The sequence below is a fragment of the Euphorbia lathyris genome, chromosome 9, assembly GCF_963576675.1.
Source record: "Euphorbia lathyris chromosome 9, ddEupLath1.1, whole genome shotgun sequence".
Taxonomy (NCBI): Eukaryota; Viridiplantae; Streptophyta; class Magnoliopsida; order Malpighiales; family Euphorbiaceae; genus Euphorbia; species Euphorbia lathyris.
The window spans coordinates 3,439,381-3,511,469 of NC_088918.1; the positions used below are offsets into that span (position 1 = coordinate 3,439,381).

At 32.5% G+C, this 72,089-nt stretch overlaps 4 protein-coding genes across 9 annotated transcripts in view; 1 reads left to right on the plus strand and 3 right to left on the minus strand.

The window, feature by feature from the left end:
* The first annotated feature begins 14,530 nt into the window (after positions 1-14,530).
* On the plus strand, positions 14,531-17,793 carry LOC136205921 (sterol 14-demethylase). 2 transcript variants are annotated; one of them, XM_065996774.1, is made up of 3 exons: positions 14,531-14,632; positions 14,723-15,217; positions 16,621-17,793. In XM_065996774.1, exons 2-3 carry the CDS (start codon positions 14,756-14,758, stop codon positions 17,614-17,616), a joined length of 1,458 nt encoding a protein of 485 aa, XP_065852846.1. In that variant the 5' UTR covers positions 14,531-14,632; positions 14,723-14,755; the 3' UTR covers positions 17,617-17,793. The 2 variants fall into 2 exon arrangements, with proteins under 2 accessions (XP_065852846.1, XP_065852847.1); XM_065996775.1 differs by having other exon boundaries at positions 14,541-14,632; positions 14,727-15,217.
* Positions 17,794-18,991: 1,198 nt separating this feature from the next.
* On the minus strand, positions 18,992-25,691 carry LOC136207056 (peptidyl-prolyl cis-trans isomerase FKBP19, chloroplastic). Of its 5 annotated transcripts, none has more exons than XR_010676550.1 (11): positions 25,541-25,691; positions 25,389-25,458; positions 25,170-25,304; positions 23,706-23,791; positions 23,543-23,593; positions 22,307-22,387; positions 22,163-22,207; positions 20,745-20,800; positions 20,416-20,637; positions 20,260-20,290; positions 18,992-19,712 (listed from the first exon to the last, which is right to left on the minus strand). XR_010676550.1 is itself a non-coding variant. In XM_065998316.1 (9 exons), the coding sequence occupies exons 1-9, from the start codon at positions 25,616-25,618 to the stop codon at positions 20,466-20,468; spliced, it is 774 nt and encodes a 257-aa protein (XP_065854388.1). In that variant the 5' UTR covers positions 25,619-25,691; the 3' UTR covers positions 20,329-20,465. The 5 variants fall into 5 exon arrangements, 2 of the variants coding, with proteins under 2 accessions (XP_065854388.1, XP_065854389.1); XR_010676549.1 differs by having other exon boundaries at positions 18,994-19,712; positions 20,260-20,298; XR_010676548.1 differs by having other exon boundaries at positions 18,996-19,712; positions 20,260-20,322.
* Positions 25,692-40,638: 14,947 nt separating this feature from the next.
* LOC136205746 (uncharacterized) lies at positions 40,639-45,257 on the minus strand. Its single transcript, XM_065996493.1, has 7 exons — positions 44,920-45,257; positions 43,835-44,006; positions 43,663-43,712; positions 43,131-43,431; positions 42,608-42,796; positions 42,334-42,516; positions 40,639-41,042 (listed from the first exon to the last, which is right to left on the minus strand). The coding sequence occupies exons 1-7, from the start codon at positions 45,081-45,083 to the stop codon at positions 40,797-40,799; spliced, it is 1,305 nt and encodes a 434-aa protein (XP_065852565.1). The 5' UTR covers positions 45,084-45,257; the 3' UTR covers positions 40,639-40,796.
* A 21,056-nt stretch (positions 45,258-66,313) lies between these two features.
* The window catches only part of LOC136206907 (probable beta-1,4-xylosyltransferase IRX10), an 11,234-nt gene continuing 5,458 nt past the window's right edge, over positions 66,314-72,089 (minus strand). Inside the window, exons 2-4 of the mRNA XM_065998116.1 lie at positions 70,209-70,597; positions 67,926-68,167; positions 66,314-67,017 (exon numbers count right to left, since the gene is read on the minus strand). Coding sequence (XP_065854188.1) covers positions 66,504-67,017; positions 67,926-68,167; positions 70,209-70,597 — 1,145 coding nt within the window. The 3' untranslated portion in view covers positions 66,314-66,503. The remainder of the gene's footprint in view (positions 67,018-67,925; positions 68,168-70,208; positions 70,598-72,089) is intronic.

Genomic DNA, 72,089 nt, shown 5'->3' on the forward strand with positions numbered 1-72,089 from the left:
TATCATATTGAAATTTATCTATATTTATTAACAGAGTTAATTTCAAATAGACCTACACATTGACCTATTCAGGCCGTTTTTTATGGATTGGGCTTTAACATTCATATTTAATGTTTGGTCCGGCCGATCCAAACCCGATTAAGCCCACACATAAAAATGAGTTGGGTTTGGGATTTGTCTTAAAATCGCAAGTGGGCTCGGTCTGGTCCAATTATATATATTTTTAACTGAATAGATATATAATTATTTTATTAGTTACATGTATATTGGAGTGATAGATTGAAATAGATAAAAAAAATAGTTAACAAATAGAGAATAAATTAATAATAATAATAATAACATATCTAATTAATTAATTAGTATAATCAGAATTTTAAAAGTTAGATGGATTTTATAAAAAAAAAATCAGATGTTAATGAAGAAATATAATACTAAGCTGGAGAGTGGAAAAGATTAATAAAGAAAAAAGCTTCAATAAAATTGACATTGCATCAATTACAGGATTATATAATTACATTAGAAATAATTTATTTTATTTTTAGTTAATTTTTTAATATTAATATATTAGATGGGCGGGTTGGGCCGGGCTTGGGAAATACTTTCTATAGTCAAGTTCAGTCCGGCCCGAGCCCGATATAAATATAGTGTGGGTTGGGCTGAGTTTGGACAAAGTAATTATGATAAATCCGATTAGGCTAGGTCCGGCCGGGTCCAACCCATAAACATGTCTAATTTCAAATAAAGTCTGGTGGTTTCAAGTTTTTTTTACAGATCGGTATTTATGGTTGATAAAAATTTTATTTTTATAAATTTAGCTGATAATAATCTCAAAATGGATATTTTCAAGAATTAAATTATATTTTAATCAATTTTAATTCTTTAACTTTTTAGGTTTGAAGTTATTTAAGTGTTTTTTTTTTGAAGTACTTAAGTGTTTTTTATGAGAGAGAAAGTTAATGTTGAAAACTCCAAAAATGATGATTTTGAAAAATAAAAAATATGGTTTTATAATAAATATGATACTAAATAATTTTAATTCTTGAAAATTTTCAATTTGAGATCGTTATCTAAATTTGGCGAAATTTTCAATAAATGAGGTCGTTATCGTTATTCTTCAGTTTATAATTAAAGATTGGTCCATGTACATATTAAAGAAAGCAAGAATAAAATAAGTTTCGTTGCTTCTCTTGCAGCGTTCTAAGGATCAATGCAGGGCCGGTTTATGATCATTTGAGGCCTTAGACGAGATATAAATTGTATTGTAGGCTCTTTATAAATAAAATTGTATTGTAGGTTTTTAATTTTTATTTTATTCAATAGTTTAATCTCTTATGGAGACTAAACTGTTTAATAATTCAATAGTTTAATCACTCCTGACCTATGCCAAGGGCCTGCCGTGACTTTAATAGGAAACATTCCATGGAAGTCTTTCGACGGATCCGAAGGCATATGTTTTGATACGTGGTGTCTAATCTGAGGGTCCTTTTAATGTTACGTGTCCTGGTTCGTTTCATAGGTTATCATTTAGCCTTCATTTTTTTAATAGTACATTACAAGGTCTTTAATTTTTATTTTATTCAACAGTTTAATCTCCGTTTAATAATTCAAATATTTGAAAGATTAAACTGTTGAATAAAATAAAAGTTAAGGATTTTATAATGTATTCTAAAGTGATTTCAAAACTATTCTCTCATTAGTCCACGTATCCCGACAATTTATACATCCTAGTTTAGTTCGATCGGGGAATTTTTTTTGCGATATGTGTCCTCGCTTCTTGTGATGAAAACACGTATGCAGCTCCTTATATTTGCATGATATCACTATCTTATTAAAACACTTATAAACAACTATCAAAGAGCAAATTACTTCAGTTTATCGATAAATTTGTTTGGAAGAACCGATTTGCGATGGAATAACTGTCAAATTAATATTTTTGAATTTTATATTAGGTAAGAAAAAAATTGAAGTGTAAAATTTCATATGTCAGGATAAATATGACCTTCCTCAAAAAATAATAATGGCTTTCGACCGGATTTGCGTGTCTTACCTTGCAAAGGTTGAGAAGAACTCATGATGGTTTGAGGCTCTAGACGAGATATAAATTGTAGGTTTTTTATATATAAATAAAATTTTAAAATTACATATATTTATATAATTTTAATTTGACGAAAAATTGTATCTTTTATGGCTTTTTTTTGTTCTTTGTAGTATTTTATTCCATTCGTAGATCTTGTATTAGCTTTAGTCTGTATTTGAGTGAAGTTTATCGTTTTCTTGCTGTGGTTGTACTTTTTTTTTTAATAGAATGGAATGATATAAACATTTTTATAAAAAAAATGATAAAAAAAATAGCTTACAACTTTAGAATTTGTACAAAAGAGAAACAAAATATTTATAAAAAAATTTAAGATAATTAATTTATTAGTCCCTATATTTTGACAAAACACACTGTTTAGTCCCTGTATTTTCAAAAACGCATGGTAAGGTCCTAACCTTTTTCTCAATAAACTGTTTAGTCTCTAACGTTTTTCTCGATGAACTGTTTAGTCCCTGCCGTTAGACTCTCATGAAGATTTTGTTAGTCAATTTGGATTTGCGTTCTTCTTTTCCTTTATTTTCCTTTTCTTTAAACTCTAATATATCTGAAATCAACTTTGAGTGTTCTTCTTCTTGATTTTGTTCTTAATCGTTCAAATTCGTAAGCATTTGGTATGTTCTTTTTCTTGTTCTCCATACAAATAGCTTCTTCTTCTAAATTGGATTTCCTCTTCTAAAGTTTGAAGGTAAATAATAAAGGGTAATTTAGTCATTTCCAAAGTCATAAACGGTAAAAAATCTAACAAACAGACGGAAGGACTAAACAGTTCACTGAGAAAAAGCTTAGGGACCTTACCATGTGTTTTTGAAAATACATGGACTAAACAATGTGTTTTGTCAAAATATAGGGACTAATAAATTAATTACCCAAAAATTTATTATCTAAGAACTGCTACAGATGTAGACATTTTCTTGTGGATTTTGTAAGGTTTTTTACCTTTTCCATTTCTTGTTGTACTTGTTCTTTTCGTATCTAATGAAGATGTAGATATTTTCATAAAAAAAAAAAAAAACTGCTATGACCCTTTCAGATGTAAAATCACTAATTAAAATTTATATTCAATGTTTTTTAATTTTTTAGGGTAAATAATTTATTAGTCCTCATATTTTTACGTAACACTGTTTAGTCTTTTTATTTTGAAAAACACATTATAAAGTCTCTATCTTTTGTAAATATTAACCCTTTGGTCTTTTGTATATTTCTTTTAAGTTTTTAACCGAACATATCTTGGCTTTTAGGACAACTATAGTAAAATGCAAAATGTCCATGTTACTCTGTTATTTTTATGTTTGTTTGTTTATGTCAAATATAACGGTTAAAATTCTAAAAAAACATAGAAAAAAGGATCAAAGGGTTAATAATGATAAATGATAGAGACCTCGTAATGTGTTTTTCAAAATAAGGGAACTTAACAGTGTGTTAGGTAAAAAATAGAGGATTAATATACTATTTATATTTTTTTATAATTATTTAATAAAATATTAATGATATATTAAGAAAAAATTATTATATGAGACCCTTATTGTTTGGGGGCTTAGGCAGGCCGCCTTTATTTCTTGAGCGGCATAGCCGGCCCTGGTAATATGCATAGGAATTTGTGATTAATTTGTATTTGACAGACTTACATATTAGTATTTGGTAGGTTATATGCAAATGTGTTAGTAACATAATAAATATTTTAAATATATTTAATGTTTAAAAAATTCAAAGTGACAATTAAATAACAAGTTAAATAACATTGTCCCTATAATATAAAATTTTTTAGTAAAATTTATCGTATTTGAAAGAGTTAAGCGAAATATTGCATCATACATTAAGGATAAATTTATATTCAGGGGAACATAATGGGAGGGGTCCGAGCCCCTCCGACTGCCGGAACCACCATGACCAGGGGTAGTTTTGGCCCTCTATCTCCACAAAATTTGAGAATGTGGTGGTTCCGGCCCCCTATCTCGAAGAAATTATGATGGGGTGCTGAATTAGCACCCCCCAAAATTGATCCAAGTCCTGTTAATCCTCCCTAAATCCATATTTTGGCTTGATAGGCTAACTCTAAATCCAAAATTCTATTTTTTTTTAGCATGTTGGCATCTCTAAATCCAAAATTCTAATTTCTTTTGATATGTCAGGTCATCTTTAAATCCAAATTTCTAAATTTTTTGACATGTTAGACCATTCTTAAACAAATTTCTAAATTTTTTCGCCTATTAGGCCGTCCCTAAATTCGATTATTTCTATTAGACAATTTTTTTCACATGTTAAGAATCTTAAACACAATGTAACTTAATTTTGAGAAGTTTTACATTGGTACTTAAAAATTAGTTCTTAACCACTCAGATTATAATACATATATATATACGAATTTTTTTTTAACTGATTCGATTTAGTAAAATTCTTTTTTTTTTATACATGCACGTATAAAATCGGTCCCTCCAACTAATAATCCTGTATTCACCACTGTTTACACTTGCTTAAAAAAAAAAAAAAAACCGATACACCAACCTTTTCCCTGTAAAATTGAATTGATGAATTTATGAAAACTAACAATCATTCCATATCCGTGACACTTTGATTCCAAATATTTTTGCATGGTGAGAATTTTTTTTTTTTTCAATTTTTGTAGATGAAGTCTTTTATTAGGAGTTATTGACCAAAACATAATCATTTAAAAATTGTTATAAAATTATAAACGGATATGGTGGAAAAATACCATAACGTCTAAAATTGTACAGTTTTATTCTTAATATTGGTAATCAAGAACAATTTTACTCATAATATGGTAAGTTAGGCTAATTTCAGACATTATTATAAAGGGATACGGTGAAAAAATACCCCTAACGTTTACAATCAGGATCAATTATACTCTTAACGTCTAAAATGATGCAAAAAATACTCCTAACATCTAAATGGTGTGATTTTATCTTTAACATTAGTAACCAAGAGCAATTATATCCATAATGTTCAAGTTAGGTTAATTTCAGACATTATTATAAAGGGATAAGGTGCAAAAATGTCCCTAACGTTCACAGTCAGAATCAATTTTACGCTTAACGTCTAAAATGGTGAAATTTTACCTCTAATGCTGATAGCCAAGAGCAATTTTACCATAACATTGGCAAGTTGGATCAATTTCAGACATTATTATAAAATGTAGATATTTTGTTTCTTATTCTGCACAATTGCACGTCTGTTGATTCTAAAAAAAAGATTTCATATTTTTTATTTAATAATAGAATTGAAGTTAATATTTTTAAATTCGTATTTTTTTTTTTTTGTCCAAATCGTACAAAATACAGTATAATTTTTTTCATGTTGAATCATATGTTTGTGATCTGTTACTAATAAGTGATAAAATGACGCACATGTAAACTATAGATGACGAGATTTATGACCGAGAAAACAATTTGAATTATTTCTCAAATTGACCCAACTTGTTAAAGTTAGGGGTAAAATTATTTTTGGATGTCAATGTTAGCGGTAAAATTACACCATTTTAGACGTGAAGGCTAAAAATGCTCATGACCCTAAATATTAGGGGTATTTTTTCACTTTAACCCTTATTATAAAACACAAATATTTTGTTCATTATTCTGCACTTATTGCATATCAGTTAGTTCTAAAAAAAAAATTCATAATTGTGGTGATTTAATAATAGAATTAAAGGTCTGTTACTAATAAATGATAAAATGGCCCACATATAAATTAGACTGAAAAAACAGTTGAATTGATTGTTTCTCAAATTAATTTAACTTGTCAAAGTTAGAGGTAAAATTGTTATTGACTAGCAGCGTTAGGGATAAAATTACATCGTTTTAAACGTTAGGAGTAAAATTACTCCTGACTGTAAACGTTAATGGTATTTTTGCACCTTATTCCAAATATAAATAAATGACTACTTAAAAGAATTTTTTTTCCTAAAATGGGTTATTTTACGTAATTTTGTGTAGAGCTTTTTACATGAAAGTCACATTAGTTATAAAAATTACAATTACAGTAAAACCTCTATAAATTAATAATGTTGGGACCATGAAATTCTATTAATTTATAGAGGTTATTAATTTATCGAGTATAAAATTAGTGATATGGCCCAAGTCGGGACCAGAAGAAATTATTATTTTAAAGAGGTTATTAATTTATCGAGTATTAATTTATAAAGGTTTGACTACATCATATTACAAAACTTAATTCTAAATATTTCATTATCTTTTATATATCACAAAATTAATATGTTTTTATACCCTAATTTATAAATTTTAGACCCCAATTTATAAAATTTAACTCTAAAAAATATATTCTAGATCTCTAACTTATAAGCCTCAGTTCTTAAAATATATAAAAATGATGCTTTTCTTAATTTTACATAATTCAAATAATAATTTGATATATTGGTAAATAATTTTTAAAAACTGTATTTCTATGTAAATTTTCCTTTTTGTGCATAGAAAAGTGGATCAAGTTTATAACAGCTATTACTTGGGCTTATTGGGCTTCAGTCTCCTTTGTAGTTGGGCCTTCTAGATGTAATTTTTGAGTTCAAAAGAATCATACATCATTGGAAAATTTACATAAAAATCCAGTTTTATTCGGGATGCGCTCGAACTAAAAATCAAATCTCAAACACAACCTATAGCTTATATATAGGGAAAGAGAAATTTTAGAGTACTTTTGGAGTAATTCTCCCGACTAATGAAAATCATTTTTGAATCCCACTACATGGACATGATTGGTGGAAAAAAATTTATATATACATGTGTCGTGAATTTATTGATCGGGAGTATTACTTCAGGAGTACCCTAAAATTTTTCATAGGGAAAATTACACAAAAATTCATCTTTTAAGAACTATTTACAATTATGTTAAGTCATAATTTTAGGTTATGTCAAACTAGTAAAATCGGTACTTTTAATATATTTTAAGGGTTAGAATTTATAAATTAAAAGTCTAGAATATATTTTCTAGGCTTTATAATTTATGAATTGAGAGTCTAGAATTTTTAAACTATTAGGTAAAATCATAATATATAGAGAATAATGACATATTAAGAATTAAATTTAGTGATATGACTTAATTGTAATTTTGTACTTAGTTATGATATTTGACCCTTTTATATATATATATATATATATATATATATATATATATATATATATATATTTGAAAATAAATATTTAATATATAAATATATAAATTTAATAATATGAATAGTGCGGGTCAATTGGAGCTATTTTTATAAATGTTAAGCCTGCTAAAAAAAAGGATCAAATACATGAATATCATAATTAAGTACAAAATTACAAATAAGTCATACCACCAAACTTAATTCTTAATATGTCATTATTCTTTGTATATTATGATTTTACACCATAGTTTAAAAATTCTATACTCCAATTTATAAATCGTAAACCTTAGAAAATATATTTTAGTCTTCTAATTTATAAATTCTATTCCTTAAAATATATTAAAAGTACTGATTTTACTAGTTTGATATAACCCAAAATTTTATGACTTGACATAGTTATAAATAGCTGTTAAAATTTTACCTAAAAAAAATAGACCGGCGTTTATGGGCTTAGGCCCCCTAGAGCTAAATTACATATAAAAAACAATTTTGAATTTTTATTTACATTTATAAAATTCTTTATTTCTGCATTTTATTATCCTACAGTTTTTTTTTGATAAAAATTGGGACGAGACAGAACTTGGGCGGGGTGAGCACCCGTAGCCTAAGACCTGGCAAACCCGCAATATATTAATAAACGAAAAATGAGTGTTTGAACAAGAGAAGATGAAGGAGAACAAACAAAAAGAAAGGGGAGGAGAAAAGTTTAGGAAAGTCAAGAAAAACGCAAATGACAAATAATACAAATGTCATCATTGATAAACCTGTGGCAAAAAGCAGGAGCTGAAGGCTACCAATTGATCACTGAGGAAGAGACTCCAAACTTTGCCAGTGCATCAGCAATTCTATTTCCTTCTCTAAAGATGTGTGGAAAAAGAATATTCATCCTAGAGCAAATGCTGTCATTTTATTTTTATTTTTATCATATCTGCAGTTACTTTTATTTTCTTATTAATTTCCAGATATTTTTCCAAATTTTTCTTATTTTAATTTACCAAAAAAAATCTTATTTTATTATTCGTTTACTACGTAATATTAGATTACAATAAATAGACAGTACAGGAGTAAATTAACTTTTCTTTTGTCTATTTCCAAATTTCATCCATGAATGGGTATGCAGTTTTTCAGGGCCGGCTCCAATATTTTAGAGGTCCTAGACAGGAACGATCCTGATATTTTTATTAGGTGAAAAAAAAAATAAAAAAGCTTTTAATAAAAAAAAATTGTACTTAAAAATTTAGATCTATTTAGACCTAAAATATCATATTATCTAGTCATTTTTTGGTTACTAATGAGTATTATAACTACATTTAAAAAAATTATTATATATACACTAAAAAACAATTTGGGTCCCTTTTGGCTTAGGCCCTAGGCGATCGCACTCCTAGCCTATGCTCAGGGCCGGTTCATAAATATTTGGGTCTTTTTATGAATTATTTCCTACTTGGTTTAGGCCCTATGCGATCGCACTCCTAGCCTATGCTCAGGACCGGTCCATAAACGTTTGAGTCTTCTTATGAATTGTTGTCCTACTAGATTATAATTTTCATTTTGAATTTGTAAAAATACTGAGCATCAAAAATTTGATCGGTACATATTGTTATGTAATTAACTCAATATGTTATATTACAAAAAAATCATTTTTTATTAAATCACGTCATAAAAATCAAATGCCGAGCAACCCATATAAGACCACAAAACATACATATATTATTTTTAACAATAAAAAATGGTTTGCGGTGGTCCATAACGTTTTGCGGTGATCCATAAATATTCGGGTCTTCTTATAAATTGTTGTCCTACTAGATTATAATTTTTATTTTGATTTTGTAAAAATTCTCACCATAAATAAATTGATCGATACATATTATTATGTAATTAACTCAATAGTATGACTAAATTACTGAAAATTAATTGTGTACTAAAATACATTGTAACAAGTAAATCAATATATAATATATTAGTCATTTTTAGATTGAATATATATTAACATTTTTTTGTTTAAAGAAAAAATTAAAATTATAAAAAATAATTATTAAAATTATATAATAATAATAATCATAATATTAATAAAAACAAAATATATATGAAAAATAAAGAGAAAAGAAATTGTAAGGTTTTTTTGGGTAAATAATTTATTACTCCCCTACTTTTTATCTAATATACTATTTAGTCTCTCTATTTTGAAAAACACATCATAAGGTCCACATCTTTTGTCATTGTTAACCATTTGGTCCTTCTGTATGTTTTTTTTAGACTTTTAATCGTTATATTTGACATAAACAGATAAACGAAAAACAACAAAGTAACATTGTCATTTTGTATTTTACTATAGCTGTCTTGAAAGCTAAGATAAGTTGGGTCAAAAATCTAAAAAATAGATAAAAAGGACCAAAGAGTTAATATTGACAAAAGTTAGAAACTTTATAATGTGTTTTTTAAAATAGAGGGACTAAATAATTTGTTACGTTAAAAGGTGAGGAATAATAAATTATTTATTTATTTTTTCTAATAAAAGGAATTGCAAAGTTAGTTATAGAGAGTTGAAGGTTATTAAGAAACTGATTTAAAAGAAAAGGTTAATTCCCTTAAAACAAGCGGATATCATGTTTCATGACAAAATTAGTTTAAATGTTTAAGAATTTGACATTTTTAGAATTGTTTTTTAAAACATGGGACACTTGTAAATTTTTAATCATCTCTTGACTATCCTGTAACTTACCGGGTTAAGTACAGGTTACTCGATTTATTTGATTATCTCAAAATGGTCACTTAACTTCAATTTGTCTCAATAAAATCACTGAACTTTGAGCTTTGTCTCAATTAGGTCACTCTGACGATTTTCAGTGATCGAAAAGCATCGAAATGATGACGTAGGTGACATGTTAACATGAGTCAACTCAAATCTTTGACCGAAACGACACATGAAATCCACGTGTCGGTTATTTTTATGAAAAAAAACCAAATTTTGTTTTTTTTCATAAAAATAACCGACATGTGATAGCCATGTGGCGCATACGATGATGTCATCTGTCGTTTTGATCAGATATTTGAGTTACTCATGCAGGCGTGTCACTTATGTCATCATTCCGATATTTTTTAATCACTGAAATCGTCAGAGTGACCTAATTGAGACAAAACTTTTGACTGATTTTATTAAGACAAATTGAAGTTGAGTGACCATTTTGAGACAACCATATAAATTGAATGACCAATGGTGCATTTAATCCGTAACTTACCCTATCATTTTTCCTTGTCCAAGTCCGGCTCAGTAGACGCGGATCGGACGGATATTCGAGCTTGTGAAAAGGGTTAAACAAAATATGTGTAATTTTAAGTTTTATTGGATGGTCAGAATCTTGAAGACAGAAACATGGTCAGAGCATGAAATTATAAGGGCTAAAATTTTACTTTTATCAATGGATTTAAGTAGTATATTATAATTAGAATCAAGGGTCGAATTGGCCCTTAAAATAAAATTCGCAGTCAAAATCAATTTAATCTAAATCGAAGTTTAGGTATCAACTCGATCTTCAAGTTGGTAGTTTTGATAAATTGACCTAGATACAATCAGTTTTAATACTAAAATTTATCAAATTTTACCAACTTAAAAGTTGAATTGATACCTAAATTTCAAATTGGCCTAAATTGACATTGAATACCAAATTTGAGGGTCATTTTAATTCTTAATTCTATAATTATAAGGGATAATATGCAACCGCTAACGTGGACAACCAAAAGTAATTTTATTCCTAACGTCTAAAGTTATGCAATTTTATCTCCATAAATTGGTAGCAAAGAGTAAATTTACCCCTAATATTGGCTAATTAGGTCGAGTACATTACGCTAATGGTACATGAACTTTATCCCAGTTGACATTTTGGTACCTAGATTATATTTTGTCTCAAAAATATACCTGAAGTAATGATGACTGGATAATTTATTATATTTTACCGGTCAGTAGCCGGTCAATACAAGTTTGATGAGTAAATTACATTGATGGTCCTTAACTTTATATTAATTCACACTTTGGTACCTAGATTTTATTTTCTCCAAAAAATACACATCAAGTAAAGATGACTCAATATTTTAGTACATTTGACCGATCAGTGATTGGTCAACGCGAGTTTGATCATTTTAAATTAAAAATTGAGACCCATCATACACTCAATTATAATTTTATGTTAATTGAGTATATGATGAATCCCAATGTTTAGTTTAAAATGGTCAAACTCACGTTATTCGGTGACTAACCGATCAAATGAACTAAATTTTTCAATCACTTTTACTTGAGTTATGTTTTTAGGATAAAATAAAATTCAGATACCAAAGTGTGAATCATGGTAAAGTTCAGGTATCATTGATATAATTAACTCATGAAACTTACGTTGACCAGTCATTAACCGCTAAAATATACTAAATTGTGCGGTTATCGTTACTTCAGGTATATTTTTAGACAAAATATAATCTAGGCACCAAAGTGTGAATAGGATAAAGTTCATGTACCATTGGTGTAATTTATCCTAATTGGGTAGGGTTAAGGTGCAAAAATACCCCTAACGTTCTGGGTCAGGAATAATTTTACCTCTAAAGTCTAAAATGGTGCAATTTTACCCCTAATGTTGGAAGCCAAGAGCAATTTTACTCTTAATGTTGAGAAATTGGGTCAATTTGAGAATAATTCATCAAGCTGTCTTATCGATCATGAATCTTGTCATATATATTTCACATTTGCGTCATTTTATCAGTAACACATCACAAACATATGTTGGGATGTGAAAAAAATATATACTGTCTTTTATACGAATTAGACAACAAAAATTCAAAAAATTCACCGAATTTATAAATATTAATCTCCAATTCTATTATTAAATTACAAAAAAACATGAAATCTTTTTTTAGAACGAATGGATATGCAATTTGTGCAAAATAAAGAACAAAGATATCTATATTTTATAATAGTGTCTGTAATTGACCAAAATTATCAAAGTTAGGGGTAAAATTGCTCTTGGCTATAAATGTTAGGAGTAAAATTGCACAATTTTAGACGTTAAGGGTAAAATTGTTTCTAACCTAAAACGTTATGAGTATTTTTACACCTTAATCCAAAAAATTATGAATTATGTCATTTTATCATTCATTAGTAACAGATCACAACTACAATGATTAATGACTCAATGTAAAAAAAAATTAATTAGGAACTTAATACTTAAAATAGATAAAGTTTAAAGGGTTAATTATGCTTGTTACTTTAATTATAAGAAATAAAGTTAAATTGTTTTATAAAAGAAAAAAAAAAGGTGAGTGAGTGAGTGGTTTTGCATACTTTAACAGGGAAATTATAAGACAAAAAACGCCCACTGTAAAGTCTGGATTTTTGCGAAATTGCCCACGTACTTTCACATGCTTTCTGGCCCAACCCTTTTTCTCTCTCTTATTAGCATTCCTAATTAATTGGATAAATTACATCCATAGTCCTCGAACTTTATACTTACTTTTATTATGGTCTCTCAATTTTAAAATGGGACATTACGGCCCCTCTTACCATTGACATTGGATAAAACTTTCAAAATGAAAAGTGCAAGAGTTAAAGTCGTTTGTAACCGTATTTCTCATTGGACCACTATTTTCAATTTTACAAATTACAATTTTCGAAACTCTCTCTTAACTAATAATATCGAAGATTTTTTTCCCCTGATTTTACGGTATTTGTTTGCTTAGGAAAATAAGTTAATGGAAAATTTTAGGTTATTCAACGTAAAAATATATGAAGAAAATAAGGAAAATGTTTTACTCTTTTGAAAAATGAAGACATTTTTTTTCTAAACTTGTTGAAGCCATACTCCACCATTTTGAAAGTAGCAGTCACCCATCATTTTCTCTCATTTTCGGCAAATTATTAGAAACATCTGGTTCTCCATGTCAAATGGAGGACCTTTCATACATATTTTGACACATGTAATCTGGACCCACATATATTATAAGAGGCGCCACTATTTTAATTATTATGTGGGGTCACAATATACGTGTCCAAATGTGAATTGGGGGTCCTCCGAGTGACATGGAAGACAAGATGCTTAATATAAGAACTCATCATTTTCACATTGTAGCTAAACACTGATGATGTGGTTAAATCCTGAAAGTCCACGTATCAACCTGCAACAGCACAAAAGTAAGGTTAAAGGGAGGTCGTTTTCCAGTGAACTTGCTCTGATGTCTAAGTCAGTTTATGAAAAGACTAAAGAATGATTACAATCAGTAAACTAAAAGTTTAATAGAATAAAATGAATCTATCGATTTGGAACTGAGCTTACTCTGTTTATACTGATATCGAGTTATAAAGACGATTATGTCTCTTGTTAATAGTCATTCAAGTATAATTATGGTAACAACTGGATCATTGACTGGTGTACTGAAACTTTCTGAATCAAGCTTTTTGATAGGCATTCGTATTACTTTATTTCGCTGAGAAGATCCCACATGCTCTCTATATCTGAGAGTTGGTTTAGGCCTGTTAGACGCCACGTGGTAGAGTTATATTCTTTTGATATCAACAAAAAAAAATATTTTATTTTTCAACAAAATTGTTTCATTACCTAATACTTTCCAAAATACAATATTTTTTAGTAAACAAACGAATATCATTTTCATTAGCTCTATAATGAAGGATTACCTAGAGTGATCATACTATTTAGGGATCATAATGTTCGATTTTGAAGTTCGGGAGCCATAATGAAAGTGGGTGTAATTTAGGATAAATTACACTTATGGCCACTGAACTTTACTCATTTTAACATTGTAGCCACTGATTTGAATTCTTAACGGTATGACCATTGAATTTTACACTTTTTAACACCGGTGACCACTCAACGCCTCAAAACAACTGTTGACGGCCTCAAAATAAAAAATTTGAAGAGTTAATGATATTTTAAGGAACTTTAATTCTTGAAAATTTTCGTTTTGATATCATTTAACTGTTGTTTGGTTAGGGGAGAGAGAGTAAATTTTTAGTGAGAGAAAGTTCCAAAAAATGTGATTTTGGAAAATAAAAATTGTGGTTTCATAGTGAATGTTGTTCTGAACAACTTTAATTCTTGAATATTTTCATTTTAAGAATGTTAACGGTTATTTTGACGAATTAGTTAAAGTTGAGTGGCAATCGATATTAAAAAAATATAAAGTTTGGTGATAACATCGTTAAGAATTGAAGTTCAGTAGCCACAATGTTAAAATGGGTAAAGTTCAGTGGCAATGATGTAATTTACTCGTGTAATTTACATATTCCTAACAGCTAATCTAGTGGACCGCATCTCTGATTCTTCCCCTTAATAACACTCTCTAGTACTTTTCACTCCCTTCACTCTCTCTCCATGGAACAGCCGTCTCTCTGATCTCAATCCCCATCGCTCAATCAGGTAAATGTTTCTTTGCGCGTCTTTTCTTGCTCTCCGATTCATGAATTCATTCAATTTTCAGAAATTCTGATTCTCCGTTTGATTTTTCAGTAAGTTCGATTGTGATTCTTGTTTTTATCGACAATGGATCCCGATAACAAGTTGTTAAATGTTGGTGTCCTCATCGTCGCCACTCTAATCGTGGCTAAACTCATCTCTGCGCTTATTATGCCTAGATCTAGCAAACGTTTGCCTCCGGTCATCTCCGGTTGGCCGGTTATCGGAGGATTGATTCGATTTTTGAAAGGACCGATATTCATGCTTCGCGAAGAGTATCCTAAGCTTGGTAGTGTATTCACTGTCAATTTAGCTCACTGGAAGATTACATTCCTGATTGGACCTGAAGTTTCAGCTCATTTTTTCAAGGCTCCTGAGGTAGACCTCAGTCAACAAGAGGTTTATCAGTTCAATGTGCCTACTTTTGGCCCTGGTGTTGTCTTTGATGTTGATTACAGTATTCGACAAGAGCAATTTCGATTCTTCACTGAGGCTCTTAGAGTTAATAAACTTAAAGGCTATGTGGATCAGATGGTTATGGAAGCCGAGGTAAGATCCTTTCTGGATCATTTGCTTTGTTTGTGAACTTTTCTGTTTACTTATTATTTATATATTTCATGAATTAAGATGAGAGTATATTCATTTGCGACCTTTTAAGATGTATTGATGGTGGAAAAGAGAAAATTGCATCTGCCTGAAAGAAAAATATTTAGGAATAAATGGCTTTATCTCAGCTTTATCTGTTTATATGAATCCTCTAAACTTTTAAGTAAATGCAGATTTAGCCTTTACAGTCAAACTAGTCTTTTAAATTTGCACCATTATATACAATAGGTCTAAATCTGGCCCTTTTCCCAGTTTTCTGATATGGATTCTTTGTTATTTTAATTTGAGACTGAACCAGCTGACGTTTGATTTTTCAAACCAATTGACAAGAATACAATCATATGATGCATGGAAACCTTGATTTTTTGAAGCTTTTGATATCTGATTCGGAATCCAAACTCTTGAAACTTGTACAAAACGTTTCGGGTTACATTTCCGTAGTTTAAAAAGAAATGGAAACTCGTTTTTTTTTAAATTTGGAACATGTTTCGAATGATGTAATGTGATTTCAGAACTGGATCAATGCTAATCACATGTTTAGTAAATCTCTAATATTTTCTAGATCATCACATACAAATCTTTGAAGATGAAGAAATCTTTGTTTTCCCTCTGTAATATCTATATTTTTATTATTTACACGTTTTCTACAATTCCGTTTTCATTATTTTTTACAAATATTGTTTTCGGATTTACATTTCAATTTCCGTATCCCTTTCGGTTTCCGTGTAACATAGGAATACATTATATTGATTTGTTATATCTTAAGTTGTATTTGCTTGCTAATAGATATCATTTGATAACCATCCCCATAGAGTCCTCATTATGGACATCCTAGAATAAAAAACTATAGGAAATGTTAAATTTTACCATATCTACCGAGAAGCGAATAGATGTGTGCGGATTGTTTGGCAAAGGCAGCGATGACTGCACCTCGAGGAGTCACAGTACTATTGGAAGCTCCCATGAACATGAGGAACCTTATCCGTGATGACTACATAAGAGTCTGTAATAGTAGAGTCATCCCCATAGAGTCCTCATTATGGACATCCTAGAATCAAAAACTTTAGGAAAATGTTAAATTCTACCATATCTACCGAGAAGCGAATAGATGTGCGGATTGTTTGGCAAAGGCAGCGACGACTGTACCTCGAGGAGTCACTACTATTGGAAGTTCCCATGAGGAACCTTATCCATGATGATACATAGGAGTCTGTAATAGTAGAGTCATTCCAGACTTCCCGGGATAGTTGTGTTTTCTACTTTTTTTTTTTTTTTTTTCTGCTTTTTGCATCCTTTGAAAAAAAAAAAAGATATCATCTGTTAACACAATTTCTGCAACTTTGCAGGATTACTTTTCTAAGTGGGGAGACAGTGGTGAAGTAGATCTGAAGTATGAGCTTGAGCATCTGATCATATTGACAGCCAGTAGATGTCTTCTGGGTAGCGAAGTTCGCGATAAACTTTTCGATGATGTTTCGGCTCTCTTCCATGACCTCGACAATGGAATGCTACCAATCAGTCTTCTATTCCCATACTTGCCTATTCCAGCTCACCGCCGCCGTGACAGAGCTCGCAAGAAGCTCTCACAGATCTTTGCAAACATCATAGCTTCGCGTAAATCCGCCAACAAAGCAGAAAACGACATGTTGCAGTCCTTCATAGAGTCAAAGTACAAAGACGGTCGCCCTACAACTGAGGCAGAGGTTACAGGCTTGCTTATTGCTGCTCTTTTTGGCGGACAGCACACCAGTTCGATAACCTCAACTTGGACTGGCGCATACCTCCTTCGTTTTAAGCAGTACATGATTACTGTATTAGAGGAACAGAAAGACCTGTTGAGAAAACACGGAAACAAAGTCGATCACGACGTTTTATCCGAGATGGATGTTCTGCATCGGTGCATTAAAGAAGCCCTCAGACTCCACCCTCCACTGATAATGCTAATGCGATACTCTCACAGTGATTTTAGCGTGACAACCCGAGATGGCAAGCAATACGACATTCCAAAGGGCCACATTGTCGCAACATCCCCAGCATTTGCAAACCGGCTTCCTCATATATACACAGAGCCAGACAGGTACGATCCGGACAGATTTGCTGCTGGGAGAGAAGAAGACAAGGCAACAGGGGCATTTTCATATATCTCATTCGGAGGCGGTAGGCATGGTTGCCTTGGTGAACCTTTTGCTTATTTACAGATAAAGGCAATTTGGAGTCATTTGTTGAGGAATTTCGAGCTGGAGCTGATTTCTCCGTTTCCTGAGATCGACTGGAACGCTATGGTCGTCGGAGTAAAAGGCAAGGTCATGGTGCGTTACAAGCGCCGACAACTTGTAGTTTAGCGAGACAAACAAGACTTGGGAATGTTTTGCAGTTTAAGATATTATCAGGCATTGTAGAACTTGTTTCATGTTTTGATGATTGACTTGTGTTTCTAGGATTTTGCTTTCCTCTCATTAACTTGGTTTTTTTATTGGTTTTTATAAATTTATGATAATTAACGCTACTTGTGATGTCTAGCTTTTGTTTCAACTGTCTTTGTTGTTGAGATTTTTGAGTCTTTTGATTCAAAGTTTGTTTTTTTTACTAAGTCTTGTATACTGGGTCTTTAATTTGTTAGTGGGATAAATAGCGGGGATTTTATTGTTCCTTAAAAATCTGATTTTTTTGTGTTGCATTATAAGCATATAAAAGGCATAAATCCGTATCTTTCATTTTGTGCAGACATTGACAAATTGAATAAAATTGTGAGCACCATTTTCTCAAAAAATCTCAACATTTGTTTGATGTTTTCTCGTTAGGCTTGAAGGAGCATCTGCCTTTAAATAGGGTATCAAAATCGTGTTAAATATATATGTTAACATTTTGGTCATTTTACTCGTCCATTACCTATTTTAACTCTCTGAGAGTGATATAACATGCTTTTTTCTTTTTTTTTTTTCTCAATTCGAGAAGATGTTGACCCATAAGGACGCCATAGCCTTGTCTTTTATAAAAAAAATTTGCAATGTGATATTTCGGAATAGTATTTTAAAATGCATATAATTTTAAAGAGATTATTATTGCAAAATATGACGTAAGAGGATAAACATTTTTAAAAGGAAAAACCACATTGTAGATGGAAAAGGAGTTAAAGTGACTAATGAGTTGGGGGATAAACCCATAAAAATGGTTTAGGGGGTGCCATATGATTTACGCCTAATATAAATACAAAAAAAAAAGATAATTATGTCATGTCAGTCGAGTTGTTTCTATAAATTTTATTATCATGTCAAAAATTGTCACTTCTAATTTTGAATGATTAAAAGTGGAGGTGGTAAAACTATACATGATATAAAATCAACACATAATTTTAATCTTTGAATTTAAATTAGTAAGTAATGCGTTATTGTTGAGTTGACACGCAAATTTTTGAATTGGTTAGAGTTGATTTGTTAACTATAAAATGGTACGAATATTTAAAATTACACAAACTTCTCGATGATCAATGTCAACATATTAAACTAAAAATGACAAAATATTTAATTTTTTTACCATATTTTATACTTTTAAATGTCACCAATATAAGCCATAACCAAAACAAAATGTCACCAATATAAATACATAGTAAATCTGAAAATACAACACAAAATCAATATTAATCCAATTAGATTAATATAATTATGGCACAAAAATTTGAATTGACTTATTTGACACTAATTCGATAATTATCACCCCTAAAGGTAAATTACACCCATAGCTACTGAATTTTATCCATTTTCATATTATGGCCACTGAACTTCATTTCTTCCCAGAATGGCCACTAAACTTATACACTTTTTAACAGCGGTGGCCACTCAATTTTAATTAACTTCTTAAAATGGCTGTTAACGATCGTTAATGACCTCCAAATGAAAATATTAAAAAATTAAAGTTGTTAAGAACGACATTTACCATGAACCCACAGTTTTTATTTTCGAAAATAACATTTTTTGGATCTTTCTCTCTCTAAAAATCACTTTCTCTCTCCTAACCAAACAAACCTAAATGATCTCAAAACAAAAAATTTCAAGAATTAAAGTTCCTAAGAATATTATTAACGCTTTGAATTTTTTATTTTTAGCCGTCAACGGTCGTCTTGAGGCGTTGAGTGACCACCGGTGTTAAAAAGTGTAAAGTTCAGTGGCCATACCGGAAAGAAACGAAGTTCAATGGCCATAATGTGAAAATGGATAAAGTTCAGTGGCCATGGGTGTAATTTACCCTCACCCCTAACTAAAAAGGCATTAAAAGATTAGATAATACTGTAAAAGACCAAAAACCCAATCCTGAGACAAATATATATTTATTTATCCATTTAATAACGAGAATCTTGGTCTGACAGATAACAGCAAGAATAAATTAATTTGTACATCTCAGACCATTAAATCTGAATCTGTACCCAGTCATTTCAAATGCCCTGTACAAACATAAAAATGTATGGCTCATAAAACCAAAAATTAAATATTTTAAAATTTAATTACAAAAAAATCAATTAAAAATAGTTTTTATTTACAGGCATAATACAAATTTTGTTCCCCAAAATAAAGCTTCAAAATCAATTAAAACTTTAAACTATCAAAATCATCAATTAGATCCTTAAACTAAGTAAAAACCATCAATTGAGTACTCATTGTAAGCAAAAATGATCAATTAAATCCTCATCGAAAATCATTCGGTTGAACACACTCTTTTCTAACAGAGATCATTAGAGTCCGTATCAAGTAATCACATCTTCTGATTTTAGGATTGCATAAGGATTCAATTGATTATTTTTGCTTACTTTAGGGACTTAATTGATAATTTTGATAGTTTAAAATCCTAATTGACTTTGAAATTTTAGTTTAAGGATAAAAATGAGTGTTATGTTTTTTTTATCGAAATCATTAATTGTCAATATCCTAAGGTAAATCATGTTGTAAATTATGTTAAATAGATAATAAAGTTAATTCATTTAATTTTTTTACCTCTAATTTAGAGGTTCTGTCGTCGTACTTCCTGCACACCTTCAAAACCGCTCTGGCTATCAGCTAATCTTACAGAGAAATATTTAATTAAACAACAAATCTCCTTTGGATTGTAACAATTTTTACAGTATGAATTAGAAAATAAAAGATGTTAACCTGATATTTTGACTTGAGCATATTGACATTGATGAATGATGAATTTGAAGTCAGCTTGGTATAATGTTGAGGAGCTCAATATCAAACAGCAAAGTTTTATCTATCAAACCCTGGTTCCTCAGCACAAAATCCAACGCTCTCTGCCCCGAAAACGTTGTCGGTCTTGGCGCACTCTTGTTGTAGTCATTCCCCGGATATCCGAGTTCTGGTGGCACAACTATCCTGCATCACTGTCAAATTTGAGCACATTATGCATTCAATTTCTCTTTAAAAGATATAGTTTAGAGGAAGATTTTTCACAGCAGAGTTGAAAACTCCTGGTGCAGCACCTTCTAACTCCGCCCAAAGCCATCCCGGAAACAGCTTCCTCAAATGCCGGTATCACCTGAATATACAAGAAAATGCATCAACATACTGTCAATTTCTGACACGATAAAACAATTTACAGAGACAATCCGTTTGATACGATTATCATTTTTGTTGTATATATATAATATATAATCATACAGTCCGTATAGATTACATAACACGATTGTAACGCAAACCCGTTTTGACACCTTTACTTAAAATATGCAGGAAGCAAGCGAATGTGACTGACTTGATTTGAATTGCAATATGTGAAATTCCATCTTCGGGAATGCTTCAATCACATTTTCTTCTATTATTCCTCAAATCAAAGCTGTTGTGCACGCTTCAAGCTCAATGGACATTCGCGTGTGGGGGTATGTCAGATATTAATATGGAGTGGACCTTTAACTATCAGCTCGAGCTTTTGGTTCAAATGGTTTCATGACAAAAGCTAAGGCTAAAGAAATACTTTTTTCCATTGAGAACTCCAGACAAGATTTTGTTAAATTGGGCAAGGAGGAAAAGCTTATAGGATGGCAATGCCTCCCTCGGATTTGGGTTAAGATCAATACAGATGGAGCTTCGAAGGCTAATGGAAGCAATTTGATCTTTCAATACATTCACTTGAGTTGCTCTAGAGTTTTTTTACCGAAGATGCGTTAGAGAAGAAACATGTTTTATGGGAATAGGAAGGATAATTTTGTCAAAAAAAATCAAATAAATACAAAGTTTTTCGTGAACAGCTCTAAAAATGATTTTTTCCTAAACAGTTGTTTCCATTAAAAAAAAAAAAAAAAAACTAACATGTGTTGCTTTATAAACATAAATACTATATTTTTGTTGTTGTTTGGAGCTAAAAGCAATTTCAAAAAGCAGAAACGAATAACCCCTCAATCTTCGGGTTAAATGCATCATTGCTCACTGAACTTTTATGGTTGTCTCAAAATGGTCACTCAATTTCAATTTGTCTCAATAAAATCAGTCAACTTTGAATTTTGACTCAATTAAATCACTCGGGCAACTTCAAGAGCAAAAAGACACTGAAGTCATAACATGGCTTCCATGTTAGCAATAATCAACTTTCACTGCTGACAGAAATGACATGGGCTATCACCTAGCTAACACGTGTTGTTTCGATCAGCTCGGTGGCAGCCGCGTATCTTCTAGGTGTTAGTCACATGTAGTTTCAATCAGCGGTGAAAGTTGACTACTAGCAGCCGTCTTCCCAGTGTCTTTTTATTCTTGAAGTTGCTGAAGTGACTTAATTGAGACAAAATTCAAGTAGAACGATTTCATCCGGACAAATTGAAGTTGAGTAACAATTTTGAGACACCATCAAAGTTCAGTAACCAACTATGCATTTAACCCCTCAATCTTCCAAATGGACATAAAATCTCACCTCCCGGGATCCTAGTTTGAATTTGAAGAAGTCCTTTTCATTTCCCTGTGCATATCAGGAACTCAAAGTCATAAAGCATAAAAAACAGTCTGAAACTATTGATTAACTTAGCCCCAGAACCATACAAGAAGAAGCATTTCATACCTCAAAAGAACCACCCTTTGTTTTGTTACGAGCTTCAAATATGCGGCCATAATATCCAATGGTGTATCCATCCCAATCAACCTCAATGAAATTCATAGTTTATAATTATCATTAACTACACCCAAGGAATTTGTTACTGATGAATGAGGTAAATTGCACCGCTGAAGTTTCACGTCCGTTTCACAAAGGTCAACTTTATTTTCTTTCAATAGAATCGCTCATTTTCATATTTGATTTCAATAAATTCATTGCAAACCAATTTGTGTACAAAAACTCAATAGAATGTTGACGTGACACGAAAGACAGTTGACTATATTGCCAACTAAGCGCAAGATTGAAAAAGAATGTGGTTTTTAAAAAAAAAAAATTTGTAGCTTATGTGCACTTCATAGTTGTTAAGGCGTTAAGGGATCCTGGAGCCTAATCTCAAGGCGCGCGCCAGAGGAACACGAGGTGCAGAAAAAAAAAAAAACTACATATACTCTATTACTAGTTAAAGCGTATCAATATTTGATATCAACATCTCTAATAATCTATTACTAAGCATAAACCAAAGAAACACACTTATGACCACAAAAACAAGACAAAACCACATAAAAACACAGTACTAAATGTCAAAAACACCAAGCTAAGTTCATACAGTAAAAGAAATCCTAGTGAAAACAGATTTACTATTCTTATGTACGAAAAAAAAAGCCGTAGTGGAAATATGTTACTGAGGCGCGCCTTGACTTTGGCTCCGAAGCCCGGGCAAGGGGCACAAGCAAGAGCCTTTTAAACTGTCCCTCACCTTGTGCAATCAAGGATCACTACCTTGAGCCTTGCGTAAGGCACGCCTTTAACAACCATGGTGCACTTGGCTGTCACGTTTTCCATGAAAGCTAGACATGTCCTATATAGCTCTTAGTTAGTGGCATATAATCAACTGTCTAAACTGCCCCGTCAACGTTCCATGAGTTTTTGTACACAAATAGGCTGGGATGACTATATTGAAATCAACTGTGAAGTTCATTGATTTTATTAAAAAAATGAAAATCAATAATCTTTGTGAAACACACCCCGAACTTCAATAACATGCTGTGCATTTTACCCCACTGACGGAAGAAATGATCTTAACTTCAAAACTCAAACTCATTATTTATCAACTTATCATCATATCTTTGCCAAATTCCTTTCCAAAATACTAAACATGAAATGCAACTTATAAGCAAATAGATAAAAAGTATATTCCCCTACCACAACAATCTCTCCCATCTTAGGCTTGGGACCGTCTCCTACTCGCAAGTCCTGCATTCTTCTTGGTTATGGATTGAAACACGAATCTAAGCACTGTTCTGTAGCATATTGTTGCAGAAGACAAATCTAAACTCAGATAACTAGTAAAATATATATAGTCAACCTTATACTGCAGTCCAGATTCAGTTTCTACATAGTCTGGATAACGCATCTTTGACTTCCCATAATCCTTCCCCCGAATTGCAGGCACTGCATCCACAGAAATAAGGCACAGAATAAGTCCTTGATAGAAATATCAAATATGGTATGAACCGAATCAGATAGAGTATTGGTTAAACAAGTTTAATATGCACAAATAAAAATTGTAAAGTCATTCTCAACAAAAGCCTATGAGCAGATTGCCGATACTAGCTAGGTTTATAAAGATCTGGAGAGTTTTTGACATTGGGGAGAAATTCTGAACCTTGTGAAGGAATATACTTATGGCCACAGTTGTTAAATGCGCAAGGCACACTAAGGCGCTAAGAGGTTCAGGAGCCTAGGCTCAAGGCGCGCGCCTGAGGAACACGAGAAGTAAAATAAAAAATATATACTCTATTACTAGTTAAAGCATACAAATATTTGATATCAAATGTCAACACCACATAAAAACCTAATACTAAATGTCAAAAACACCAAGTTAAAGTTCATACTTCATACTTCATACGTCATAGAGACATTAACACAAAAAAAAGTAAAAAAAAAAACTAGTGAAAACAGTATATGTTACTATTCTTATTTGCGTCTTTTCATATTCTTATTTAGATCAAGGGTTAAGATTAAGTTTATTTAAATTAGATTAATGGTTGAGATTAATCAACCACTTGTTTTACACAAAACAGTAAAGAAAAAAAAAACCTAGTGAAAATAGTATGTGTTACTGAGGTGCGTCTTGACTCAGGCACCGAAGGCCAGGTGAGACGCACAAGGCGAGAGCCTTTTAAACTGCACCTCACCTTGTGCAATCAAGGCTCACTACCTTGAGCCTTGCGTAATTTGCGCCTTTAACAACTATGATTATGGCCTTGGCATTTCCAATACCAACTCACACTTTCATCACAAGAATCTTCCTCTCAAGTGAGAGTCTCTACACATTGGGTCTCAACGTTGCTCACCCTCGAGCGTTTTTTTTTTTTTAAAACTACAACATCACCAAGTGTTGATCATTGACTCTACAAGGCGCACATCTAAATAAAAACATCTAGGCAACAACTTGGACTTATCCCTGAATCACCACATAACTCTTCTTTATAGGAGCATTACCTTTTGCATCATACTCCTCCCAACCCCAACCAACAGTTCTAGCAGTTCTAATACCACTTGTTTGGATCCGTGGAGCTTTTTTCACGGAGGCAAAACTCTGAACCTTATAAAAGCATACACTTACACGCTTGACATCACATCCAACCCAAACACATAACTAAGAGGTGAATGAATCTTTCCTAATTATATAATCTTCACTTGTCTCATATTGAATATGAAATTTCTCTATGAAAAAAAATTCTGGAAAGAACAAGTCATTGAAATAAGAGCTCACGGGGGAATTAAGGCGATGAAGTTTTAAAAAAACTAATTGATGATTACTTACTGTCAGCGAATTCAGAAGCCATAGCTACTCCATCAATGAAAGCATTATACAAAACTCCACAAGCTAATCCAGTGGATAACATTACAACTTCTCTTCTCCGAATGTCTCTTTCGCAACTCATTGCGCACAATTGAACTACCGAAACCGAAAACTAAAATCAGTTTGGTAGAAACAAACAAAATTGAACTACGGAAGCGTAAGAAATTGAGAAATGCTAACCGCAAAGAGGAGAATCGGAAAAATCACGGTGTTGATGAAGTGATTGAGCAGGAACTGCTCTGCGCCATTTCTGCAACGTAAAAAGTAGATGTTTGTTTAACAAAATGAAGAAGTAAGAAGAGAGAATTCGATGAGTAGGAAGCTTCACATACAGTAGGTGAAGCTTTGGAAGACGATAGAGTGAACGATTGGGGAGGAATTCCGATTCTAACTGCTGCAATGGAAGCCATTGATTCCTGTCTAAAACGAAAGGGATTGCATTTACTGAGTTAATATTAGTTTTAGGACGCGGGAAGATTTAGGCCTCACCTCTATGGCCTCGCCCCGTTGAATTAGATAGCTATAGACTTTTTAGTATGGATCCAGCCCACCCGAGCCGAATTTTGGGTCGGTTCATGTTCGGTTCAGTAGGAAAGGATAGACTTCGAGCTTGGTTCTAGCTAACATTCGAGCTTGTTCATGTTCGGTTCGGTAGGAAATGATAGACTTCGAGCTTGGTTCGGTAGGAAATGATAGACTCCGAACTTGGTTTATTGAAAAAATTATTTTAACGTGAGCTTCTTGCAAGGAGTTTGTTTATTACTCACGAGTAGATCTGTCAATTTCGTGTTCGAATCGTGTTTGTAAACTCAAACCTAACTCAAAAACTTTCGTGTCACAATCGTGTTAACCTATTCAGATTAGTATCGATTTCGTGCCGTGTTTTCGGATTACGTGTAATTTTGTTATATATATATTAATGATAATTTTTAAAGTACTATTTTTGAAATACATTATGTTATTTTTATATTAGTATGTTAACTTAACAATAATCATTCGAAAAGTCCGCTAATATCATGTTAAGGGGTCATGCAACATGTTTATAAATTTAGGAGGTTGGAATTATATTTGTAAATAACAATTATAATTTTATTATGGCCTAATGCATACCCAGCCCCCTAAAGTTGTCCGTTTTATTCATTTAACCCCCTCACCTTACGGGACAACCCTTTAACCCTCTAAACTCCAAAAAAACGCTACTTTTAACCCTATATTTTAGACTGCCGAGATATAATATTGTCCGTGTGTGTCACGCGCGTGACACGTGTGTATCCTGCATTACCCAGCCTCCTAAAGTTGTCCGTTTTGTTCATTTAACCCCCTCACCTTACGGGACAACCCTTTAACCCCCTAAACTCCAAAAAAACGCTACTTTTAACCCCATATGGGAAAGTCCTTAATATTGAAAATTTGCTATAAATATCATTTAGTCATCACTTCTCTTCCACTATATTCTATATTTCATGCCAAATCAGATTTTAACTCTTCCTTTCTATTGCCTTCCACTGTATCTATATGCACCGTGGTCATAATTCATACAAAGTTAAATCATTTTTTACAATTCCAACGTGGATTGAGACCAAAAAAAGCACCAATTAAAAATTAGAAAGACACCAATTAAATCTTCTGTATCTCCAATCCCCGTACTTGAGTTGGAACTAGGAGTTTTTTTGGAGTTTAGGGGGTTAAAGGGTTGTCCTGTGAGGTGAGGGGGTTAAATGAACAAAATGGACAACTTTAGGGGGGCTGGGTATGCATTTTTTTTTACCGTTGGAGGTAAGAACAAAATCCTCCCACGCGCCTCCTGTGTTTGAGACACAAACGTGGACTAGGTCAATGCAATGTCGGAAGATATGGGATTAAAAGTAGCGTTTTTTTGGAATTTAGGGGGTTAAAGGGTTGTCCCGTAAGGTGAGAGGGTTAAATGAACAAAACGGACAACTTTAGGGGGCTGGGTATGCATTAGGCCTTTTATTATCTTTGTCAATAAAATAACAAAATAGGAGAGAATTCTCTCTCTCCTCAATTATTTCTCTACTTCATTACTCCTAATTTGACCGTCTGAGTGTACACAGAAAACGCTCTCGATACATGTCTCGACGAACTTTGAAGATCCACACAATACAATCTCAACTTCTCTTCGCATGGAGTCTGAATCTATTCTCCTCCATCTAAATTTCAGATTGTTAAATAAAGTTAAAAGAGAAAAGTATAAAAATAAATTTTATGGTTTGGCCGATTTGCAAAAATAGTCTCCATGATTTAAAAGTTCGTAAACATGAGTTTTATGTTTTGTGTAGTCAAACTCAGTTATTTCGTAAAAATTTATTGTCGTGACTATTTACCTTAAAAGAAAACGATTTTGAGCAATTAAAAAGAGTGACTTGCAAATTAATTGAACTAAAAGTATTGTTTACCCAAATTGACTTGCACATTATTTGATTGCAAATTGCACAAAGCACTGAATCACTATTTACTAATTTTTAAACCATAAAAACTGTTTTTACAAATCAACAAATCACATTTTTATTTTTAGGGTTAATTTTAAATAAATGTCATGTGGTTTCACCTTTTTTTTGCACATCGATATCTGTCGTTGGAAAAAATTTCACTTTTCCAAATTTAACCGATAACGACCTCAAAATAAAAAATTTCAAGAATTAAACTTGTTTAGTATCATATTTAATATGGAACCACGTTTTTAATTTTTCAACACCATCATTTTTGGAGTTTTATCTCTCTAAACATTAACTTTCTCTTTCATAAAAAACAACACCTAAATGACATTAAACCAAAAAAGTTACGAATTAAAGTTACTTAAAATATCATTTAATTCTTGAAAATTTTCATTTTGAGGTGTTATTGGCCAAATTTAGAAAAAATTTCATTTTGAGATCGTTACTATAAATACTGATTTGCAAAAAAAAAAATGTACGTTTTGAAATTAACGTTTATTTTTATTTTTTACTTTTCTCAAGTTAAAAGTATAATCAAATAAAAATAATTACTGAAAGTTACAGACATATTCAAGTTTTAATCAATGGAAGAGAATAAAGAAATAACAGAACAAACCCATACAGAAAATACTAATATCTACTATCAAATGGATACTTATGAAGGTGGTATAACTCAAACTTTAAGTTTTAAACCAGATATTTATCAGAAAATACAAGATGAAACTGAAGAGCTATCTGTAAATAAGATATTTAAAACAAAATGGTTTGAGAGAAATAAAAATATACGATATATTGTTCAGAAGCATGAGAATATTATAGATACAACTACTATAAATGGTAGAGCAAGGATAAATTTAATAACAAATGACGTAATAAAAAGAGAATTATCCAAATTATCACATAAAGAAGCAAAGAAATATAGGAATATTTACTTTGGAGGAATAGAATTCACTATAAAAGCATATTTTCAGAAAAATATCGATACTCCTATTCAAATATATGTATTATATGATAGAATATTAGATAATATCCAAGATGCCTTAATAGCAGTAGTAAGAGGAAACTTAATTTATCAGAAACTTAAATTCACAATTCAACCAGATTTTAGTATCTCATTAGAAGATAAACATAAAGATCTAGCTTTAACACTCTATTATAAATTAGAAGGAATAAGAATGCCCCCAGGAAGTAAAGTAATTAGTATAGAAACAAAAATGATATATGCCCTTACAGGTAATCATCATATCAGAAAACAAAATGATAGGGATATATTAGTACCAAAATTATATCAGGAAATATTAGAACCACTAGAACATAAGGAAAATTCCATCATAACAATACCAGACGAAATATGTATAGATTTTAATTCTAGAAAACTACAACCAATCCAGAAATTATTACCTAGGATAGAAGGAGGAAGGTTAAGTTTTAAGAAAGACATCATAAGACAACCGAGAACATTAGATTTATTACATACATATTATGAAGATAAGTTACGAATAAAAGTAATATTATTTAATGAGCTACGAGCAACTGACTGTATAGCTGAAATTAATACAGGAACCAAAAGTTTAGTACATATTAGCCAAATAAATGAGAATAAATGTGAACTAATCGAACCACAAACTTATAACTGTCCAAATAGTACAAGAGAAATAATCATAACTAAAAGCATAAGAATTAGATTTAAAATTCAAGATCTAGAATATGAGATAATTGTAGGAGTAACAGAATATGATAGTACATATGCACTATTATTAGGATACGACTTTTTAAATAAAATAAAATATAAGATAAATAATGAAGGAATTACGATAGAGGACCAAAACAAAATACGGTATATAAATAAAATATGAACATACGACAACAACTTGATAAAAAAGAGAAAAAATTACAAATAATAAAAACTATTATGGCAGAGACAATCATAGAATCTCAAATAAAATATTTAGAAATTGAATCTAAACAACAGAAACTAGAATGTGAAATCAAACAATTAAACTCTTTATTAGAACCACCTAAGAAAGAATGGATCAAACTTGAAGACGGATGGATAAAAAGAATCTACAAAGATGAGTGATCCTAACCAAAAATTGGACCAAATATGGATAGAGATTGTAGCAAAAGAACAATTAAAGAATACTCTTAGTTTAATACAAGAAAACCATATTCAAATCCAAGAAATGATAACACATGAATTAACAAAACTGTGGAATACATCGGAAATACCAACGTTTAAGATAATTTTGGAAAAATTAAACATGTTAGTAGCTAATATAGACAAAAGAAAAAGACCCATAGAAGAAAGCTGTAGCATTACCTCAGGAGAAAATCTAAACATTACTATAACACAAACTAAAACTCCAGAAATAGTATCCATAGATGCTTGGAGACGAAGCAAGGACCCAATAATGATGGATATAAGTGAAATAAAACCTAAAATCCCTACAACCGTAAATAAAACCTTAGATCTGTTAACCGATTTACACAAAAAAGGACAATTCTAATCTAATGGCCGAACAAGAACATAGTGTAATAACATTTCTTAAAAATCACGCCCAAGAAATTATTGAAAAGGAAAAATACAAATATGAACCGCTAAAAAACAGCAAACTCAAAGACAATGATGCTAAACCATCCAATGTAGACGTAAGCACCGAAGCCGAATACCTTCAACTAAAAATCGAAAAACAACATAAAGAAATCAAAGACCTACAAAAAGAAAACATAAAATTAGTCATAAATTCGAGTACAGAATGGGTCGAAAAATATAAAAAATATAAACACAAATTTAAAAATACTAAAAAAGAATTAAAAGAAACAAAGCTAGAATTAAAACAAACAAAAACAGAGCTAATCCACATTACAGATGAATTAAAAGAATTAAAGGAAGAAGTAAGAGTCTTAAGAACAATGGTTAAAGAAGTAAAAGGGAAAACTATTCACATCAGTAACAGTAGTAGTGATAGTTCAGATAGTTCAGATATTCAAAGTGAAAATAAACTAAAAATCATTGGGTATATAGAAGAAGAAAATAAAGATGAAACAAAATTAATAGAAGAAAATCATCAAATAATGAAAGCATTAGAACAAATGAAGAACATTAATGCAATAATAGAAGAAGAACCAGAAAGTGATATAGAAAACAACGAATACAACAACAAATACACTAGGTATGAAGAATCAGATATAGGATCAGAAAATATAGTAAACGAAGATGCCGATAATTATCCAGAAGAAGAAATGATAGACCCCAATTTAGACGTAGTAACTAAAAGAGTACCTACGATTCCACAACATATACCTATAGGCCAACAAGGAGACTTTAAAGAATTTATAGGATCTATGTCTCAAGGATTAAATCCAAATGGATATTTTTTAGACTTAGATAATGTCTATGATGAACAAGAAATAAGTAGACGAATAAATGATTGGAATTTAGGAATGTACATAGCCTTAATGAATTCATCTCACACTGAAAATTTAGCTTATATGTATGACCTAATCTCTAAAACAATGATAGGAAAAGTAGGATTTTGGATGGAATCTATAACTCATCAGTTAAGACCAGAAATAGAAGCTTGTGCTCATGATTGGAGATCAATGTTATTATTATTCGATATGGTATTAAAAAGAGAATTTTTAGGAGAAAGATGGTTAGTGGCTAGAGAAACAGTATTTGCTGAAAGAAAAGCTGAAATAATAATGAATTTGAATAACATGAAATGTTGTAAAATTAGTAAATTACCAGAATATACTATCAGTTTTACTAAGTTCTTTTATGAAGCTAGGTTTTTACCACAAGAAGGATTGATATACCAACAACTATATTATGACCACTTACCAAACCCATACAACGTAGAAGTTTCAAAAGAATATACTCAATTAGAACCAAAAGAAAATACATTAGGAGAAAGAATTAGAGTACTACGAGCTTATCTTATGCGAAAATGTGAAGAATATAGAGTTCAACAAAAGGTTAAAAAGGATAAGAAACTCGGGTTACGAGAAATATGTGGATTCACGGAAAAACGGTTAGTTTTTGGTTGTGATGATAAAATTAGGAGAAAATATAGACGATATACTCCTAATCGCACTTATAGACATAATCCGACATATAAGAAGTCTTATACTAACAAGTATGATAATGGACGATTTCGACGAAAACGATTTAGACGATATAAAAATAATCCCGAAAATCGGAACAGATTTAGATATAAACGAAAATTTAGGAAAAGACGAGAAAGACCACTAAGGGATAAAAATACTAAACTTACAGAATGTAAATGTTGGAATTGTAATGAGAAAGGACATTATGCTAATAAATGCCCTAAATTAAAACAAAAAGGTGTCAAATATATAGGAACAACAGAATTTATAATGAGTCTAGAACAAATAAGAGCCAGCGATGATAAATGGCATAAAGAAGATGAATTTTATATTACTGAAACAGAAGGTGAGAACTCAGAAGAATTAGAACCAATAGAATATGAAGATAGTGAAACTAATAACTAATGGTAGCCATATATGTAGAAGCACCGGTAGAATATAAACCTAATAAGATTATAAAACGCCGCATATTTATAGATAGTGGAGCTGATATATGTTTAGCGAAGCAAGATGTACTAGTTCCCCATAAATGGAAAAGATCTAAAGGACATAAGGTCAGAGTTACAGGATTTAATGAACAAATGAAAGAATTAGATATTATAGCCGAAAATATGAGATTAATACTTAACAAGACAATCTTTCGATTACCCATAATTTATCAAGAAAATAATATGAAACAACATATATTATTAGGAAATAATTTTCTTGATTTCTTTAAAGTCCAGCTAATCAAACCTGAAACCATAAGTCTTTTAACTCCTTGTAATAAATGGATTATCCTTAAGCGCGTCCTACCTTTATATCCACTCACAATACATAATATCAAAACAAATAGAGATACTAATTTAGAACTTTTAAAACAAAAATATTTAGACCATTTAAAGATCAACTTTGGAGAAAACCCTATAACGTTGTGGGAAAAAGAAAAGATATATGCTAAGATAGAACTCATAAACCCTAATGATGTTGTTCGCACTAGACCAATAAGATATAGTCCTGATGATCAAAAGGAATTTGAAATACAAATAAAAGAATTATTAGACTTAAAATTAATTCAAGAAAGTAAAAGCCCTCATAGTAGCCCGGCATTCTTAGTAAGAAAACATAGCGAACAAAAGAGAGGCAAAGCAAGAATGGTAATAGATTATCGAGAACTAAATAAGAAAACGATTTTTGATGGATATTTTTTACCTTATAAGAGAAATTTAATTAATAGATTATCAGGAAAAAAGTGGTTTAGTAAATTTGATTGTAAAAGTGGCTTTTGGCAAATTAAGCTTACTAAAGAATCAAGACCTTTAACAGCATTTAGTGCACCACAAGGACATTATGAATGGATTGTGTTACCTTTTGGTTTGAAAAATGCACCCCAGATATTTCAACGACGAATGGATACGATATTTAGAAAATTAAATGACTTCTGTGTAGTTTATGTCGATGATATATTAATCTATAGCAATAATATAGCAGACCATTTACAGCACCTAGATGCATTTATAAAAACAGTACGACAACATGGAATCCTTTTATCTGAAAAGAAATCAGAAATCTTTAAAAATAAAATAGAATATTTAGGATATATAATAGATAGTGAAGGATTACAACTACAAGATCATATCGTAACTAGAATCGAAAATTTTAAAGAAAAATTAGATACTAAGAAAGAAGTCCAACAATTTCTAGGAATAATAAATTATGCATCAGATTATATAAAAGACTTACCAAAATTACGACAACCCTTGCAAGAGCTAATTAAGAAACATAAAGTATTTGAATGGACGACAACTCACACTGATACTATAAGAAAAATAAAAGAAGCAGTAAAAGTTCTCCCAAAATTAAGACTGCCTAAAGATAATGATCAATTAGAATTATATACAGATGCTAGTGATATCGGGTGGGGAGCAGTACTCATCGCATATAGAAAAGAAGATATAGACAAAGAAACTCCTTTAATATGTGGCTATAGATCAGGAACTTGGAAACCCTCAGAGAAAAATTATCATATCAATGAAAAAGAATTACTAGCTGTTAAAAATGGAATTAAAGGATTTAGGTATCATTTGTTACCCATAGAATTTATCATAAGAACAGATAATACACAAGTAGGAGCATTTATCAGAAATAAAATAGATCCCCTACCAGAATTGAACAAAAGAAGGCATTGGCAAAGTTTTTTCAATTGCTATAATTTTGTTGTTAAACCTATCTCTGGAAAACGAAATATCTTAGCTGATTTTTTGAGCAGGAATGGAGATAATGATCCAGCGAATATCAGAAATCAGAAATCAGAACCGCCAGATGCTGGCAATGATCAGAAATCATGAGAACTTTCTGGACAACCTTGAGGAAGAACTCAAGAAACTCCAGTCTCAGAACAATCAGAATATACGAACCATGACTCCTAGATCATCTTATGAGTTGTTAGGAGATCTTCATAAGAAGCCAATTGAGCTGCCAACTTCATCTAGTGGACTCTCAGGAGCCACCACCTTGAACCATTCTAAGCTGATTAATCAGAACTCATCAGAAATCACAACCTCCCAGGTTATACAATTCCCTCCAGAAATGACAGAAGCATATAAGAATATCATGAAATTTTTTACATATAAGAAGAGTCAAACCGTATATAGAACCATTAAGATGACCAAATACCCTAGGTATATATGCTCAGAAGACTGCAGTCCAGATGTTGTTCAGAAACTATTTCGATATGGATTTCTGGACAAAGTCATGACTGATGAGAGCCTTAATAGTGTTTCAAAACTCCCATCTATCATACCCAGATCCATTGACGAACTTGGATTAAGATTTGGAAGAGGAATATTTTGTGTTCAAATTTTTGATGCTGCTATGGACTTAGAAGGGAAACCGATAATAATTGCTCAGATTTTTAAGACTGGTAGAAACACTAAGATTGATGTAGATAATTCCGACCATCAATGGGACATTCCATGCAAATTAGAAAATTTTAAATCTTGGTTAGGAGAAAAACGAGCACATGGAATCCATACGATCAAATGTAGACTCGAAGACTATATTAGAAATAAAAAGGTGGCTATAATAGCCAGATCGAATCATGGAGAAGTTGAAGAAATGATAACTATCAACTATTTAATGGAAATGGGTGATGAAACGAGTCAACAAATTTTGATAGAAATGCATACGAAATTGATGGATAAGAAATATAAACATAGTTCAGATACATTAGCCCATTATGAATCTATATATGGCCCAAGAAAATCATGTTTAATTAGAATTGAGCCCATAAGACCTGAGCCCATGAATATTGACTCCATAAGGCCCAAAGAAGAAGCCCATCCAAGAAAAGAGGAGGATCCATTTATTTAGAAAATGAGATAAAAATGGATAAGAAAAATAAGAAATATAAGAACGAGGTGTCAATACCTAAAGAAAAGGTGGCAATAAGATCAACACGTGGCAAGACATGAAGATATGAAGAGACATGTGTCCAAAGAAGAAGCATGAGGTGGAAACATTAGAGATTAGTGGCAAGATGTAAAGCTTGAGGTGGAAGAGCAAAATAAGAAGCATTCGACACGTGTAACCTAAAAGTTTGTACTTTTAACTTTTGTGATGATGTAATCTCCTTTTTGGTAATTTCACCTTTGATCTTCTACCTATATAAGGAGAAGACATATGATGTATGAGATATAACTTGATTTGAGCAATAAAAGCTTTCTTTCTCTCTATATCCATGGCTTTCTAAACTTCCCCTTTTAGCATCCATAGTTGTTAACTACTTAAGTTTAACTTCCGTATAGCATATTAGTTTAAAAAGATCCAGAGTTATAAAGCAACAATAGTTAGCCTTCAGACGAATCCAAGAGGTGTGTAGAGATGCTGGAACACAGCCATAACCCATGATGATGATGAGAGGGTGTCAGGCAGAGTTCAGAAGTCTCCACTGAGGATTGCTTTGAAAGGTATACTAGAGTTCCTCTATAACTCTTGTTCTAATTAAATTAATTTGTTATCATTAGTTACACTTAAAGGTTTAATATATTATGGATGTTAAATTTCATTTAACAATGTTTACTTCAGCAGTCGTTTGTCTTCCTACCCTTTTTAGGGTCATAAGAGCGATCCTGCACACATTATACACATCAGAAAAAACGGTCCACATAAAATGGTATCAGAGCTTTCAAAGGATCTCACAAATAGTTAGAACTTTTTGAAATCACTATGTCATCTTCATATACCAGTATGTTTGCATCACAGCTTAATATTCATAGGAAAGCAGTTGATAAAATTACAAGCGGCATAATTGAATTAGATTTAAGCAATAGTTTAGAAATTTCTATTCTATTAGGCAAATTAATTATATTATTAGAATATTACCAACATCTCCTTAATATAGGAACTAGTGATCTAAATAGGCATATAATGTTAATAAGAAAAGTAGAAATGATTAAATGCCTAATTAATTTCACAATCGTGATTTTTCAGAATTATACACACTAGATAATGGATATACCAGTTGAAAGTCTTAGGATTATTGCTGAAAAACCATTAATTTATAATCAGGATATCAATCAACATATTATAAGTTGTAGAAGAGCATTACAAATTATGGAATTAAAAGATAGACAATTAGAAGTAGCACAAGGTGCTTTAGATGCTAAGCGTATTGAAAAGATAAAATTACAAAAAAGAGTTTTTGACTTAGAAGATGAAGTAAAACGATTAGAAGAAAAACATAGAGAGCAAGAAGAGACAATAGAAATTCAAAAACAAATAATTACTGAAAGTTACAGACATATTCAAGTTTTAATCAATGGAAGAGAATAAAGAAATAACAGAACAAACCCATACAGAAAATACTAATATCTACTATCAAATGGATACTTATGAAGGTGGTATAACTCAAACTTTAAGTTTTAAACCAGATATTTATCAGAAAATACAAGATGAAACTGAAGAGCTATCTGTAAATAAGATATTTAAAACAAAATGGTTTGAGAGAAATAAAAATATACGATATATTGTTCAGAAGCATGAGAATATTATAGATACAACTACTATAAATGGTAGAGCAAGGATAAATTTAATAACAAATGACGTAATAAAAAGAGAATTATCCAAATTATCACATAAAGAAGCAAAGAAATATAGGAATATTTACTTTGGAGGAATAGAATTCACTATAAAAGCATATTTTCAGAAAAATATCGATACTCCTATTCAAATATATGTATTAGATGATAGAATATTAGATAATATCCAAGATGCCTTAATAGCAGTAGTAAGAGGAAACTTAATTTATCAGAAACTTAAATTCACAATTCAACCAGATTTTAGTATCTCATTAGAAGATAAACATAAAGATCTAGCTTTAACACTCTATTATAAATTAGAAGGAATAAGAATGCCCCCAGGAAGTAAAGTAATTAGTATAGAAACAAAAATGATATATGCCCTTACAGGTAATCATCATATCAGAAAACAAAATGATAGGGATATATTAGTACCAAAATTATATCAGGAAATATTAGAACCACTAGAACATAAGGAAAATTCCATCATAACAATACCAGACGAAATATGTATAGATTTTAATTCTAGAAAACTACAACCAATCCAGAAATTATTACCTAGGATAGAAGGAGGAAGGTTAAGTTTTAAGAAAGACATAATAAGACAACCGAGAACATTAGATTTATTACATACATATTATGAAGATAAGTTACGAATAAAAGTAATATTATTTAATGAGCTACGAGCAACTGACTGTATAGCTGAAATTAATACAGGAACCAAAAGTTTAGTACATATTAGCCAAATAAATGAGAATAAATGTGAACTAATCGAACCACAAACTTATAACTGTCCAAATAGTACAAGAGAAATAATCATAACTAAAAGCATAAGAATTAGATTTAAAATTCAAGATCTAGAATATGAGATAATTATAGGAGTAACAGAATATGATAGTACATATGCACTATTATTAGGATACGACTTTTTAAATAAAATAAAATATAAGATAAATAATGAAGGAATTACGATAGAGGACCAAAACAAAATACGGTATATAAATAAAATATCGACTTATCACTGTCTCCTTTTGGATATCTTTGCCCTTTTCATTTTTTAAACTCAAAAACTGAGATTCTCTAAAAAAATTTCGAAATTTAAAAACCCGAACAACATTCATGGAACTTAGACACGGTAAAGGAAAAAGACTAATGATTCCCCGGATAAGTATTTTTATTTGAAAATTGAATCGAAAACACGAGTTTCATCTCCGGATTCGGAAAAAAATTCATCGAAAATGTACTAAACGGGTGATTCGCACCATTCCGCCTAGGCAGAAACGGATAGTTCATCCGTTTCTGCCTAGGCGGAATGGTACCCGTTTCGCTTAGGCAGAAACGGATAGTTCATCCGTTTCTACCTATGTGGAATGGTGTGAATCACCCGTTTAGTATATTTTCGATGAATTTTTTTTATATATATTGATTAATTCGGTTAGTTTTTTTAGACGAATTTCAATTAGTGTAAATAGGAACTGTAGTTATTCGATTTCCTCGATGTTTTCGGGTCTATTTTTCATAAATTCAATTTTTGGCTCGGGAAAGAGGATATTAAGTTTTTGAATGGAAAAATGAAAATGACGAAAATGTTTAAAAGGGGACGATGATAAATAATTTGGGGGCAGTGAATAACAAAACCCGGGAAAAAATATGCACACTTTTTCAAATGAAGCTTCTCTAGAACCTTGCTTGGTTTTGCAGAGTTGGTAGATGAATCATCAATATTGACATTTGGACAAACTTTGATCAACATACAAAAAGTTATAACTTAATCCAACTCACCTTTCAGATGTTCTTTTCATCAAACAATTTTTCAATTAAAATTTAGGCTAAATTAAAATAAAAACAATTTGATAACATTTTTCACAAATCGGTACTTATGATTTTTTTTTTGGTAAAAAAAATTAAGTTTTACTCCGTTATGTATCTGTTTCCATTTCTGTTTCTTTTCTGTTTTCACAGAAACTCTACAAAAGAATGGTTAAAGTCCAAAAATACCTCTAACGTTTTGGGTCAAGAGCAATTTTACCCCTAACGTCTAAAATAGTGCAATTTTATCCCTAATGTTGGAAGCCAAAAACAGTCTTACCCCTAACGTTGATAAATTGGGTCAATTTGAGAAATAATTCATCAAAATGTCTTCTCGGTCATGAATCTTGTCATCTACACTTCACACATGCGTTATTTTATCAGTAACAAATCACAAACATATGTTGGGATGTGAAAAGAATATTAAAAATATACTGTCTTTTGTACGAATTAGACAAAAAAATTCAAAAAATTCACCGAATTTATAAATATTAATCTCCAATTTTATTATTAAATTACAAAAAACATTATATCCTTTTTTAGAACAAATTGATATGCAATTGATGCAAAATAAAGAAGAAAAAAATGACTGTATGTTATAATAGTGTCTGAAATTGATCCAATTTATCAACGTTAGGGGTAAAATTGCTCTTGGCTACAAACATTAGGGGCAAAATTGCACAATTTTAGACGTTAGGGGTAAAATTGCTCCTGACCCAAAACGTTAAGGGTATTTTTGCTCTTGGTTACAAACATTAAATCTAAAAAAATTTTACACAGAGTTTTGACCCCTCCCTCAAATCCTGGTTGGTATCAGTTTCCATTTCTATGCAATATAGTAATGGCGTTCTTGAGAAGAGTTCTTTTTGCTTGCAATTAGAATTTTCAGTTTTAGAATTTTAGAAATCTAGAATTCAAAAATTTTGGATATTTTAAATTTTAGAAGAACAAAAACATGTCACACATGTGAGAGGAAAAGAGAGAAATTATTCATTTTATCCCTTGCCACATCAGTTCACTTAGGTACATTATGTCCATGATCACTAAACTTTACTCATTTTCACAGATTGTCGTTAACTTCAAAAAGTAATATAAAAGTCATCAAACTTTATACTTTCTAATATTATGGCCACTAAACTTCAATTAATGCTTCAAAATAATCATTGACGACCTTAAAATGAAAATGTCTTAGAAAGAATTAAAGTTATTTAAAATCACGTTTTTTATTTTCCAAAAGCACAATTTCTGGAGCTTTCATTCTCCTATCCGAACATCTAAATGACCATAAAACAAAAAAAAATTGAAAGAATTAAAATCACTAAACTTTACTCATTTTCACAGTATTGTCGTTAACTTCAAAAAGTAATATAAAAGTCATCAAACTTTATACTTTCTAACATTATGGCCACTAAACTTCAATTAATACCTCAAAATAATCATTAACGACCTCAAAATGAAAATGTCTAAGAAAGAATTAAAGTTATTTAAAATCACATTTACCATGAAATCACGTTTTTTATTTTCCAAAAGCACAATTTCTGGAGCTTTCCTTCTCCTATCCGAACATCTAAATGATCATAAAACAAAAAAAATTAAAAGAATTAAAGTTTCTTATAATATCATAAATTTTTAAAATTTTCTATTCTGAGATCATCAACATTCATTTTAAAACGTTAATTGAAATTCATTGTTAAAAAATTGAATTTTATGTCACAATTTCAATTTAAATATCATACCGTAAAAATTAGTAAAGTTCAATAACGGACCCTTTTTCTCTCATTTACCCAAAAATATACAATAAAATAACTCGGACATGCAAAATTTTGATTTCTAAAGATGAAAAATCATGGAAATTTCAGATTATTATAGAAATTTCAGATAATCGATTAAATTATATGTTTCATATGATTATAAACGATATAAATAAATAAAAAATGATAATAGTGTCAATCGTTAATCTTTATATCACCCAGCAAAAAATACGGAGATCAAAACGAATACCGAATAGAATCATCTCTCATCAAGTAACCAGAAAACCTTATGATACATAATTCATGTTTTACATAACAACACAACTCGTGCATTTACAGCAGGATTAAATTTCCCACCTTTATTTCACAATCGAAGCAAAAAAAAAGAAATTACACAAAATGATTTTACAGGCTAACAAGTTTCAAAGAGTTTGCCTTCTCTTGCAGAGTATCTAGCAAACTGTCAAAGCTCTTCTTGAATGAATCCACTCCTTCAACTTCGAGTTGATTCCCGACGAAGCTCCAGTCGATTCCCAACTTCTCGAGGGCGCTGTAAATGCCTTCAGCTTCTGATACATTCGCGTCGATTGTCCTTCCGACACTTCCGTGATCGATGAATGCTTGGAGGGCTTGGTCTGGCATTGTTGAAACCTGCACAAGTGAAATACATTCAACACTGGACCGCAATTGTCGCTTTTATGGTTAACAACTTGAGATCTTAAGTCTGAAAAGCATGATTAGCAGTATGCTATGTTGCATGGACACGGAAACAGACACGGGAAATGTTATTTCTAAAACATATTCTTCATAAAACAGCCTTCAAACAGAAAAGGACACGGACAAGGACACGAAACCGGAATCCTCACTTTGATGGTTTAACAACTTGGGATCTTAACTCTGGAAAGCATGAATAGCAGTACACTATGTTGCACGGAAACAGACATGGGAAACATTATTTCTAAAATATAACCTTCGTAAAACAGCCTTCAAACAAAAAAGGACATGGACAAGGACACGAAACCAGAATAATCACTTTTGTGGTTTAACAACTTGGGATCTTAACTCTGAAAAGCATGAATAGCAGTACACTATGTTGCACGGACATAGACACAGAAACATTATTTCTAAAACATAAGTCTTTCATAAAACAGCCTTCAAACAAAAAAGGACACAGACAAGGACATGAAACTGCAATCATCACTTTTATGGTTTAACAACTTGGGATCTTAACTCTGAAAAGCATGAATAGCAGCACACTATCTTGCACGGGCAGAGACATGGGAAACGTTATTTCTAAAACATAACCTTCACGGACAAGGACACAGACAAGGACACGAAACACGAAATACTGAAGAGAAGTGGCTGTGTAACATAGGCAGTACATGATAAAATCAAGAGACAAGATATGAGACTCACAGTGTCGGGTCCGACAAGGGGAGCAATGTATAAAGTGTCAGGATAGGCAGGGGTCTCGACACTGGTTAACAACTTTCTAAAACAGACACAGGAAACGTTATTTCTAAAACATAACTTTCATAAAAGTTAAAACAGCCTTCGGACAAAAACGGACACCGACAAGGATATGAAACGTGGACACTACTAAAGATAAGTGTCCGTGTAACATAGGAAGTACATGATAAAATTAAGAGAGAAAATATGAGACTCACGGTGTCGGGTCCGACAAGGGGATATAAAGTGTCAGGATAGGCAGGGTTCTTGACACTGGTTAACAACTTGAGACCTTAACTCTGAAAAGCATGAATAGCAGTACACTATGTTGCACAGACATAGGAAACGTTATTTCCAAAACATAACCTTCATAAAACAGCCTTCAAACAGAAAAGGACAGGACAAGGACACGAAACATGAAAATGCTACTAAGAGAAGTGTCCATGTAACATAAGCAGTACATGATAAAATCAAGAGATAATATGAAACTCACAGTGTCGGGTCCGACAAGGGGAGCAACGTATAAGGTGTCGGGATAGGCAGGGTTCTTGACACTGGTTGAAGCCCATAGTAGTCTTTGCTTCTTGGCACCCTTTTTCGCTAGAGCCTCCCATCTTGGACCAGAGAATTTCTTCTGGTAGAGCTGAAACGCGAGGGCTGCTTGAGCAACTGCAGCCTAAAACAAGCAACATAGACAAGTATTTAACTTTTTGACAATGATATATTCGAAATCTAGTAGTCAGGACTCGAAATTTGCAATTCTTTACCTTTCCTCGAAGATCAAGAGCTTCTGGGGTTCCAATCTTTTCAAGCATTTTATCAATGAGAGTGTCGACCCTACTGACAAAAAAGGAAGCAACACTCGTAACTCTGGAGAGGTCACTCAGGCCGGATGCCTCAAGACCATCCAAGTACGCATCAATGACATCTTCATATCTGGCAAGAGAGAATATAAGCTGTGTACACGAAGAGATGAAGATTAGCTGTGTCAGAATGTTAATTTCGCTCCGTTTCAAGATAAATATTAATTGAATCAATCATGATTACGGCTATCAATTTCTGACACCAGAACACAATTTATAGATTTAACCCGTTTGACACGATTTTTGTGTCGCTTATAGCATATATAATCATGTGAAATACATGTATCACATAACACAATTATGACACAATAACCTGTTTTGACACCCCTAACCACGATGAGTTTTAGTATCACTTTACCAGTATATGCTTATAACGGAAAGAACAAAAACCGATTTAAACAAGAACAGAAGGACAAGGTAGACTTACGGTCACATTGACACTAATACCATTTGATATAACTTCCTTGATTGAGGGAATGCACGGAGCCGTAGCAGGAATCTTAATGTACACATTTGAGCGATCAACCACCTTATGTAGCCATTTTGCAGCATCAACTGTCCCATTAGTATCATCAGCTAATCTGGGAGAAACTTCAACGGAAACGTAACCATCAGCACCGTCGGTTTGATCATAGATTGACTCAAAAAGTTTGCATGCATCTTGAATGTCTTTCACCACAAGTTCCCAGTATGCACTTTCAATGTCTTTTCCTGATTGTACAAGTTCACTGAAAATTCCGAAAATCGAAATCAGAAACACAGTATTAAAGCAAATAACCCCAAGAACCAAGGATATCAAATAATCAGTGAAGTTGGAAAGATATGTGAAACATCTTTTCCTTCTTTTGCAATTAAACTTAGAACATACAGACATAGCAGAGAAACAGAACGAACTCTCAATAATAATGACGATTGAAGTACGATAAACTTTTGAAAAAGTCTGATTTTTTAGTAAATACCTGAATTGCTCATTGTAGGCATTGGAGGATGATATTGCTTTCTGGAAAATCTGCAGCCATAAAATCCAAATAGCTCATCAGATGACAACAAATGAAGAAAAATTACCGAGTCGCCTGTCCCCAACAATTCAAATGGGTGTATATGTATATAGAAAAACATATGAGCAATTACCGCTGGATTGCTAGTTACACCTCTGACACCACTTTCAATCAGAGGAATCAAATCTGTCACAGGCCGGCAAAGGTTATCATACCATGGACTCTGTCCCTCCCGTTCATATAGATCATGAAGAGTTGTCTTCTTGACGGCACTACCATTTCCAGTGGATTGCGAGCACCTGACACTGCAACAAGACTTTCATTAAAATACAAATCAAATATTCAAAAGACACAATGTGAAAGATAGGAAAACTAGCAGAATAACATACAATCTTACAAAATCATCCATTTCCACGTATACCATCCCCGAACTAACTTGAACTTTCAACATTATTTACACCATACATTGGGGGTGAATGGACATATTGAAAATGCTAAATATCAAATCCATGACATCAATTATCAAAGTATAATGGTCTTCTTCTTCACAATTTATCACACAATACGCCAATCACACAATCAAAGACCAAAAGTCTGAAACTCGGGCCATAGATAATGCAAATCACGGAGAAAAACAGAGAAAGAGGCATAATATTCAATAAAACACCACAAGAAATCTTTACCAAAAGGGATCATACGACCATAAACATCAGTAAGGCAAGCAACAAAATGTGATCTTATATGATCATCGACTAATAAGCTTAAACTAAAATGCATTCTTTTCCACCCTCATAAAACAGAATTAGAACCACTGCTTAAATAGTTGACTGCAGAAAGCACGATTTCAATGAAAAAAAAAAACATAGATTCGAGTTCCCCCCCTTCAACACATACATGATACACCAATCAGACAGCCAAAGACCAAAATGCTGAAACTCGGGCCATAGATAGTGCAAATAATGGAGAAAAACAGAGAATGAGGGATCATATTCAAGCAAACACCAAAACAAGCCTTTAATCAACCAAACACCCAAAATACAGGGATCATACTCAACCAAACACCAAAATAAGGATTTAATCAGCGTCTAACATTTAAAAAATCGAAAAGAAAAAACAAATCATATAAACACGAACATGATGCCAAGTAAATTAATCAAACACTCAGTGTGCAAAACGTAAAACCGAGTAAAAACAACACAAAAAGAGAAAAATACTCACACGAAGGAGGCTCTGAAAGGGTGAGCGATGCGGAGAGAAACCTTAGAAGAAAGAGCTCTGGAGAAGAAAGCAGATTTAGAATTGGAAAAAAGATCAGACGATCTAGAAGAAGGAGAGAAAGAGGAAAGAGGAGAAGGAGATGCGAGCTTAGAAATGGTAGCCATGGAGAGGGATCGATCGGGGAAGAAGAAGAAGAAGAGAGAATTTTTTTTTTCTTTTTTTTACAGTCAATTAATACGCAACGATACGAACGAGGAAATGAAGTAGTACAAAGAAAAAATGGCTGCCTACTCGTCTTGAGCTGTAGGTGGGAACTCTTGGTAGATGCGTACGGCCACCATACTAATTTAGATTAAGATTAAGATTATATTAATCTTACTTATATAGCAACTAATTTTCTCTATTAATTACATAATTATCTCATCATAATGATTTACTTAATTAAAGTGAATTGTTATTAAAGGAGATAAACAAATTAACACGTAATGGGGACCGATCTAATAAAGGGGTCGAGGCCAGGTTGATTTGAGCATCCACTAGCCGTCGTGGTCAAAGATTTCGTATTAAAATAATTTCGGATAAAGTATCAATTTTTTTTATAGTTTGTTTGAGTTTATCAATTTAGACACCACGTATTAATATTTAGAAAATTTAGTTTATTTATTGTTTGTCGTTATGATTATTTATTTAATTGGTAAAATATTGGTCATCTTTACAAACAAAGAGGATTAAATAAGGGACGATAGAATTCTGACAGATCTTATTTTCCCAGTCTGTTTTGTTATGTAAGTCACCTCTATACGGCCTGTGGGTATGTGACACGACGTGTGGCCTTGAATTTCCAACCGCCCAGCTCGTCGATGCTTAGGATCCAATCATCCCTTCACAAGTTCACATGACGTGCAAATTACAGTATGAGTTCTATGAAGGACCCAAAAGACGGGTTACCAATAACAACAATCAAATACGCGGAATACCAATAACAACACCACAAGGATCAATCTAACAAACAATCAACCAAAGCACAACCCAAGTTCCAAATCAAAACAGCAACAATAACCACAAGGATAGAAATCTAAACCACAATCAACAACACAAGATTTATACGTGGAAAACCTCTTCGGTGTGAAGAGTAAAAACCACGGGACGTTTGAGGAGTCCACCCTACTTCTCTTATTATGATAAAATTGAGGGTAAAACAAACCCAACAAAGTCTTACAAAAGGTTTATAACCCACCAACAATCATGAAACAATAAGAGATTTGAAGAAGTAGACAAATACCAAGAAAGAGAAGAAATCAGTCTACAATCTGCCCCAACTCCGAACAGACCTTCCCGATCTCCGAACGGCAATCCCATCGGTAAGAACAAGGAACAATATATCTAGAAGCTCCTGTCCAAAAATCGTGACGATCCGACGGTTCAATCTCCGGGAATCGACAAAAACATGAACTGACCTAAAGAGAGAAAAGGCCAAATCCGAAAATCTCTTTTTGGTGTGTCTTTTCTTCTTCCTTCACTTGTCTCAATAAATGACAACTCATACACTTAAATACATATTAACTTAGCTTCTCTAAGAAGCCAAAATTAATATTAAATGGACCTTAAATATGGGTTGAACCCATAACAATCTCCCCCTCCAGCCCATCACGGAGAGGAAGAAACTCAAATTCTTCAATTTTTGAATCTCATCCCGGAAAGCTTATTACAAAGTTCAAGCTTGCTTCCGGGAACCACCTTGGTTAACATGTCTGCTGCATTTTTATCTGTGTGGACTTTCTTTAACAACATTCTAGGGGTTCTTCAAGCACCCCACACACTTAGAGCTATAAATGAACAGAGCCGCTCATGAGCGGTTCGGTGATCGGCTCGATAAAAGCTCGACTCGACTTTTAAACGAGCCGCTCGTGAACATAATTTACTGTCTCGGTTCGTAAACGGGCCAAGCTTGAGCAGGCCAAAGCTCGCGAGCAGACTCGATTATAACATTTATGAACAAATTTTAATTTTGTAGAAAACTATATAGTTTTGTGTTAGTTCACAAATATCTAAACTTAATATTATTTCATTTGCTATTAGATGAGTTCGTTCACAAACATAATAAATGAGTAATAGACGAACTATTTGTAAGCATCTTGTTTATTTATTCACGAACTTTGCTTGTGAGCTTGTTTATATACACAATTAAAGAGTTATTTGCGAGCAAACTTCACAAATATAAGCAACAATTTACTCACAAAAAATTCATGGTTAGATAATTTTCTTAATAAACCAAGTCCAAAAGAGTATTTTGGGCTCGGCTCAAGCTCGAAGCTCGGCTCAAACTCGATGAGCAAGCCAAAGCTTGGCTCGGGCTCGAGCTCGTTAATTTTATAGCGAGCCGAGCTTGAACGGGCCAAAGCTCGGCTCGACTCGATTACAGCCCTACACACACTATGTGTCTATGGTAACACGTCGTGTGGGCTACATCCTGCCAATTCCTTCAGCAGCTCCTCTGTTCACACGACGTAACTTATAGTACACGCCGTGTGAGATCTTGGCCCTTTTTGTCTTGGTTTTCCACTTAATATGTTTACATCATTTTGCTGTTAAGATTCAAACTCTCGATAATTTGATCTAAAAGAACCTAATACCAGATCTAGAAACCGATTTAACTAAAAACCCAAGCTAATTTAAAGTCCAAAGATAGTTTTATTATAAAAAATCACATGAATTATTTTCAACTATCTCCATTAATAATTTATCACGATATAGTTCACCTCCCATCCTGCAAAATGATCAACTTTCCTATGATTTTCTCTCTTTTTCTTTTCATCTCCAATTTGCAAAAGTTATATATATATATATATATATATATATATAAGGAAAATAATTGATTTGTTGTTTATTAGAACTACGAAATTAACTAAATAAATAGTCTGTGATTTGATGGAATTGCAAAGTTTAAAAATTTATAAAACATGAATTTGTGTTTTTCATAGTTTACAAAGTCAGTCATTTATTTAAAAATTATTATCATAACTATTTATTTCAAAAGGGATCGATTTGGATCAACTAAAAAAAATAACTTGGTAAATTATTCAAAATTTAAGGTCTAATTTGCAAATTAACTACACCACAAGTTAACTAAATAAATAGAGAAAAACAAAGCAAAATATAAAAATAAAACTTGTGATTTGACGGATTTGCAAAACAATCCATGTGGTTTAAAAATTTGTAAATTTTTCTGTTTACAAACTCAGTCATTTCTTAAAAAAGTTGTTGTCGTGACTATTTATTTCAAAAGAAAGTGATTTAGAGCAATAAATGTTAGAAATTTTTGAATAAAGTTATATATTAATTTAAATACCAACAAACACTTCATTTCATGAACAGTCGTGAATAGTTGTGTGCGTACCTGAATAGTCGTGTCTGTCTGTGTACAGTCGTGTTCGTTTGTGAAAAGACATATACTGTTGAAAATATATTCTCTGGAATTTTTCCTGCTCTCTGTCTGTTCATAATGTTCTTGTTTTCCTACTCCGGTGATAACGAGCCTACACACGGATTGAGTTCGCTTGCACAATCTGTTGTATCCTGGAAGACGATCGTCAATAGCGACGATGTCGTCTTTAGGAAACTGCTAATATAGGCCTCAGATTTGTCTAACTCTTCCCTTTTAATTTATAGTTTTATTGTTTATATGTTTTTCGGTGTCCAATTTGTTTTTTGGTTAATCACATCCAACATTCTTAAGACAGACGTAATTGTTTGTCCAACATTTTTTTTATAGAAATTGGGACGAGACAGAACAAGGACGGGGTGAGCACTTATGGCATATGAACTGTCAAACCCGCAATATATTAATAAAAGGAAAAAGTGAGTATTTGAACAAGATGAGAGGGAGGAGAACAAACAAAAAGAAGGGGAGGAGAAAAGTTTAGAGAAATCAAGAAAAACGCAATTGTGAAATATTACAAATGTCATCATTGATAAACTACCAATTGATCACTGAAGAAGAGACTCCAAACTTTACCAAAGCATCAACAACTCTATTTCCTTCCCTAAAGATGTGAGAAATGAGAATGTTCATCCTAGAGCAAATACTGAGACAGTGCAACCATTCTTAGCGAATAATCCAAGGAACGATGTCTAAGCAGATTAACTACGTATATTGAGTCTGACTCAAGCCAAAGCTGATGCTAATTTTTCTCCCAAGCAAGTTCAATTGGGAAAATAGCGGCTCTCAATTCAGCCATATAAGCAAAAGAATGAGGGGTAGAAAAAGCAAAACAACCTTTCGGAAAACCTCGATAGTTGCGAAAAATACCTCCCGCTCTAGCCTCGCCAGGAGAGCCAAAATCAGAGCCGTCTACATTGACTTTAACCAAGCACAGAGGAGGTTTAAGCCAATGGACCGGAATAATATTGGGAGCAGGAGGCGGCCTAAGAGAAGCCAGAAGACGGGATAAGATAATAGAATATCTCGGCGAAGAGCAAAAACCTTTAGAAGAGGCAAAGGATTCGCGAATCCTTCAAAATAGGTTGATTTTCGAGTGCTGAATAAAAGGAGAAACATCCTCAAGTATTGCTTCATTTCGATAATGCCAGATTTTCCAGATGCAAGTGACCGCAGCAACACGCTAGATTGTCGACACCTAGGAGCCAAAATGAATGCTACGAAGAGTGCTGAAGAAATGGATGAATTGGGAATGTCGAGGTAAAGAGCAGTCAAAATGAATCTCTAGGGCCCTCCAAAGAGAATCTGCAAAAGAACAAATAATGAATAAATGGTTAATGGACTCAGCATCCCTGCCACAAAGAGCACAATAAGAGGCAATAGAGAGTCCAAGGCGCTACAGGAGGTCGTGAGTCAGAACCCGGCCATGCAAAACCCTCTAGAAAGTAAATGAATGAGAAGGGGGAGTGTGAGCATTCCAAACAAATTTATACCAGTCCACTGAGGAGGAACTAGGACTGATAACCGAATAGTATTCTTTGGCAGAGAAAGTACCCTTCGTAGAGGGTTGCCAAGCGCATAAATCAATAACATCCCTACCCCAATGAATAGATCGAATACTATCTTGAACAACCGAAGGTAGAGTACCTAAGTCAAGCCACTCTGGATTTACCAAAAAGTCATCAACAGAATTATAGCGCGAACATTTTTCCTGATGATCAAGACCCAATCTGTCCACCACTAATGGAATTATCCACCGATCAGTCCAGAAATTGAGCTTAGAAGACCGGCCAATCCACCAAATGGTTTGGTCCCAAATGGAAGAATAAACAAACTCACAAGAAGACCAAAACGAGGAAGGAGCAATGGTAGCTTTAGGCAAACCAGAGCAAGCCATAAATCTAGATTTCATCAGAGAAATAGCAAAATTGGTGCCTTGAATTAGATCCCAACACATCTTACTCAAAAGAGCCTGGTTAAAGATCCTAAAGTCCTTAATGCCCAATCCTCCACCCTCCAAGCTTTTGCAACAAGTTTGTCAGGGAATCGTGATTAGCTTCCTCTGATCAATATAACCCGTCCAAAGGAAGTTCCTAACACTTCTATTAAGTTTATTCAACAATCCCACTAGCCACTTATAGATCAAGAATGAATGAACTAGAGATCCAGTAATAGCAGACTTAATTAGAGTTACACGCCCTGCAAAGGATAGAGAGCTGCCTTTCCACTTGCTAAATTGAGAGAGAAATTTGTTTGCAAGGCTGCTGAGATGACGAGCCCTAGGAGCTCCAATAAATAGAGGGACTCCTAAGTAACTGAAAGGGAGAGACTCCAAGCGGATGCCAAGACAATAAGCAAGACAGACCCTCCTCGGATGGCTCACTTGAGAACCAAAAAAGACAGCAGGTTTGTCCCAACTAACCTGCTGATCGGAGATCAGTCTATAGAACCGGAAGAAATCCTTGAGTGCATGCAAGTTGCTCAAGGAAGCCACTCCAAAACTGAGCATGTCATCAGCAAAAAGAAGATGAGAGGGGAAAAGATTCCCACCAGAATAATACATAGGAGAATAAATACCCTCCCTCACCATTTTAGAAAGCCAACAAGAGAAAAAATCTTCAGCAATGTCAAACAGAAGAGGAGAGAGGGGATCCCCTTGTCTAACCCCTCTAGAACAAGAAAAGTAACCCTTTAGAGAACCATTAATCATCACAAAAATACGAGCGAATGTCAGAATGTTAAGGATCCAATCCCTGAAAGTGAGAGAAAAACCAAAGGAATCTAGCACAACCAATAGGAAGTTCCAATCTAAAGTATCAAAAACCTTACGAATATCAATTTTTAAGGCCATGTGTCCACCAAAACATTTTCTGTCAAGCAGATTAAGTCCTTCAGAAGCTAAGACAATGCACTGATGAATGCTTCTACCTTTAAAGAAACCATACTGGTTCGGAGAAACAATTCTTGCAGCAATAACTGCAAGGCGATCAACAAGAATTTTTGAGATGATTTTGAAACCAAAGTTACTCATCACAATTGGATGAAAGTTCTCAATTCTGGCAGCTTCAGCAACTTTAGGAATTAGAGCTATAATACTAGAGTTTAAACCAGGCAGGATGCAACCATGATCAAGGAAAGCCTAAACCATATTGCAAACATCATGCCCAACAATATCCCAAAAGGAACGATAAAAAGTTCCCCCAAAACCATCAGGACTAGGGGCACTGTCAGGATCCATGAAAAAGACTGTGTCTTTAATAGCTTCAAAAGAGGGTTTAGAAATTAAGTCCTTATTTTCCAAAGTAGTTACCAAGTTGGGAATTACCTCATTAATTGGAGAAAGATCAATATGCTCCCTAGAACTACGAAAGAGATTAGAGAAATACTCAATTACATGATGAGATAATCTAATGGTGTCAAAAGTGGGACCCTCATTGTCGATCCTTAAATGATTAATGTCGGCCCAAGTCTTTCTAACTCTAGCAGACCTTTGGAAAAAACAAGTGTTCCTATCACCCGCTTTAAGCCACTTAACACGACTTTGCTCTCTGTACATCATCTCCTGTAGAAGAAGTTGTAAATCTAGGTTGGAGCAGATGGCAGAAACAACACTACTCAACTCCGGAGTATCACCTTGCTCAGAAATTTGTTTTTGAATATCTGCAAGATGAACTTCAGCCAGATGGATAGTAGAATCAATTCTTCCAAACACGTTTTTATTCCAGTCTCTGAGAATAGGCCTAAGAGTGTGAAGTTTATGACATAATAGTTGAGCAGCATGAAGGGAGATGTGGGATCCACTCTAGTGATTAGCAATTACCCCCTTTAAATAATCATTAGTGGTACACATTGCATGGAATCTGAACCTAGCAATCCTTGATTCCCCAATTCTGCATTGAAGGAGCATTGGGCAATGATCAGATAATACCTTGCCAAAGCCATGCAAGAGATAGAGTCCCAAGAATCCAAGAAGCCCTCAGACACTAAAGCTCTATCGAGACAACATTCAACATGAGCCGCCCCATGCCGACCATTGGACCAAGTAAACCTCTGACCCAAAGTATCAATATCAATAAGATCACAATCATCAATGAAATTCCTGAATTCCCTGCAGGATCCAGTAGTAGGAGGGGAACCAAGCTTCTCATGAGCGCCAGTAATGGCATTGAAATCCCCAAACACCAACCAATTATTATTTGGAAAGGCATAACTATAAAGAGAAGACCACAACTCCCTCATTTCTGAAGCCAGGTTACTACCATAGACAAAAGAAAGCAGAAAAGATTTATCACCCAGCTGGTGTTGAACAGAAATATGTTGAGCATGAGAAGAATAAAGAGAAAAAGAAGAAGCCTCCCTAGTAAGAAGCCAAAGAGTCGGTGAATCCTTATCATTCCAGGCAAAGAGAGAAAGACCCAGAGATCTCCAAAACCTATCAGCAGTGTCACTAAAACAAACAAGAGGTTCTGTAAGACACAAAAAATCAGGACGATGTTGTAGGCACAGAAGCTTCAGGGCTCGTTGAGTGCGATCATTACTGTCACACGCGACCCTAAACGACCTCAATCGGCATCGGACGTGAAATAGAAAGATCATAATCAATATAGATATATATTGACACCAAAAACATATATGTATATATGTAAATCAACCAAATTAAGCCTTAAATCATCATAATCAAGTAAAATCTGAAATTCACATATAAGCATAATCAATAGCTTCATTTGAACCATAATTTCTAATAAAAAGCAAAATCATGAAAAACACTAATTTTACAAAATTCCTGCATAACCCTAAAATATTAATTTCTGAAAATTCTTTGATTATATATATCTATATACATAAAACTCAAAATATAGTTGATAGTTACTTACCTTGACTACTAATTGAGGAAAATACACTCGATCGATTCGCCTCTAAATTCTGGCTAAGACGTTTCCCCTCCAAACACTTCCGAAATTCAAAAACTTTTCGGTTAGGACTTAGAACTATATATAAGGATGCTATGGTTTCAATTTCAAGTGATTCGGACGGTCGAATCTCCGTAAATCAAAGAAACGATGGAGAAACGATTTAGAGAAAATTGATAAATCTATCAGGAATAGAAAAAGAAAAAGAAAAAGGAGAGGATGATCATCCACCGATCAACATTTGAGATATATATATCAAATATGGATAATATCCATTTTAGTCCTTCATCTTTATATAATATTTTAAAAATTATCCTAAACTTTTAATTTACACCTAAAACCATCGAATTAACCCCAAACTTTTTCTACAACACCAAATTAATATCACATACCCAATAATTATAGTATATACTAATATCAAGATATAAATTCTAGAAATTTAGGCACGGACGTGACAATTACCCATGCCCCTACAATTTCAATATAACACAATCATTGAAACCGCACAGATGGCTTACTATGCCGTTTACCACTGACCTCAAAGGGAATGTTGTTGTCCTTTTGCTTCTTCCTTTTCTGGACTTTAGACCAAGTCTTTTCCTCAATATCATTAACCACCTGCAAACTGTCACAGATTTCTAAATGCCCATTGATTTGTAAATTAGGAATTTCAGAAATCTGAGCATTGGGGTGAGAGGTTTTCCAACCCAGGACTCCCAGGTCTTTATCAATTGATAAGATGTGAAGCCAAGAGAAGGAAAGCGGGGGTCGTGCCAGAATCAGAGTCAAGAACCGACTTACTGATCTTGGCAGAACTATGAAGAACCATCTGCAAGTCATAATCTTTAGGTTTGTCAGCCTCTCCATTGGTAGGAGCCCCTTTAGAGGATTCACCCGTAACTATGTGAACTCCTGGCTTTTGTTTCCAAATCCGAGTAACAGACCTACCTTGGGGCTTAGGAGATCCCATTTTCTGCTTCCCATTTCTTTGCTTTAGTTCAACATGATCTTCACGATGAAGGTTCCTCCTACAAGCTCCATCAGAATGACCAGGACCGGTCCTGACAATTTAGGGGCCCTAGGCAAAACAAGTAGTAAGGGTCCCTTTAATATAAAATTTACTAATTGATTTTGTGTTAAGGTGCAAAAATACCCCTAACGTTTTGGATCAGGAGCAATTTTACTCATAATGTCTAAAATAATGCAATTTTACCCCTAGCGTTGAAAGCCAAGAGCAATTGTACCCCTAACATTGATAAATTGGGTTAATTTGATAAATATTTCATCAAACTGTCTTCTCGATCATGAATCTTATCATCTGCACTTCACACATGCGTCATTTTATCAGTAACATATCACAAACATATATTGGAATGTAAAAAAAATAAGAATAATAAATAAAACATACTGTCTTTTGTACGAATTGGACTGGAAGGAACAAAATGCGAAACCAAGAGCATGAAATACAAAAGCAGATAAACAAGTAACCTGAATTGTAATAACATTTGTAAATCAGAGGAATGTGAAGGAGGTTATTGCAAAGAAAAAATTCTTCGTCGTTGTTACTGTTTCAAGGAATGTTCTTTTTCTCCTCCACCGGAATTTCTACATTAATTAATTTAGGGTAATTAATTTATTAGTCCCTATATTTTGACAAAACACACTGTTTAGTCCCTGTATTTTCAAAAACGCATGGTAAAGTCCCTAACCTTTTTCTCAGTGAACTGTTTAGTCCTTCCGCCTGTTTGTTAGATTTTTTACCGTTTATGACTTCGGAAATGACTAAATTACCCTTTAGTATTTACCTTCAAACTTTAGAAGAAGAAATCCAATTTAGAAGGAGAAGTTATTTGTATGGAGAACAAGAAAAAGAACAGACCCAATGCTTACGAATTTGAACGATTAAGAAGAAAATCAAGAAGAAAAACACTCAATTTTTTAAATATTAATCTATACTTCTATTATTAAATTATAAAACACATAAAATCTCCTTTTAGAATGAATTGATATCAATTGGTGCAAAATGAGAGACAAAAATATCTATATTCTAAATTATCAACATTAAGGGTAAATTTGCACCATTTTAGACGTCAGGGGTAAAATTGCTCCTCACCCAAAACGTTATGAGTAATTTTGCACCTTAACTTATTGATTTTTATTCATATCATTGTATAAATTAATTTTTAATTTTCAAATTTAATCAAGGTAATAAAATGAAACTTTTTTTAATTTTTAAATTTAATCAAATTAAAAATAGTTATTCTAAAATGAGGTAATAAAATGAAACTTGTCTTCTTACTCTTGACTACCCATAACGTTTATATATTAAAAATACATAAAAAATAGACAAAGATGAGAATTGAACCCATACCATCTTTAATGGGAAGACAATGCTTTACCATTATGCTAGTTTGAATTTATGTAAAATATTCAAAACATATGCAATTTATTTACAAAGCAAAAAAATTTTTTGGGCCCCCTTCCGGCCTTGGGCCCTAGGCCGGCGCACCTCGGGCCTAGGCCCAGGGCCGGCCCTGAGAATGACCAATAGAATGGAAAATGGAGCATAAGTCCGGAAGTCTCTCATATTCAAGGGAAATCCAATGGATTGAGGTTTCAGTATCCACCCGAAGTTTGTATTGAATTACCTTAGAAAGCTCCACATCAATCAAGAAAAGACTGATTTTGCAAATTATTCAAAATTCAATGTCTAACTTTGCAAATTAACTAAATCACAAGTATTGTTTGACCGAAAAATTGACCCACATATCCTTTAACTATAAAATTGACAAAGCACAGTTATATGTAAACTTTTAAACCACATAAACTATCTTTCCAAATCCGTCAGAACACAAGATTTATTTTTGTAGTTTTCTAAAAACAAATGAGAAAAAATAAACTCAAAATTGTTATTTGATTACCGTTTTATAACATTGAAATATTCAAATTTTCAGTATGTAAGACTAAATTGACATCGCTTTGAATTATGTAACAACCTGTTCAATACCATGTAGATATTGTCCGCTTTGGTCCAAATCCAACGTCTTAGGCCTCACGGCTTTAAAACACGTCTGCATATATTGGATTTTCACATTATTAACAAGCTCCAGTCACTTTCTCTCTATTTTCTATGTGGAATTCAGTTCATTCATGCCTGCATGGTCATCCCTTAGTTTGCTCCTTGCTCAAGCCTTCTATACCCTGTCGCTACCCACTTCGGACTGGGTTGTTAGAGACCTACTAGCTTTCACTTGGTTCGTCCCTGAATCACACACGTACGAGAGTCAACTCTGGTACCAATTGTAACAACCTGACATAATGTTATGTTGATATTGTTCGCTTTAGCCTAAATCCAACAGAACGCATTTGCATGTATTGAATTTTCACTTTATTAATAATCCCCAATTACTCTCTCTCCATTTTCGATGTGAGATTCAGTTCATTACTGTCTCCATCGCTATCCCATAGGAGTGCTCATTACTTAAGCCTTCTATCCCGACACTACCCACTTCAGACCGGGTCGTTACAAGCCCACCAGCTTTCGTCCGGTTCGTACTCGAACCGCACTTTGTACGTAGAGAGTCAACTCTGATACTAATTGTAACAATCTGACCTAATAGCATGTAGATATTATCCGTTTTGGTCCAAATCCAATACCTTGGACCTTACGTCTTTAAAACGTGTCTCCACCCACTCCGTACTGGGTTGTTATAGGCCCACCATCTTCCGATTGGTTGGTCCCTGGACCACACATTATATGCGGAGAGTATGTTTTGATACCAATTGTAACAAACTGACTCAATAGCATTTATATATTGTCTGTTCTGGCTCAAACCCAACACCTTGGGCCTTACCGCTTTAAAACACGTCTACATATTTGATTCTCACCTTACTAATAAGCATGAGTCACTCTCTTTATTTTCGATGTGAGATTCAGTTCATTCCTGCCTCCATCGTCATCCCTTGGTGTTGCTCACTACTCAAGGCTTTTTCTACCCCTGCGCCACCCACTCCGGACTAGATCGTTACAAGGCCACTAGCTTCTAACTGCTTCATTCTCAAACCACACATTGTACATGGAGAGTTGGCTCTGATATCAATTGTAACAACCTGACCAATAACATATACTTATTGTCCGTTTGGGCTCAAATCCAACACATTGGGCCTCACTGTTTTAAAACGCGCATACATGTATTGGATTCTCACCTTATTAATAAGCTCCAATCACTCTCTTTAGTTTCCCCTATCGCCATCTTTTAGGATCGCTCCTTGCTCAGATATTCTATCCTGGTAGCACCCACTCCGGACCAGATCGTTACATGCATAATCTTATGCTTGGGTCATCCCCGAACCACACATTGTACGTGGAGATTCGGCTCTGATACTAATTATAACAACCTGGCCCAATACCATTTATATATTGGCTATTTTGGCTCAAGTCCAACACCTTGGATCTTACAACTTTAAAACACGTCCACATTTATTGGATTCTCACCTTACTAATAAGTCTCAATCACACTCTCTCCATTTTCAATTTGAGATTCATTTCATTCATGCCCTCATCGCCACTCCTTAGAGCCGCTCTTTGCTTAGACCTTCTACTTCAGTGCCGCTCACTCCGAACAAAGTTGTTACAAAATGTTAGGATTAAATTTAAACAATTTTATACATTAAAGCTAAATCTACGCTTCGTTTCACTGAACATGTTAGGGTCAAAATTTAAGAACATAAAAATTTGACTTATAGATTGGAACAAAATAATTTAAGTAAATGGTAAGGAAAGTTTAGTATAAGAACCATGGTTGGTTGTACCTATTTTGTTATTAAATAATAAAAACTCTAACATAGAGTTTGATTTTCACATCAAAATAAAAAATAAAACACATTTATATTTTGAATTTTTTATTATTTTAATGATGGTGGATTTGCTTTTGTAATTAGCAAGATGTTGAATTTTGATTTCAATGAAGACGAGCTGGTGGTAGGTGGCACCCAATAAAAAAATATTTTCTCTTTATTTTATTCTAATCCAAGTTTGTTCTTATTAAGCTCAAGCTAATGATTTTTTTTCTTTGATAAGGCCAAATTTGACCCAGAAGCTAGATCAGTCAATTTCATGTCGAGTCGTGTTCATATCGTGTTATTTTCGTATTCGTGTTGAAAAGACTGAACCTAAATCAAATCCTAAAACTTTCGTGTCATAATCGTGTTAATCTGTTCGAGTTAGTGTCGATTTAATATCGTGTTTTCGGGTTACTTGTAATTTTGTTATGCATATATATTAATGATAACTTTTAAAAATATAAGAAAATATGGCACTTTTTTTTAAATACTTTATGTCATTTTTATATTATTATGTTAACACTAACCATCGAAAAGTCCGCTAATATAATGTTAATGGATCATATAATAATAATTTTAAATATTCATGTCATTTTCGGATTAGCATGTCAACCCTAATCTAAAACCAAAAATTTACGTATCAGTTTCATATCAACCCAAAAATGACACATGACCTACTAAGCTAAATCCAAACACTAAAATTACGTATCAGTTTCGTATTGTGTAATTGGATCGTGTGTACTTTTTCCACCTCTACCTAAAGCGAAACACAATTTATCTCTAACATATAAAATTATCCAAATTTAATCATAACATTTTTAAACAAGATCAATTTTAATTTACGCTACTGAAATTTTAAAAAAGAAGCGTAGTGTAACCAACAACAACAACAAAACCTTCCTAAAATAATTCGAAATCGGCTAACATGAACTGTCATAGGAAACCGTGAAATCAATTCCTTAAAGCATAGTGTAACCAATAAAACTAATTCTAAAATGGGCACACATAATTTATAGAGAATGATAGAAAATGAAAGACGATCAAACCCTAAAGTTTTTGGTTACTGGGTTAGGCTATGCTTACTTACCTCAATTCTGCTTGTAGATTGCAAGAATAATATCAAAACCCCTAAAATCAGATTATTGGCCTGGACTATGTAGACTTGTTATGGGCCGGGCTGGACCGGCCCATCGGGATTTTATCTAAAAATGCTTAATCCAAGTTCAACCCAACTTACTGTTAATTTAGGCGGGCTTGGACTGGACTGGGTTCAGGCTCAAAAATCAAATCCCAAACTCAGCCCATAGAAACCCACCTAAATATATATGTATAATTTTCAATAATAAAAAATTAAATTTATACTTATATTAATATATAAATATATAAATTTTATTAATTAATATTAATAGGTCAGCCGAGCTGGACTGGTCCGTGCTATTTTTATAAATCTCAAGCCCGCCCAAAAGAGAGGCAGGCTTTAGAGAAAAAATTTCATATCCAAGCCCGGCCGAAGGGACACGGGCCTGGACGGACCGGACGGGTACTCGGGCCCATGAATAAGTCTATGTTGCACAGTCACAGATGTGTATACGGATATGGAAATGTACATCGGAAATGTTATTTCTAAAATATAACCTTCATAAAATAACTTTGAAATAAAAATGGACACGGACATAAAACGCGGAAACGCTACTAAAAAGGAGTATATGCGCAACATTGAGCCTAGATGTAGATGTAATCTTAATTCAATCCAATATAGTTCGGACCAATTCAATACAATTCAGTTCGTTTATCGGTATGTGTATTAACAAATCTCTAGAATTGTACGTTATGAAAGTCACTAATAGATATGCTAAGTATGGATCCTAAATTGATATCTTTTGGGTGCTTTTGTAGGATCCGTCCACAATTTCCTTAAAGTTTTCCGGCGCATTTCAACAACCAGGCTGAAATCCCACCTCTCTCGGTGATCAACCGTACAATTCAATTTGATCCTAAGAAAAAGTGACATTTCAATCTAATTTGAATTTCTTTATTTAAATATCCAGTCCGATTTAAATTAAGAATCTCCAACCTCTGTACTTATCTAAGAATCTTCAAAACATCAATTACGTCTAAGATATTTAATGTGTTACTAACACAGTTATAAAAAACATGTTAAAATGCTAACAATTAAGTTCATCGATACAAGTTAATCACAATTTTTTTGTCAATGTGCCGAAAATGTTTACTGTGTTACTAATAGAGTTGCAATAACTAACCAGGAACTACTTCAGTTTATCGATAAATTTGTTTGGAAGGTCTGATGTGATAATTAAACACCTGTCAAACGAGTTTTTTCCAAAATTTTGGTAATATATGTTAAAAATTTATCTTACTTGGAAACGTTAGGATTAAATTTGCACAGTTTTATATGTTAGAGTTAAATCTGCACTTCTTCAAAAATGTTAGGTTCAAATTGGATACTCATCTCTATTTTTTTATTTTGAAATTGTTGGGTATAATTTTAAAAATTATATTTTATTAAGGGTAATTAATTTATTAGTCCCTATATTTTGACAAAACACACTCTTTAGTCCCTGTATTTTCAAAAACACATGGTAAGGTCCCTAACCTTTTTCTCAATGAACTGTTTAGTCATTCTGTCTGTTTGTTAGATTTTTTTACCGTTTATAAATTCAGAAATGACTAAATTACCCTTAACTATTTACCTTCAAATTTCAAAAGAGGAAATTTGATTTAGAAGAAGAAGCTATTTGTATGGAGAACAAAAAAAAGAACAGACCCAATGCTTACGATTTTGAACGATTAAGAAGAAAATTAAGAAGAAGAACACTCAAAGTTGATTTCAGATGCAGTAGAGTTTAAAGGAAAGGAAAATAAAGGAACCGAAGAACGCAAACCTAAATTGACTAACAGAATCTTCATGAGAGTCTAACGGCAGAGACTAAACAGTTCATCGAGAAAAACGTTAGAGACTAATTAGTTTATCGAGAAAAAAGTTAGAGACTTTACCATGTGTTTTTAAAAATATAGGAACTAAACAATGTGCTTTATCAAAATATAGAGACTAATAAATTAATTACCGTTTTATTAATAAGGTTAATAAAATAATGATTTATTGGTCCTAAAGTCCTTATATAAGGGAGAATAATAAAGAGAGTTTTTAGGGAAATATGGGAACAACAAGTCAATTAGTAGCATATTTTTCAGCATCACGATTCTTTTAGAAACCTGATTTTTCTGAGTACTTTAAGTTGGAATTCTACTGAGCTATATTGAAATTCTAGTTCCTTAGTTCATTACGAGTTCAGAGACTACTCATGAAGCTAAAACGAAGCAGTATTGAAGGAGAAGCATGCATTTTTCTAACAGTTGTGTACATGGTTACGGAAAACGTGTATGTTTGGAAATTGATTTTTTAATAGTTTTAACCAACTCCAACTCACATTTTGAAGTGGAATTTTGATTCCTCAAAAGGTGGAGAACGTGCCATAAGAATCTCAGCAAATTAGAATAGTAGAAGACACTGCTTTCAACGAATTTATTTTAGTAGCAACAAAAACATGTCTTTTCGGAAATTGATTTTTTTAACAGCAACAAAAATTTATCGGATATTTTAAAGTAGAATTATGATTTCTCAAAAGGTGGAGAACGTGTCATAAAAATCTCAGCAAGCTTAAAGTAATGGAAGACCCTGCTTCCAACGGATTTCTCCTAACAACAACTATAAAAAAAGTTTGACTCCTCACTTTAAAGGACGCAATACAACAAATCACATAACTAAAAAGGCGTAAAGTGTTATTTAGGGCCTAACTTATTCAAAATTTTATCATTTGACCCTTGATGTATTATTTGGTCATATTTAGCCGCTCAATTGGTGAATTTCACTCGATTTGAATAGAAACTTGACAAAACCAATATCCATTGGTATGTGGTGATATTTTGACACATAGACTTACCACGTCTTAAAATTTATTTGCTACCTTGATTTTTTCATGTGAAAATAATTAATTATATTAAAAAAACAAATCCCTAAACTAAAATTTATCAAGCCTCCTTTTAATTTTTTTTTTATCAAGCCTAAGTATCAAAATATCATCACGTGTCCATAGGATAATAATTTTGTTATTTTTTTTTATCCAAATTGGATGAAATTTCACTAATTGAAATAGACCAATAAACCAAATGTGGTCAAATAATAAATCAGAGGTTAAATAATAAAAATTTAGATAAGTTGAAAGCCAATAATGGTTTAAGCCAACTAATCTTTTCCAACCTTATTATCCTTCTTCTCAGTTTAATGTGTCACTTACTATTCTTCGAGCTTTCCCACAATTACACCATACAATGAATATCATAATTAAATACAACATTACGCTTAAGTTATATCACCAAACTTAATTTTTAATATATCATTATTTTTTATATATTATGATTTTACACCATAATTTAAAAAATCTAGATTCCAATTCAGAAATCATAAACTATAAAAAATATATTCAAGATTTCTATTTTATAAATTCTAATACTTAAAATATATTAAAAGTACTGATTTTACTAATGTGATATAATCCAAAATTATGACTTGATATAATTATAAATATTTTTTAATTCTGTGTAATTTTCCCAAATTTCAATCCAAAATTCCAATCACTCCCAGCACCATCTTCAAGCCTTTTAATTTTTTTTTTTTTATCATTTCCAAGTTTAATTCGCCCAAGCTTCCAATTCGGTTTTGTTTAATTATAATTTCTTTACGGAATTGTCCAATTGCTCTTATAATTTTCAGTTTTTAGTGGTTTCTATTCTTGTACTCAAGACATTTCACCATAAATAAAAGGCCTAATACACAAATAACCTTTAAACTTGTCTAAATTTTACAACTGTCCTCTTCAACTTTCAATTCTAACAACTTACCCCTTAAACTTGTCCAATGGTAAAACATAACCCTTAAAACTTGTCCAATTATAAAACAGAACCCCAAATTGTTGACACAGACTGCAATTGAAGAAACACTTGAAATACAAAAGCTGCAAACGCTCGTGGAATGTGATAATCAGATCTTTGGACCCAAAAAAAAATCAGTATTTAAGTAACCAAATCCTCAATTCTTCAACTTTTTCTTCTTCTTTTTGTTATTCCTATTCGTTTTTTTAGTGATTTATTGATTCAAAGTTTTGAGATATTATGATGGTGAAAATGTGTTTATGTGGAGAAATAGCTCTATTGAAAATTTCATGGCGTGATATGAATCCAGGGAAACGTTTTTACGGTTGCTTCAAGTACTGGGGTAAAAAAAAATTCCAATTTGAGATTATGTTTTACAATTGGACAAGTTTGAAGGGTTATACTTTACAATTAGACAAGTTTGAAGGGTAAGTTATTACAATTGAAAGTTGAAGGGGGCAGTTGCAATATTTAGACAAGTTCAGGGGGTTATTTGTATATTAGGCCTAAATAAAAATAAAAATTATAAATTTCTTGAATTGGTTTATTTTAATTGAAAGTAAAAGGCTAGTAAAACTTCCGGTAGTGGAACTAGGAATATTTAGATAATTTTTTCAATCATTGGCACTTTTTCACAATAGCTTGGTTAGAAACCAATTAACTAATAATTTTGGGTTAAGGTGTAAAAATATTTCTAACGTTTTAGATTAGAAGCAATTTTACCCCTAACGTTTAAAATGGTGCAATTTTACCCCTAACGTGAAAAGTCTAGAGCAATTTTACCCCTAACGTTGATGAATTGGGTCAGTTTGAGAAATAATTCATCAAACTGTGTTCTCGGTCATGAATCTTGTATTTACACTTCACAAGTACGTCATTTTATCAGTAACAAATCACAAACATATGTTGAGATGTGAAAAAAATAACAAATAAAATAAAATAAATTATACTGCCTTTTGTACGAATTAGACAAAAAAAATAAAAAAATTCACCGAATTATAAATATTAATCTCCAATTCTATTATCAAATTACAAAAAAAAAAACATGAAATTCTTTGTTTAGAACGAATTAATATGCAATTGGTATAAAATAAGGAACAAAAATATCTGTGTTTTATAATAGTATCTGAAATTGACCTAAATTATCAACGTTAGGGGGTAAAATTACTCTTGGCTATAAACGTTGGAGTAAAATTGCACTATTTTAGACGTTACAGGTAAAATTGAACCTTGACCTAATAATTTTTAATTTTGAAAATTTACTTTTTCGAACACGATCGCAAAATCCACAAAAGCCAAGATTGAATTTATTCGATGGATTCCATCGTTAACAGAAACAGTAAGCTAATTGGAATTTGGCTCCATCATAGTCATAGTCTTCCTCGTTGATTAATGGAATTTTTGTCGAGCAGATACCAATGTAAATTTTTTCCGTTCAAACGGATTGATGTTTTCGTTTTATTAGAAACGATGATCTTTTAGTTTGACACTAAAAATAATAGTTAACGATTTTAAAATGAAAAATTTCAGAAATTAAAGTTGTTTAGTACCACATTTACTATGAAACTATTTTTTTTTATTTTCCAAAATCATTATTTCAGATATTTCTTTTTATACACATTCACTTTCTCTCTCCTAACTAAATAACACCTAAATGATCTCAAAAGTACAAAGTTGAAGAATTAAAGTTTTTTAGAATATTATCAAGTTTTTGAATTTTGAGGTTGTCAATACTCATTTTAGTTCTTCAACTTTTTAATTTTGAAGTCGTCAATGCTCATTTTAATTTTGAGATTATTGTTTTTAGCAAAGCAAAAAATCACAGTCATTTCCTAGTCGTAAAAAGCTCGGTCTCTATTTGGAAATTTTTTTTTTACGGGTACCCATTTGACAAAACGTGAAAACACATTAGTTTTTTTTTATCCATATAAATAACGAGAGATGTTTGAAATTGTTAATATTGTTTATTATAGAAAATTACACGAATTTTCAGGCTATTAAGCAAGTAATCGATTTTATTTAATTTAGGGATAATCACGTTTTAACTTGCCATTATCATGTTCGAGCCGTGTTAGTCTCGTGTCATTTTGGGGTTTGTGTTAAAAAAAGTAAATCCAAACCTAATGCAAAAACTTTCGTGTCACAATCGTGTTAATCTGTTCATGTTAGTTTCGATTTCGTATCGTGTTTTCGATCGGGTTACATATAAGTTTGTTATGCATATATATTAACGATAACTTTTAAAAATATAAGAAATATGATACTATTTTTAAATACTTTATGTCATTTTTAGATTAGGATGTTAATACTATCGAAAAGTCCGTTAATATCATGTTAGGAGGGTAATGTAATGTGTTTATAACAATTTAGGAGGTTCGAATCATACTTGCAAGTAATAATTATAATTTTATTATATTTATTAATAAAATGACATATAAAAATACGAGAGAATATAACAATAATTTTAAATATCCGTGTCATTTTCTATCGTTTTCGGGTTAGCATATCAACCCTAACTCAATCCAAAAATTTCATGTCAACCCAAAAATAACACATTACACCTATTAAGTTAAACTCAAACACTAAAATTTCGTGTAATCGGGTCGTGTGTACTTTTGCCACCTCTAGTCCAAATTAACTTTATTGAGATAAAAACAAACTAAAATGATTTTTATTGGGACAAATTAAACTTTTGTGACCTTTTGGGATATTATCCAAACTTTTATAACCACCGGTGTTAATTACCTAGATATTAAAAATAAATTACTCTTAAATCTCAATGTTAAAAAAAAACGGTCCGGTGCACTATGCGTCCCCGCTTAAGCGAGGGTCCGGGGAGGGATCCCACCATAAAGGTGTACTAGGGGCAAGCCTTCCCCTACCAATTTTTTGGCAAAAGGCCGCTCCTAAGACTCGAACCCGTGACCTCGACAACAACGTTTACAGTTGCGCCAAAGCTCGCTCTTTCCTAAATCTCAATGTTAAAGGTGTTTTTTCATCTTATAAAAAAACAAAAAGGAGTGTTTGGTTACTCCATTTTCATCTCATTTTTGGTTTTTAACTCCAAAAAGTGAGTTCTAGGTGTTTGGTTAAACACCTTTTGTTTGTTTTTCATGACTAAACATTAGTTTTTTACAAAAGGGAGAGAATCTGATTTTTTGAAAATCAGTTTTTTCAAACAGCAAACAGTAAACAACAACAGCGAACAACAGTTAAACCAGACAGGTAAAAAAAAAAACCAAACCTATAGTAGAATTTATGAGGAGGTATGTATTGATTATGTATAATATCCAGATGTACAAAATAACAATCATCTCTACACCAAAATTTTAAGACAAAACACAGCACAAAAAAAAGTGGGTTGTATGTATATATTTTAGGTAAATATTGCACGGAAACTCCTATAACGTTTCATGATGTCCGTTTTCGTGCAACACAGATTACTACCAAGGTTTCAAGTCCCCCACAGGTCCTGCGGTCCAATTCAACATCTTCTCACCCGACTTAAGATAAATGCTTTTCTCGTGCGGCAATTTACGAGCCAATCCATTCAATATCTGGTGAAATGCATCTCCGGATTGCGCAGGTTGCGGAAAAAGCATTGCTCGTTTCATCGACGGATTGGCGAGAAGTCGTTGTTTCCTTAAAATCACCTCCGTCGGTATACTAGTTAAGATAGTATCCAAGTTAGGCACGTCTTCCTCTGCTACAAACACTCCAATTTCCTCCCATGGGATAGCATCAGCAAACGGTAAAACAATGTCGTCGGCTATGATCACGGGAATGCACCCGAACACCACTGCTTCGACTAATCGTGGACTCCACGGTGCCCAACCGAGAGGGCACAAGCAAAATATAGCTCTCTGCATATCTTCGTAGTACGTAGTTGGATGTTCCGTTGAGATATCGAAAAGTGGATTGTTCTTAAAATTCTCCCAAACAGCTGCTCTTGCCCCTCTGCAAATTCAACAAACTCAAATAAATGTCGCTTTAGAATTTTCAATATCGTCAATTTTTATACGTCGTTTTGTTATACCGATTCACTTTTGACATTTTGTTCTTAATTTTACACTTATTTATGATAAGATAGATTTAGTAATTAATGCAAACAATTCTAATTAAGAAAAACAAGAAATTTTGCGGGTAAATTACACCAATGGGCACTGAATTTTACTTATTTTCATAGTATGACCACTAAACTTCAAAACATAACATAAAAATCTCTCTATTTTACATTTTTTAACATTATAGTTATTAACTTCAATGAACGCTTCAAAATGACCGTTGCCGACCTCAAAATAAAACAGTCCAAAAATTGATGAAATTAATAGTCAATAAACTTCAATCAACGCCTTCAAATGACGGTTGACGGCCTCAAAATAAAACATTCTAAGAATTGATGATATTATAAGCAACTTTAATTTTTCAAAATTTTCGTTTTGAGGTCATTTAGTCGTTATTTGGTTAGGAGAGAGAAAATGAATTTTTAGAGAGAGAAAGATCCATAAATGACGATTTTGGAAAATAAAAAATGTGGTTTCATAGTAAATTTCATGCTAAACATCTTTAATTCTTGAAATTTTCTATTTTGATATCGTTAACGGTCATTTTGAGACGTTATCTAAAGTTTAGTGGTCATAATATTAGAAATGGTAAAATTAAGTGGGTTTTTATGTTACATTTAACGTTTAGTGGTCATACCGTAAAAATAAGTGAAGTTTAGTGTCTATGAATGTAATTTACTCAAAAATTTACGTAAAAAAATAAAGTTTTAGGAGAAATTTTTTTAAGGTAAATTCGTCATTTTAATAGTTTAGTTTAATTAATATTGTACTCATTATATTGTTGATGAGCATTACACATACCTTGCGTAGTAACCACCTTCCGGATCATTGTTGACGTCGTAAAACAAGCCACGAAAGTAGACAAAGATCGACCTTGGCGTGTCGAGTGGAATTCGACGCGCATGCATCTTCTGAGGCGGGGCATATGGAGGAATTGTAATTGAACCTTCATTCAAGCATACATGATTCCGTTGTCCGAAAGTTTGCACCAATGTAGCACGTCGGAGCAACGGAAATATTCCTCGTTCGATGGCTTTCTCTTCCTACAAAATTTCGAGTAATCACATACCATCGTTTGCGAAATATTGACACATTTGTACCAAAAATCGAAACAATTTCCCGTTTTGTGCTCGTTTTGAAAACTATTACCGGAGTTATAACAATTTTTTTACCAAAAGGCCTATCAAAACCAGCCAAATTGTATAATTCAATGTTTCTATCGAACTTTAATATGAATTGTGCCTTAAGTACCAGCTTAAGCTGATAGTCAAAGGCCCAATCCGTATTAAAATTTGAAAGTTTTATCTACACACAGGTTGTATGCTCACATAAATATAAGGAATAAGGTGCAAAAATACGCTCAACGTTGATAGTCAAGAACATTTTTACCTTAACGTTTAAAATGACAATTTTACTCATAACGTTGGCAGCAAGGAACAAATTTACCCTTAACATTGGCAAGTTTTGTCAATTTAAGAAATAATTCATCAAATTATCTTTTTAGTTATGAATCTTGTCATCTATACTTTACTTGCGCGTCATTTTATCCCTCATTATTAACATATCACAAAAATATAAATAGCCGTGAAAGAAAAATAAAAAAATTATAGTGTATTTTGTACCAATTGGAATAAATCCAAATATTTCGTGAAATATAAAAATATCAATTTTCAATTCTAGTACTAAATAACAAAGGATTAAGGTGCAAAAATACCCCTAACGTTTTCGGTGAGGAGCAATTTTACCTCTAACGTCTAAAATGATGCAATTTTATCCCTAATGTTGGAAGCCAAGAGCAATTTTACCTCTGACGTTAATAAATTAGGTCAATTTGAGAAATAATTTATCAAACTGTCTTCTCGGTCATGAATCTTGTTATCTACATTTCACATGTGCATCATTTTATCACTCACAAAATCACAAACATATGTTGAGATTTGAAAAAAAATATATATATATATATACTATCTTTTTGTACGAATTAGACAAAAAAATTCAAAAAATTCACTGAATTTATAAATATTAATCTCCAATTCTATTATTAGATTATAAAAAACATGAAATCCTTTTTTTAGAATGAATTGTTATGCAATTGGTGCAGAATAAGGAACCAAAATATCTATGTTTTATAATAGTGTCTGAAATTGACCCAATTTATCAACGTTAGGGGTAAAACTGCTCTTGGTTTTCAACATTAGGAGTAAAATTGCGCCATTTTAGACGTTAGAGGTAAAATTGCTCTTGACCCAAAACGCTAGGATATTTTTACACCTTAACCCAATAACAAAAAATGTGGATTTTTTTAAAAAAACCAAGTGATATGCAATTGGTGCAGAATAAAAAACAAAATTTCAGTGTTTTATAACAATGTGTGAAATTGATCAAACTTGCAGACATTGGACGTAAGACTGTTCTTAGCTGTCAGCTTTACCGTTAAAATTGCTCCTAACTGTCAACATTAGAGATATTTTTACACCTTATCTCTAAATACCAATATATATGGTGGAGGCTGCCAATTCTAAAAATCACCCGCCTATGTAGCTAGCGGATTTAATGTGTTGGTTCTTGGTTCCCGACCTATTATTTGATAATATTTGCCTCATGACCGGCCTAAAATATTAGCCTTTCCCCTACCACATTATTTGGTTATATTTGTCCCATGACTTATCCAAAATTGGTGAAATCTCAACCATCCATACTCGTTAAGATTTCATAAATTTTGAATAGGTTCGGGACGAAAATAAGAATTTTGGATAGGTGAGGAAAAATGTTACCAAATATTAGATCAGATATCAAAAACCAACATTTTAGATCAATCATGAGCCAAATAATTTTTTTAACCTATATATATATAATGGGGCCGCCAATTCCAAAACTCATCCGCCTATGTAACGGGCGGACGAGTTTTAAATATATCGTGATAACTCCTTCATCTACCAAACAAGCTTTTCGGTCAAAAAAAAAGGCAACAACTCCAGAAACATTTTCAAAACAAATACAAAACGGAAAATAATTTAAAAAACTCATCAATATCCCGTCGTTTCTTCCATTAAAACCCCATCAAGAAACCAAAAAACACGATACCTGATAATGGAAGCACGCTCCGAAATCATGAGGAACGACAAAGAAATGATCGGCGCCTTCGGTCCGATTCCAGTAAGGCCAATTGGTAGAAATAAGTTGAATTGCACTTCTCATCATTCTTGGAGATTTAAAAGGCAATGGTAAACCAGTAGGAGTAAGATCACAAGTAGTATAAATTGGGGTATAAAACCAATCTGCTTCATCTGGATTGAGTGTTCTAACTTGGCTAGATAGTAAAAATCTATGCATGAAAATCTCAGCTGCAAACATATGGTTGAGACATCTTGGATCTTTTTGTAGTAGTTTTTTGTTGTATTTATTTGGGAGATCATATATGTATACTTTTAATTTTCCTACTGGATTATCTTCTAGTACATCTCCAGCACTTCCTGCATATTTGGAACCAACCATCACGACACTATTCGACAACACGACACGAATTCAGTAGATTATTGTTTTAACAATGGCAAGTTAGGTTAATTTCAGACATCATTGAAAACACAAATATTCTATCTTAATAATAAAAATCAGACTAGAGGAGAGTGAGTTTAGTAGTTAGTATTGTTGTAGTTTTTGATGAACCGTGAAGGAAATACGACTCGAAATAGAGCTGAATCGAATCTAATCGTATTATTCGAATCGTGAATCATAAGATTTTGTTATAATTTAGATTCGTCCTATAGATCCGGCTCGAATAGAGATGAATTGAATCGAATTATATGATTCGAATCACGAATCATAAACAATGATAAGAAGATGGTAATTGTGCACACGACCAGACAACACATACAAAGTTAGTGGATTAGTGCTTTAATAAACAGTGATAGGTCATTTTTACGTTGACGTATATAAAATTTTGGAATAAATTAAGGTTGATTTGCTAATATAGAAATGCCAAAAAAAGATAAACCAAATTTGCGCTTAACGTTTTTGATAAATGCACATTTACTCATAATATATGAAATCGTGCCATTTTACTTTTAACGTAGAAATTGTCTAATTTTAAGCCTAACATTGACAAACAATATCAATTTGATCTCTACTCAATAGAAAATTTGAACTGACTGATTTGACAGTTATTCGGTTGTCACATCTAGGGATGGCAACAGCTACTCTACCCGCGGGTACCCGGCACTACCCGACCCTAATGGAACTATCCGTACCTTGTATAAAAGGGTATAGGACGGGTATGAGATCAAAACCTAACGGGTAATGGGACGGGTATAGGAAGACCCCCTAGGGTACCCGGTACCCGTTACCCGTCATAACGTTTTTATATATTGAAAAATATTATTGTGTTTTAGATGTAAGATGTGCGATTTGAATACCAACCTTTTGTTCTTCGACCATTAAGTAATGCCACTAAGCTATTTTATTTTTATTGATTAAGGTTCAATTTGTTCAATTTTTAGATGGATGATTTATTAAATTTATATTTTGTTAAATTTGTAATATTTTGTCACACCCGACCCTAAACGACCTCAATCGGCATCGTGCGTGAAATAGAAAGATCATAATCAACACTTAGGAGTCTCCAACCTCGGCTAATTGGCCAGTAACCTTCTCTATATCATGTACTTTATCACCTAAAAACATTAAAACATTTAAAGAGGTGAGACAAAAATCTCAGTAAGAAACTATCAGCTATAAAAACCAACTTACTGAACATAGCTACATATATACATTTAAAAATGGATTTAATTAAAATCTTATAAAATATATTCAAAACCAAAGTTCATAATATAGTCAAAGTAGTAAACCAAAAACCAAAAATATAAAATCTTGTATCGATTCTTGAGTTCAAAACCTTATAAAATATTATAATCAAATAAGCGTTTTATCAAACCAAATCGTAATCAATTAAACGTAAAACTTTATATC

Coding starts and splice junctions, on each gene's coding strand:
- LOC136205921 (XM_065996774.1), top strand. CDS start 14,756: ATGGATCCCGATAACAAGTTGTTAAATGTTGGTGTCCTCATCGTCGCC. Junction 15,218..16,620: donor AGATGGTTATGGAAGCCGAG/GTAAGATCCTTT, acceptor GCAACTTTGCAG/GATTACTTTTCTAAGTGGGG.
- LOC136207056 (XM_065998316.1), bottom strand. CDS start 25,618: ATGGCTTCCATTGCAGCAGTTAGAATCGGAATTCCTCCCCAATCGTTC. Junction 23,792..25,169: donor GGCTTCTGAATTCGCTGACA/GTAAGTAATCAT, acceptor CTGTGGATGCAG/TGCCTGCAATTCGGGGGAAG. Junction 20,638..20,744: donor GCTTTGGGCGGAGTTAGAAG/GTGCTGCACCAG, acceptor ACAGTGATGCAG/GATAGTTGTGCCACCAGAAC.
- LOC136205746 (XM_065996493.1), bottom strand. CDS start 45,083: ATGGCTACCATTTCTAAGCTCGCATCTCCTTCTCCTCTTTCCTCTTTC. Junction 43,713..43,834: donor GTGTAACTAGCAATCCAGCG/GTAATTGCTCAT, acceptor TTATGGCTGCAG/ATTTTCCAGAAAGCAATATC. Junction 43,432..43,662: donor GCCTACAATGAGCAATTCAG/GTATTTACTAAA, acceptor CGGAATTTTCAG/TGAACTTGTACAATCAGGAA.